At 40.1% G+C, this 60,277-nt stretch overlaps 4 protein-coding genes across 4 annotated transcripts; 2 read left to right on the top strand and 2 right to left on the bottom strand.

The window, feature by feature from the left end:
- The first annotated feature begins 8,789 nt into the window (after positions 1-8,789).
- On the top strand, positions 8,790-14,488 carry kpna7 (karyopherin alpha 7 (importin alpha 8)). Its single transcript, XM_008291823.1, has 12 exons — positions 8,790-8,855; positions 8,929-9,072; positions 9,145-9,230; positions 10,020-10,188; positions 10,658-10,757; positions 10,990-11,072; positions 12,548-12,634; positions 12,754-12,930; positions 13,198-13,431; positions 13,871-14,053; positions 14,177-14,323; positions 14,402-14,488. The coding sequence occupies exons 1-12, from the start codon at positions 8,790-8,792 to the stop codon at positions 14,486-14,488; spliced, it is 1,563 nt and encodes a 520-aa protein (XP_008290045.1).
- Positions 14,489-17,335: 2,847 nt separating this feature from the next.
- LOC103364651 (ecto-ADP-ribosyltransferase 4-like) lies at positions 17,336-19,521 on the top strand. The gene is made up of 3 exons (XM_008291822.1): positions 17,336-17,396; positions 17,626-17,709; positions 18,521-19,521. Exons 2-3 carry the CDS (start codon positions 17,635-17,637, stop codon positions 19,406-19,408), a joined length of 963 nt encoding a protein of 320 aa, XP_008290044.1. The 5' UTR covers positions 17,336-17,396; positions 17,626-17,634; the 3' UTR covers positions 19,409-19,521.
- Positions 19,522-20,437: 916 nt separating this feature from the next.
- On the bottom strand, positions 20,438-25,163 carry xpa (xeroderma pigmentosum, complementation group A). The gene is made up of 5 exons (XM_008291821.1): positions 24,757-25,163; positions 24,572-24,677; positions 23,624-23,789; positions 21,791-21,908; positions 20,438-21,707 (listed from the first exon to the last, which is right to left on the bottom strand). The coding sequence occupies exons 1-5, from the start codon at positions 25,037-25,039 to the stop codon at positions 21,553-21,555; spliced, it is 828 nt and encodes a 275-aa protein (XP_008290043.1). The 5' UTR covers positions 25,040-25,163; the 3' UTR covers positions 20,438-21,552.
- Positions 25,164-29,934: 4,771 nt separating this feature from the next.
- Positions 29,935-50,758, bottom strand: LOC103364656 (sodium/potassium/calcium exchanger 2-like). The gene is made up of 17 exons (XM_008291830.1): positions 49,773-50,758; positions 42,214-42,223; positions 41,305-41,416; positions 40,777-40,860; positions 40,045-40,130; positions 39,757-39,894; positions 39,355-39,444; positions 38,056-38,222; positions 37,725-37,968; positions 33,946-34,035; positions 33,487-33,632; positions 32,993-33,078; positions 32,261-32,346; positions 31,973-32,110; positions 31,571-31,660; positions 30,272-30,438; positions 29,935-30,184 (listed from the first exon to the last, which is right to left on the bottom strand). The coding sequence occupies exons 1-17, from the start codon at positions 50,756-50,758 to the stop codon at positions 29,935-29,937; spliced, it is 2,970 nt and encodes a 989-aa protein (XP_008290052.1).
- Positions 50,759-60,277: the final 9,519 nt, after the last annotated feature.

Raw genomic sequence — 60,277 nt, 5'->3', positions numbered from 1 at the left:
CCCCCCTCCACTGCATGCATGATGCTGGATGTATGGTCTCGCTTCTGCCCCCTTACTCTTTTTTTTGTTGTTGTAAAGTCTATGTTGGCTGAGCCTCATATCTGTGTGAACTCTGTGTTCACCTTTGAAGTTCTCCACCATGCATCTCTGCAGCCCCTCTGCCCCTCCCCGTCTCTCCCACCGCTTTGATTCCCTTTCTTGTTACAGGGAGTTGGCTGATCCACAGATAATGCCACTCAGTCTCTTTTTCGAGGCTACATGTTACTTGAAAACACAACCAACATGACTCAGGTGCAGCGCAAACAGAGAAATACTTAATCTTGCTTGATCTGCTGCGCGTTTCATTTGATGATTTGCACACTCAGACGCAAGAGGCTGTGGAATAATATCAAACAGCGGGGGAGAAACGCACACTGGGTACAGAAAATGACTCCCATAATTGTCCCAGTTACTTTGTTTGCTCTGGATTATTGGTGTGCTTTAGCCAGTCTATTGCTTTCACTTTTTACTGCATGTCACCAATGTGCTGAAATAGCACAGTCGCTTTGAAGGAGCACAGGTGGATTAAAACAAGCCTCACGTTTGCACGCCGGTGACAGTTTGACTGGTTGAAGGACAATACAGCCAGAGCTCTTCACTGCCTTTTACTGCATTCACAAACAGTAGCAGCCGCCACAGACGTTACCGTCTACACATCTGGGTCATGTTAGTACAACAGCATCTTTCTTTTCAGGCTTCAACTTTGTATTTATATACTTTTCAGGGACATTACTCATTCGGGTTTGATCTCCTTTGTGGTTTGAAAGATGCATTTTATCCACTGATGCTACAAATTAAAAACAACTGCAACTGGATTTGTGAAGTTAACAATCAAGTCTCACTAGACTTAAGAATATCTTTGTAAAAGGACAATGAAGTCTCACGTATAGTAACTATTGTGTAACTGTAACTCGTGTCCATGTTGGCTTAAAAGTTGAAACTGGAACTTTATCCTTGCCTTTGGAACATATTGTGCGACATAATCTGACTATTACAAGCAATAAGCAAGTAAATAATAAAATGAAACAAAATGTCAATATAAATTCACTGTGTTTTTAATTTACACTAAACCAAGGTGCAAAAAGGCCCCAAAAACACACTTCAGCAATGTGAATATTTAATAAGAAAGAAACATTTTTGGTCACAAACTAGGACAAAAAATGGATTTCCAATCTTGCAAAGATATCCAGTAGAGCACACTTGTACTTTTTTGTGCAAGTACACCAAGAAAATGTAGAACTGTTCCTACTGCACCTAGTATCCATGAACCAGCAACAACAACAATAATTAGTTGTGTAAATTCCTCAAAATACATCCAGAAAAGAATCTACACATGCTATCCATCCATCCATTATCTATACATCGCTTAATCCTCACTAGGGTCGTGGGGGGCTGGAGTCTATCGCAGCTGACTCAGGGTGAAGGCAGGGGACACCCTGGACAGGTCACCAGTCTATCACAGGGCTACACTGAGAGACAGACAACCAAGCACACTCACATTCACACCTACTTAGAAAAACCAATTAACCTCAACATGTTTTTACCTTGTGGGAGGAAGCCGGAGAACCCGGAGAGAACCCACGCTGCACGGGGAGAACATGCAAACTCCACGCAGAAAGATCCTGGGTGTTCTCAACAGGACTTGAACTGGCGACCTTCTTGCTGCGAGGCAACAATGCTAACCACTGCGCCATACACATGCTAGCGAAAGACAGTTTGTTTTGTTTTCAGCAAGCAAGTCACATAAACTTGGCATTAATATGATAAACTGAGGTAGAAACTGACACAAGATGGTGCCCTACAGATCCTGAATTAAAAAATGTGGTGTGTTTGGCGCCACTAGAGGCACGTTTAGCTCAACGCATCAACACTCGAGGTTCAAACCAAGAAAAGAAGCTCTAAGTCGTTACAACCCAGCATACTTAGGTCCGATTCATTCCGATGCTTTGTCATGTAATTATATTGCATTGTGGTTGTAAAAATATAATTTCATTAACCATCATCAGAGAAAATTTAAATAGTTTCTTCAACTTGTGTGTCCGTCCACATGTGTGTGTGTTTGTGTAAATGTTGCGTGTGCACATCTGACAGTGTGAACGAGTGATTCTACGGGAAATGATAAATGGCTTATTTCGACCTCCCAGCTGTTTGGCCCGTTCGTATAAGCCAACGACTATGGCTTTGTCAGCAGAAACAAATGATCTATCAACACACACACACACACACACACACACATACATTTGTGCAGCCTGGTCAGTGGTGAGTATGATGGATTGGACCTGAGGTGTGTCTTGTCTCGGTTATTGATAGGCAGGTATTGGAGTGGCAGCATGAAATATTAATAGACTGGAGCTAAACGCTGATCAGACGAGGACTGAGAAGGAGAAAGAGAAGGGCAACAGGGCAAGCAGAGGCTCAGCAGCATCTAGAAAACGATGAGCACTATTAGAAAAGCAAGCATTCGCATTTGTGCGTCTGAGAATTTAAAATATGCACAATATCGGTATCAAATTTATTCTTTTCTCAATGGAAATTCCCTCCATCTTTCATACATTTCACACACACACACACACACACACATATATCTTTTTTTTTTTTTCTGTCTTTCTGTCACTCTAACCCACATCCTGTTGTGGTTCTTGTTCTCCCCTCTGCTTTGATATCTGAGAACCGCTGACTTTTGTGGACGGACAAGGCGCACCTTTGTCTCTGCCACACTGCACGAGTGTTTGTCATCATTTTTCTTTTTTCTGAGGAAATCAGTGCGTGTTTGACTGCGTGAGGGTTCTTAGTGCGGCACCGATAGCAACTCTCACGCTCAGTAATCCCCTGCCAAGAATTTGTCCTCAGTGATGCACTTTAAACAGCAAAGAGGGTTGAAACATCCCACCGCTATTAGATGCAGTGTGTGTGTGTGTGTGTGTGTGTGTGTGTGTGTGTGTGTGTGTGTATTGACGCAGCACTGCAGAACAATCTATACTAATGATTTCCCATAGACACCTCAAGTTGATCTGAGAACCAGGGAGGATGGGAGGGAGAGAAGTCAAAAGAGACGAATGACGAGGTGGAAGGAGAGCAGGAAGGACGAGGCAGAACAGAGGAGGAGCAGCGGGACGTTATAGAAGGATTATTACCGACATTACAGTATTGAATCCACGAGTCACACTTGAAACATTACCTAATATTTCTTATGGTGCAGTTTAGAGCAGCCCTCTTGGGGTTTAAAGGTTATTAACGATGTTATTAATGTTTAAAAAAAAAAAAATCACTAAATACTTTGGTGATGAATTATTAACCAGCAATACTTGCTCTTTTCCTCGTGAGTCATTAGTAGTCAAGCCAATAACAAAATGCTAATGAGGTTCTCACTGAGCCTGCAGGTATAAATATAAGCCATAATAAAATGTTTCTCACTTTCTTAAAAGTTAAAAAAGTCATTTTTAGATTTAAATGTCAGCTGTCATTTTGGTAAATATTAGGCCTCCAGACTTTGAAACTCGCTCCAGTGGTTTGTTTAAGAATTTGCCAAAGATGCACCAGTCACCAGAGGCAGAAACTGGAAAAGCAGACAGGCTTACATATGCGGTGTACGTGAGTTTAAAACTGTGCTCGACGTGTCATGTTTAAAAGTTTACCAAAAATAAACTAAAAAAGGAAAACTGCTGAGCTCTGCAGCACAACTGAGCAGTGACAGCTCTAATCAACAGTCACATGACTGAAATTCAGACATTTTTCAGTTTAACTGCAGGCTGTGTTTTAACATCCATCCATTATCTATACCTCACTAATCTCACGAGGGTCGTGGGGGGCTGGAGTCCATCCCAGCTGACTCAGGGTGAAGACAGGGGACACCCTGGACAGGTAACCAGTCTACACTTAGAGACAGACAACCAAGCACACTCACATTCACACCTACGGACAATTTAGAATCACCAATTAACCTCAACATGTTTTTGGACTGTGTGGGAGGAAGCCAGAGAACCCGGAGAGAACCCACGCTGCACGGGTAGAACATGCAAACTCCACGCAGGAAGATCCCGGGTGTCCTCACCGGGACGCGAACTGGCGACCTTCTTACTGCGAGGCAACGGTGCTTGCAGCCCAAGATACATACAGCATGGTGAAATATTTAAATGTAAAACATAGAGTTTAGAGAGGTTGTAAAAGTCTGAAAAGGCCCAGTCAAATAGCCTGTACAGCATGTGGAGCCACCATTTTCCCCTAAGTGTTGGTAACACTACTACTACACTACTCCATTGTTAAGAGATTCATGAACCTATAACTAACTCTCCAGTGTCACCTTCAAGACTTGCATACAATGTTAAGATAAGCTTAAAAAACTTGTGATTGACATTTTTTACACAAGAAAAGAAACATCTTATTCACATTTGTTTATACTTAGTAAGAATTTCATTGCACAGTGCAACTGTCTGTGCATATGACAGTAAACCTCTTGAATCTTGACTCTAACAGTGAGTGTTTCTGTTGCATGTATGCACGAGTGTGTGTGTGTTTGAGAAGCCTTGAACCTACACAGTGGAATTTCCTCCAATCACTTCACATTGTTCACACGAACAACGAGTCAAAGACGACAGGGCGGCGCAGAAACCCTCCACACCCTTCAGGGTGTCTCGGAGGAACCATAAGCACTTCCAGGTCAAAAGGCCAGCACACACACACACACACACACACACACACACACAGCAGAAAACTCAACAGGTCACCATGCACTAAACACATCTAAAAATTGCATATGTCAAGAGGCAAGTGAATCTTTTGGGGAATGAAGACTGGAGTCTATTTGGTCTCTCACTAATAAAGCAGCATTCATTAAACTGGTAAAAGCTCACCGTTGCTCAGTCGTCCTCTCAAGGACAGTCTGACCTCAGTGACAATGATAATAAAAGATGAGGCCAAAGAGCCTGAGAACCATCCATCTCTATTAATCCTGCCAGGTTTCCTGGGCCTGACAGAGGGAAATCACTAATAGAGGAGCAGTGATAAGCACACAGCAGGGGCACAGAGGGATGGGACCAGTGAAAATATGCTTTCCTTTTTATATTGGAGGGATTTATTTTAACCCAGTGAGCTGAGTGAATCTGTCCACCGTGAGTTCAGCTTAACAAATATTCGTATTCATTAGCCGCTTGGTAACTCTCTCTGTGTGGATACGTGCAGGGCAGGTAATGTAGGGTGAATCTATTTAGAGGTTTTGCTTGCAACTGCCTGATTTAGAAGACGAGACCAACAAGAAATGCACAGTCATTATACTAAAACAATGAACTGCAAAAAGCCTAAAGAGATGAACCAAAAATTGTTTGACGGTTCAATATAAGAGTCAATTTTTCTCAATTTGCAAAACCAAAACAATTATAAGCTCTAATCTTATCATTTAATGATCTAATAATCTTTTATTCATGAATGATTGCTTACATGTTTATTCAGTGTGTTTTCAGACAAAGACAATGCCGATGTTTTCAGGCTGAACTCTGGTTTCAGTGATGGGACTTTAGTGCAACATGACTGAAGTGAAAAATACATACTTGAGGTTCTTATTAAGAAACGAGTGACAGTCTGAGAAGAAGCTCATTTCTCTGCAAGGATTTGAGGACTTCTGTAGATTCTGTAGGGGTTTTGTGTTCACTGTCAGGTCATAAATAATCAGTCATTCTTGTTCTTCTCTGGGAGAGAAAGAGATCTGAGCCAACAATGCAACAAAGTATTTGGTTTATTTTCTGAGGTGAGAAGAGTCACGGCAATATCGAATGGTTTTGAACGGCTTTTACCAGGTTTTTTTTTTTTTTTTTTTTTACAATTTACTGTGATTTTTACATTTTTGCCTGGTTTGTTAAACTACAAATAATAATGATTAAAGTCACAGAAAAAAAATAAAATAACATTTAAAAATAAATAAATACGTTATATATATGAAAAAGACAAGAAAAAATATGTAAATTAAAGACTGTAAAGTGGTTAAAAAATATAACTGTTATTTTGCATTTTTCCTGTTTTCCTAAATTACAGATAATAGTTAATAAAATCTAGAGAAAAAAGTAATAATTTACACATTAACTATGAAAAAACAAAAAGCGGCCAACTGCTGTAAATGATGTCTACATCAAAAATCTGTACTTTTACAAAAAAATTACTTCATTGCTGTATAATGTGTGACCTCAAATGACTGTATTTAAATCCACTAAAATGTCATTTATTTAAAAAACAGACATCTGCCATTATTTTTTTTTAAAAATTCATTTAAAATACATGTTGTTTATACATTTTAGAAAAAGATGCATATTGAAGATAGAAAAATGGTAAATACTTTTAGAGTATTATATTGTTATTTTATGTATTTGTCCTGTTTGATAAATTACAGATAATAATTGCAAAAATCATGGAGAAAAAAAATGTTAATTTATACGGTAACCAATAAAATAAAAACAAAACAGGCCAAGACTGTAAATGATGTCCACGTCGAAAATCTGTCTCTACAAATAATAAAGTAAAAATAAGTAATTTGTTCTTTTACAATATGTGTCTGTAAAATTACAGTTTAACTCCATTGAAAATATGATTTTCCTTTTATTTTTACATTTGTTTAAAATTACAATAGTTCATCATTTTTTAATGCTTTTTTTTTCTGACAACCTCACTGACAAATTTGAACAATGTTCTTTTACATATTTTTACATTTTGTACAGTGCAATATGGGTCTATCCTGTAACTGAATGGAAACTTAAAATAAAAGGACAAAACCAGATATGTTTTCATATGTAGTCACAGTTACGTAGTTATGTTAAATGTGAGAGAGAGAATCAGACTTGTAGGTGTGAGAAAGAGGCCTTCAGGTGCTGCATTAGAGGAAACAGCCATGATGAGGGTTGTGAACTACATTCAGGCTGCTGGCTGTGCAGAAACAACCAGCGTGTTTACACAGTTCAGTAGGGTACATGAAGCTGAGACTCACGGTCACATGACCCTGTGTTTGGTGTGTGTGTGTGTGTGTGTGTTGGTGTGTGTGCGTCCATATGTTATCAAAAGGAAGCGATTATAACTTGGTCGGGGTGAAACCTACTTCAGACTTCAGCTGCTATTGTTCAGCCCTTCCTGGTTGTTCCAGAGGAAGACGAGGCTCCATCACTGTCACAGCTTTTGTCAACCTCGCCTGCTCTCTCTTTCTTCTCTTTCACTTGTTTGATCCATTTATTTACGTCGTTTTTTTTTCTCTCTTTTTAGTCCCAGCGACGCAGCTAAAATCAAAACCTACTCTGAGAAAAGTTGTTTGGCAGACATAAAGGTCTAAATTAAATTCACTTTAAACTTCCTGTGATTTACCACTGATTTACATTTCATCACCATTTGGCAGCTTCAACAGACACAAATGCAGACAGTTGTGTTGTGCTGCCATCTACTGTCAAAGACGCAGCATGGTTGCATGAAGTCCACTAAGCTGCCCACTGTGGTCTTTAAGCTGGTTCTTTTTTATGATTTTCACATTATCCATCCATTATCTATGCACCGCCTAATCCTCACTGGGGTCCCAGCTGACAGGGGACACCCTGGACAGGTCGCCAGTCTATCACAGGGCTACACTTAGAGACAGACAACCAAGCACACTCACATTCACACCTACGGACAATTTAGAATCACCAATTAACCTCAACATGTTTTTGGACTGTGTGGAAGGAAGAACCCGGAGAGAACCCACGCTGCACGGGGAGAACATGCAAACTCCACGCAGGAAGATCTCGGGTGTCCTCATCAGGACACGAACCGGCGACCTTCTTGCTGTGAGACCACGATGCTAACCACCGAGCCACCTTGTAGCCCATTTTCACATCAGAACGATTTCTGTTCAACCATCTCTGCTTTGCTCCAGATTTTTTTAAAGCATAAAATTTGGATATTTGTAAAAGTTGAAAATTATTTTTAAAAGATTTGCTTAATTATGATGAAAGAACCATTCTGAAACTTCAGAAGTATTTTCTACTTGGATAAGGGCATCAAGAAATGTTATTGTTTTTGTGGTACAATTTTTCACACCTGGTGCAACCCAGTATTTCAAATTTAAAAAGTATTTAATATATTTTGATTTTTGACAAAATTTTTGACCCGACTCCGGATAAGCGGGAGAAGATGGATGGATGGATGGATATTTTAAAATGCAGCTACACGTGATTTAGTAGAATAGTTGACTTCTTTATTTTTCTGTTAACAAGTGCTCAAACATAGGACTTTATCTGATCTACTTGTACAATATTGCAGATTTAAAATTAAAGGCGAGATGAGAAATAAGAGTGAAAATTTCAGGCTTTTGTTTTTAATAGTTCCTGAGATGTTGTCATTCAAGCATCACTTTAAATTTAAATGAGGGAATTAAACTGCTCAAAGTGGGTTAATTTTTATTTCAAATATCAAGCTAAAAATTCACAGACACCATTTTAAATAACAATAGTTTATCGTTAAAAAAAAGAGCAAATCAGAGATGGTCGAGCAGAAGGCCCCTGATGATTTGAGATGGAATGACTTTGTCTTTTTAAACAGCAAATAAATTAAATGTTACTGAAACACTCAGGAGCTTAAAGGTTTGGCTGAAATGCACACAGGTGCTGGAGAATGACTCAATTACACCTGATCTGATTCACCTGAGGCGGCCCTGCCAGTTATAACCTCCCCTCAGTGGGTTTCATTCAGTTTTCATCAGTGTGATCCAGCAGCTCAGACGTGTCCACCGTGCATCAAAGTCCAACATGCCCACCAAGAATGTCACCGACGAGCGCCTCTCCAAGTTTAAGAACAAGGGGAAGGATCCGGCAGTAAGTTGACAGTTCTTCTACAAAATCACACACACAAGTGTTTTAAACTAAACTGCGTCGTCACGTTTTGCAGAAACTCCGAGAGAAAAGGATCACGGAGTGCGTGGAGCTGCGCAAAGCTCACAAGAATGAAAGTTTCCTGAAGAGGAGGAATTTAACTCTGTCGTCTCTCCCGGACGAAGAGGGTCTTTCTCCAGACCACTTGTCTGCAGAGACGGTCGGTTCACAGAAACATTTGATTACGTTCATATAAACTCGTGCAGTACTGAACAGCATGTCTGTCATCCAGGTGACTCCTGCGTCCATGGAGGAGATCATTCGAGACGTGAACAGCGAGAGCAGAGAGGCCCAGACCAGAGGCTGTCAGGCAGCCAGGTGAGGAGTCGGGGGTGTTCCTCACATGTGAGGCCTGGACTTTATTCTGTCAAGTCATAAACAAGGAGCTTCTTAGTTTTTAATCTGGTGGTTGGGGGGAAAAAAAACATTATTTCAAGCTTGTTGCATGCAAACAATGCAAAATAATGTTCCATTACTTGAAATTGCACTCTTAAAAGTAATCCAAAGGACCTCCACCACTTACTAAAAGCATGACTGCAAGATTTTATTTATTTTTTATTTAAATCTACTACTACTTTATGAATTTAGATAGACCTTTTAAGTTGAAAACATGATTTTAATTGGGTTGTGTTGTCATGATATTGGTAACTGTGTCAACTTATTAGTATGTAAGACTTAAACTCCAATTTCCACACTGAATAAAACTACAGTATTTTTTTTTTCTTCACCCTGATATCAGAATTTCAAGTCTCCTACCTACTTGACACTGGAGCAACTTTTATTTATTTATTTATTTATTTGCATTTGCCAACCTGAAAACTTAATGAAGTACGAACACGGAATTTCATTTAAAATGTGGAAATACAACATTCGTAAGCTTAATTTTTGCAAACCAACTTAAAAACCTGTTTACACTATCAATACAAGTGGCCATTCCTCTGACTCGGTTTAGTTTGTAAACATAATTTCATTAGAAGCAGTCGTAACTCAAAGGCGGATGTAGATCAATGCAATACATTTTTAGTAGTTGTACCTAAACATTAATTTTTTAGAGTGTAATGAAGGTAGGAAAATACTTGAAGGTATAATTTGTCCACCTTCCCTCAGAAAACTGCTTTCTCAAGAGTGTAACCCTCCGCTGAAGGAAATCATAGACGCCGGCCTTCTCTCCCGCTTCGTGTCCTTCCTGTCGATGGACGATGAGCCGGCGCTGCAGTTTGAAGCAGCCTGGGCTCTGACCAACATCGCCTCTGGGACGTCCTGGCACACGCAACAGGTGTCTGTATCTGAACTTTTGTTTTGGAAAAGCATGACTCGCTCAGGGTTTAACGTGACAAACTGTGTTTTACAGTGACTTGGATTTTCATGGTGCATGATGGCCTGCAGAAATCTTCTCTCCCTATTCTGAAATCATCCATCATCTATACACTGTTTAATCCTCACTAGGGTCACGGGGTTGGCTGGAGTCTATCCCAGCTGACTCAGGGTGAAGGCAGGGGACACCCTGGACAGGTTGCCAGTCTATCACAGGGCTACACTTAGAGACAGAAAAGCACATTTACACCTACGGACAATTTACAATCACCAATTAACCTCAGCTTTGTACTGTGGGAGAGTCGGAGAACCCACGCTGCATGGGGAGAACATGCAAACTCCACACAGCTGTGAGGTGACGGTGCTAACTACCGAGCCACTGTGCAGCCTTTTATGCTGAAATCAATTTTAAACCACATTTCTGCCCTCAGGTGGTGGAACATGGGGCTGTACCAGCTTTCATCTCCTTGCTGGCCTCACCGATGCTGCACATCAGTGAACAGGCTGTCTGGGCTCTTGGAAACATTGCAGGTAAAAGTCTAAGTTAGAGAAATGTGATGTTATCCTCATGTCCAAAGTTAATTTAATGAGTATGTTCAGTAGAAATGCTTTCCAAAAGACCCCTTGATGTGGTTGTGGAACTTAGATTAAGGGATAAGACTCTGGTCAGGTTGGTATCATAAATAAAGGGGCAGTGTTAAAATCTAAATGTACACATGTCTAAGTGTCTGGCTTAATGGCACAAAATGTAACGACTGGACAGGTGACGGTTCGGCTTTTCGAGACGTCCTGATTGAGTGCAATGTCGTCCCGGCCTTGCTGGCTCGCATCTCCCCCGACACGCCAGTAAGTCAAAGCTTCACCAGCTCAGAATGATACAAGTGCATGATTGTTTTTCTCTTTCAAACATATGATTAGGGGAACATTTCCTTAAATTCAACTTCTTTACTGAACCCTAAAGCTTAGCATCAGCAGGTAGCTCAACCAGACAACCAGCAGGCACTTTTTACAACTTTATGCTTCAGTTTGACAAGACTGCCACAGTTAATAGCTAGACAGCAGGGAGGTGTTTGTCTTGAGACCCTTACAGATGTTCAGCAAACACATCTGTAATACCATCTCATTAAACTGGAACCAACCAGGCACTACAGCAGGGAGGTGTTTTGTCTTGAGACCCTTACAGATGTTCAGCAAACACACCTGTAACACCATCTCATTAAACTGGAACCAACCAGGCACTACAGCAAATCCACAACACATTTTCAGACATGCATGGTCCTTGATTAACAGATTAACTTAAACCAAGCATAGGCCTGTTTCTAATGAGATGTTACTTGTTGGGCACATCAGCTTAGCATTGCACTCCTGTAAACTATCTGCATCATGGATAGTTTTAAGAAGTGTAAACTGATGTATGAAGACATGTTTTATTCAACACTTCCCTGAAAAGCTTGGGTGCATTTTCTACATACTTAGAAAGTAGCTCAACCATCCTTAGTTTGGCAATTTGAGTGTAATGCTAGTAGTGGGAGAGTGTCAATATGGACCTGAAATCAAGTTCTTCAGTGTTGTTAAAAGGTGTATTGGGTACTGTCAGTCAACTGTAAAGATGATCTCCACACTTGATGTCTGTTTTTAACAAGTTGTTTACTCTTCTGTGGAAGCTGACATTACTTGAACATTTATCAGCAGCTCCAGGCTATTTCACTGGTAGCACGAGTGGTCGTACCTCTGACCTCGCCACAGGCAAAACATATGATTTTCTGAACATTTTCTTATTGAAAGATTCTACAGTTTACCAATGTTCCCTAAACCCCTCACATTGCAGGCTGTGGTAGCTGCTGCTTGTTTGCTGCAATGTGGTCAGACAGGTGTCCAAAAATGACCCTGAAAAGACTAAACTAGGGTGTTCTAATGTCAGATTTGTCCCAGATAAAATGGGGATTTTTTTTTTCTGAATGTGTTTTTCTTTAAATGGAAAAATGATGAATACACATGGGCTCAGTTTTCATGAAAAGACTACATTTTTAAGCATAAATACCACAGTACACCAAAGTTATAGAAGTTTCCACCCCTGTGGTTAACACAGTAGCTGCCTTTGCCAGTTAAAGCGATTCTAATACAGCTTAATGATCACCACGCACTCTCACCAATGCAACCACTTGAAATCAGTCTGGAGCCCTGATCAGTATTTCTGCATATGCAAGAGGCCTTCACAAAATCTAACAAATGCCTATAATCAGAGTTTGATGTATAAAGTTGCTGTGGCATAAGCCCAAACATCACTGCTCTCCATTACTCATGACTGTCCATAACTGCAGGTTGGCTACCTGCGTAACCTAACATGGACATTGTCCAACTTGTGCCGAAACAAGAACCCATTTCCACCCTTGTCTGCAGTCCTGCAGGTAAGTGAAACCACATCTTCATAACAGTTGCAGCAAAGCTTGCCATTCGATTTCACAGAAGAAACTTTTAGTCCAGAAAGGCGCCATACTACCAGATCAATGTGCTGTCATTCCTTCAGGTGCTTCCTTCTCTGATCCAGTTGCTCCATCACAGTGATAAGGACATCTTGTCTGACGCATGCTGGGCCATCTCCTACCTCTCAGATGGCGACAATGACCGCATCGATGTTGTCGTGAAAACTGGCATTGTTCCTCGACTGGTGCAGCTCATGAACCACGAGGATCTCAGCGTCATGGTAGTCCTCTTGGATCATTAACCCACACACATGCTCTTACACTTGAACCAAACCTTAAACACCATGGACTTGAAGGTTTATGCTACACAGATGAGACATTCAAGATCTGTAATTTCTCTGTGAGAAACTATGATTAGATTGTTGCTTCCTTAATGACAGTAGTAGTTTGTGGTGTTGCTGAATAAAGGACATGTTTAGTTTTCTCAAGTTAGTCTTCAAAAGTTTGACACAGCTAAGTGATCCTTATTCTATCTTCCTGACCTCCAGACGCCATCTCTCCGCTCCATCGGGAACATCGTGAGCGGCTCCGATGTGCAAACCCAGATGGCGATTGATGCCGGCGTTCTGAACATCCTGCCCCAGTTAATGAGGCACAAAAAGGCCAGTGTGCAGAAGGAGGCAGCGTGGGCTTTGTCCAACATTGCTGCAGGACCTTGTAATCAAATTCAGCAACTGATCACCTGTGGTCTGCTTCCTCCTCTGGTAGAACAGCTTAAAAATGTGAGTAGCCTTCGAATTTGTTGAATGTCATGCTCGAATAGCCATCAAGACTTTTATTACACAACCTAACTGACAAAACGGATTAGTCACTAATTCCGCCAGTGCTTTCCCTAAGAGTCAAAATGTCCCAAATAGGTAAATGTCTATCAACAACTTGTCAGGTCATTTTTGGAATTAAACCAGAAGCTGTTTGAAAGGCTTGTATTTAATCCACCAGCATTGTTTGTAGTCAATTTGGTGCTTAAGGGATAAAACTTGTGCTGATTTTCTTTCAGCTTCATTCTGAGTCAGCCTGTCTTCAGTAATCCCTCTCCTGTGAAAATGTATTTCAAATATGACCTTTTCTTTATCACAAAAAATGTGTTTCAGATTCTTCAAATGTACAAAACCTTAAATTGTGTGGGAATTCTAAATCACAGTATTTGCCATCTTCTGTCAGGGTGACTTCAAGACTCAAAGGGAAGCAGTGTGGGCAGTGACAAACCTGACCAGCGGGGGCACTGTGGAGCAGGTGGTCCACCTGGTGCAGATAGGAGCACTGGAAGCAATTATCAACCTGCTGCAGGTCAAGGATGCAAAAGTCATTCTGGTCATACTGGATGCCATCAACAACATCTTCATGGTGAGGGCAGGCAACTTGGGAGATTAGGAAACTTGAACTCGTGCAACAAATTTGGTAAAAGCTCGACTACATGTAGAGAAAACCAAAAACGAAATGGGTTTAATCAACAACGTGACTTTTCAGGCAGCAGAAAAGCTTGGTGAGACAGAGAAGCTGACCCTGTTGGTGGAAGAGCTAGGAGGACTGGACCGCATCGAGATGCTGCAGAACCATGACAATGAGCTGGTGTACCAGTCTGCACATAACCTCATCGAGAAGTACTTTGGTGATGTAAGCTGACTTTCTTTGTCACGTATTCATGTCATGTCTGAAGTTGAGGTTGCACAATTTGACTGTTTTTCCTTCTAGGGTGATATCGAAGGAGTCAAGGTTGACACGACACAGGATGCCTTTGCATTTCAGAGCCCTGATGTTAAGAGAACCTTTGAATTTTAAACTCAAACTTGGCTATTGTATGTGTGTTTAATGTTCATGTTAAAACAAATAAATTTACTTGTGTATTAAAGTCTCAAACTGATGGCATAAATGATATAAACTGAAAGGGACACTAGGTATGCAGCTATAGGCAGGTCCAAAGCTGCATATTTTTCAAACCATCCATCCAAGATCTATGCACCGCTTAATCCTCACTAGGGTCGCGGGGGGGCTGGAGCCTATCCCAGCCGACTTAGGGCGAAGGCAGGGGACACCCTGGACAGGTCACCAGTCTATCACAGGGCCACAGACAACCAAGCACACCTACGGACAATTTAGAATCACCAATTAACCTCAACATGTTTTTGGACTGTGTGGGAAGAAGCCGGAGAACCCGGAGAGAACCCACGCTGCACGGGGAGAACATGCAAACTCCACACAGAAAGATTCCGGTGCCCCCACCGGGACACAAACCGGCAACCTTCTTGCTGCGAGGCAACAGTGCTACCAACTGCGCCACCCTGCAGCCCATAACCCTAAACCAATGTAACAAATTTAAAGCAGGCAAACAACTGCTGCTGCTGCCAAAGCAGGAAAAGGAGTGATGCCAGAGTAATGAGTTTATTATCGCCAGCCAATCATTAAGACACGAGTACATCTGAGTAACTGGGCTTCAGTTGTGTACTCCATTGAATGAGTTTCTTAGATGTAGATGGCATTTTAAACAACTTCAGCTGAAGTGTTGAACTTGCTTGGGAGTGGAAGGAAAAAAAGAGCAAATGCAAACCAGTAAGTAGGCCTAAATCTCAGTCATTAAGCACAAAACTTTTGTGCTTAATTGGTCAATTTAAGGATTTTATTGCTATATAAAGGCCTAAAAAAAAGTTGAAATTTCTTTGTCAACAAGGAAAAAGAATACTGCCACTGTATTGTCACTGACATCATTTATGCTTGTCAGGTGAAGACAGTTTCGCTCAATCTTAATCTGAAATGTTGCTGAAAGTGGGCATTTCTGAAATGGCATTAGTTTCACTACAACACTGTATTGTCCATGTAAAATCCCAGATGGTGTAGAGCCACTTCCTCCACTATCAGCTGGCTTTTTTTTTTTTTTTTGCAACTCACTCAGTTGCCTGTTTATTTGGCACATTTTTCTTAACCTAATGTATTCTAAAACAAACCCTTCATGAAGGTTATCGGTATTTCGTTAGTACTTCTCATAGTTTAATCATAGCAACTGGACTTGCTTGAGTTCCTTGAAGATGTTTCATCCAAGAGGCTTCATCAGTTCTGACTGACCAGTTGGGAGATGCATATACTTATATCCTAAAGGAGCCATTAACACCTGAGTTTCAGTTTCAATTGGGGGATTTGTTGCTTCTCGCCCTCGTTATGAGTCGTTAGTGCTCCCCCTGCTACACAGGGGTTCGTTAAGGTCTTTTGTGGCTATGTGTGAATAAACTTCATTGACATCCAGTAGGCTGTAGTTTGTGCAGCTGTTACACAAGAGCTTTATTTAGCTTACCCTCTGATATAAATGGGGTAGAAAAAAAACACAGAAACCTCTTTTAGCATCCATCCTAATGACCGTATAGTTGACGCGTCACTTAAAAAGGTATGAAACACTACACTCAGATCAACTGACTTCAGTGAACATGACTGATTTTTGACTTAATTGTGGTGTTAATGCATAACTGAGTGACATTACTGCATGATCATGATCCTGAATCACTTTTTTTTTGGTTCATAAACCATTTCTGACTTTCTAAGATTTAACGATGAAATGAGAGTTTAATGACTGCTGTTAAAGGGACTTACCAAAGGAAGGAAGAACTCTTAACTGGTTAAACATGTATTTCATCAGACTGGTGATTCTGTGAAATCTTCGTTTCAGTTTCTCTGGAACTAAAAGGAAATCTTCAGCTTACAAGCAAAAAATGGGAGCGGTCATCCTAATACATGCTGACTGATCACTCGTGACAAACTTTTTTGTTTAAGGCAGATAAATGAGAACTTCTGATTTTGATTTTGTTATTTTTAAAACTGCAGACAAGTCATTCTGAAGAACCTTCCAAGTTACAATGACACGTTTTTTCCCACAACCCTCTCCTTTATCTAGAATCCATGAAGATAATTCTGATTTAATCTGTCCAGGTTTTGAAATGTTTGAGTTTTGCTGTCACTTTTACTACACAAGGAATGAACATGCAATGGTGACAACGTTTTATTATTTTTTTCCCTCAGTGATTTCAAAACGTCCATCCATTATTTATACACCGCTTAATCCTCACTAGGGTCATGGGGGGCTGGAGTCTATCCCAGCTGACTCAGGGTGAAGGCAGGGGACACCCTGGACAGGTCACCAGTCTATCACAGGGCTACACTTAGAGACAGACAACCAAGCACACTCACATTCACACCTACGGACAATTTAGAATCACCAATTAACCTCAACGTGTTTTTGGGCCTTGTGGGAGAACCCGGAGAGAACATGCAAACTCCAGGCAGAAAGATCCCGGGTGTCCTCACTGGGACGTGAACCGGCGGCCTTCTTACTGCGAGGCAATGGTGCTAACCACCATATACCTTGCAGCCCATATTTCAAAAGGTGGGAAAATGAAACCAAAACCACCAGCGGGCAGATACATATGAACTCTTTATAACCTAAAAAGGAAAATCCAGTTTTTAAAGTTGATGAAACAAACAAAAAAAATCTTGTCTTACTGGCTACTTTATATAAAATCTGGGGATTCCCTTAGTGATTACATGAGCAGATTTTTGAACGGATGAGATGACTTTTGTGCCGCACCCCTCCCTCAAACACACCCACAGCAGCTCTGATATAAGAAAAGACGACTGGCATCATCTGTACAGAAGACTTCACGCTAACTGGCTCTGACGGCTTCACCACCTGCAGCACTTCTATCAGGTAAAACCAAACACATTTAATCATGTTTGGATTTGTCATTTTGAGTGCTTTGATAATATTCCTATCCTGTAATAAAGTTAGGGATATTAAGTTGTTTTTTGTTTTTTTTAAATGCTTCTCGACTTAAGATCTGACTCTCATCATTACAGATGATTGAGGAAGTGATTTGTAAATCATAAATGAGCAAAATTGCACTAACTGGTTCTATATGTTTTTCCTTTTCTTACAGTTGAGCATCATGTCGAAGAATAACATGTTATTTGTTCTCATCTGCTGCCTCTGTGTAAAGACAAAACCTCTAAATGCAAAGACGGTAAGATGACAGATACTCTCACTCAGCACTTAGTGGCTATATATTAAAAAAAAACTACAAATGTTCTATTTTTTAATGGTTTATTGACAGTAGAAATTACACTTTAAATAAATAAATGCAGTTGAGAATGTCTCAACAGTAAAAAAACAACAACATTTATCTGCCATTTGATGGTTAATATATCTTTTTTTGGGGGTAAATTGACATTTGCTTTTATCTTTTTGTGTATTTACAGTAAAACAAAGCACAATTTCTGCTAATTGATGGTAAATATACAGTATAAAGACTGCAAATGTAAAATGAATCCATAAACTAACTGAAAATGTGCTGCTAGCTGATGACCGAGGTTTTGTCCTGTAATAAATGACATATGTTAATTTATTGTTTAATATGTGGTCATACAACTCTCAATTTCTCAGAGTGCATGTCAGCAATTCGGTTTTAAATCTCTGTATATTGTTTTAGGGCTTGAAGCACACTAGGAACAAAAAGTCAGGCTCCATCTTGGCCTTCCCTACTTATTCTTCTAGTCTGTCTGTGCAACACTACATTGGTGGAGGATCACTTAATGCTTTCTGTATTCTGCAAAGGAGAAATTCCTGGTGGCAAATGTTGAATCCTTTTGTTAATTTTTCAGCCTAGAAATCAACTTCACTGATGTTGCTGAAAACACTTTAAATTTCCAGGAAAAAACAGAAGTTCATGACCTGACCTCAGCAGATTTATGAGATGACTCCTCTTTTCATTGACACCAGTCTATTCAATGCCCTTTTCGTTTACTACAAACTGCGCTTTCTAATTGCTCTTGCAGTTGCCTGAACAGGAAACCGTCCCTCCGAAAGCTTCAGATGTGGATTCTGGGAGGCCTTCTCAGCAGGAAGCTACTACGGCTCCCTATCTTGCCCTTGAAGATGCCATGAAGTCTCAGAATATCTCCAGCCAGGCTGTCGAGGAGAAAACCACAAACATCTCACTGAAGTCCTCCAGTTCCTCTGCTCTGTCCGTTCTCTTCAGAATCCCCCTGAGCTCGTCTCCAGACTCTGTTGACGACATGTACTACGGCTGCTCCGAGAAGATGCTCATCAAGGTGAAACGTCAGTTCCTCCCCAGAAGCACCAGGGAAGGTCTACGCAGCACATACACAACACTTTGTGCAGTTAAAGCCATGAAGAATAAGGACGCCTATGATCTGCTGTCCTGGGATCACTTCAGGGCTCTGTGTGCCTACACAGCGGGGGCCTACGACGACCTAAACCGAGCCGTCCGCAAGGGCAAGACCTCCTACAAAACCTCGTTTGAATTTCACGCCCTGCACTTCCTGCTGTCTGACGCCATCAGGCTCCTGAAGCTCAACCAAAGGAGCTGCTACACCACGTACCGCAGAAGCAAACTGGTCTTCAGCGGGGAACCTGGGCAAATCATCCGCTTCGGCTCCTTCGCTTCCAGCTCCCTCAACGAGGACTTGCACCAGTTTGGACGGAGGACCTGCTTTGAGATTCGCACATGTTACGGCGCCTACCTCAAGTCCTACTCAGAGTTCGACTCGGACGAGGATGAAGTTCTGATTCCTCCGTATGAGATGTTCAATATCGTCTCGGTTGACAATTCAGGAGAGAATCATTTGAACTGTGATAATTACTACCAGCTGGAGACTGCTGGGGTTTACAGCAGTCTCAACTGCCAGGCTGTGGACCTTTAAAAGATAACGCCTGTAACACTATAACTTAAAGTCATTTTTGTAACTACTGTCATTATAATCTGCAGTCCACATGTCAACACATTTACTATGTTTCACTGTAAATTCATTAAAGCATTGTTTTTACTGAAACTAAATGTTCATTCTTGACTTGGAAACAGAAGCTGACTGAATAATCTCCCCACCAAATCCTTTCAGCAGCTGATTCTTTGCCTGTAGATGATATCACATGATGCTCCCCTGCAGATAAAGTCCACTGCATGTTCATGAAATTGTAGCGGATTACTTTTTACCCACAATGCCGTATAAGCTGAAGTACAAAGTTTATGATCCTACAGAATAAAAGATGCTAAATATTGCAAAGTGTTGAAGAATTTAGGCACAATATTAATCTGGTTTAAACACTTCTTTGACTCACTTGCTTTTTGCTCGTGTAGCTAAATTTACTCATAAGCACACTTTTGTTGGGTTCTCACATTCAACAACACTTTCTCAGCTTTCAAGAGAAAAGAACGAAATATATGGAACAGCATGTCATTAAAAAAATAGGCGTGTTTTATGGTTTGTGCTACTTTTCTGCAAAAAAGCTCAGAAACCCGTTTAATATGCAACAGCTTTACAAACAAGGCAGAAAAATAGCTTCAAAAGCTCAAGTGTTTTACTTAGAAATGTGCACCTTGTACAAAAAAAATTGCAAAAGCTAGCTGAGTTGATTTTAAGAATACATCTCTACACTACATTTGTGATGAATGGCGTGAGAAGAAGCAGCACATCTGGCTGAAAACAGGCTCACAACTGCCAATTTCCCCTACGCTTCCTTGGAGAAAGAACCGTGCGAAACAAAATTAGGCATAAAAAGAGAAGTAAAGCGAGGCTGACTGACAACATCATGAGTATCGATTCACTTACCACAACTCTACGCTCCTCTGTTCCTCTGCAGATCTATCAACTTATACCTCTCAGTATTTGGAGCTGATTAAAATCAATCTCACTCTCTGCTTATTTCACTTCAATCAGTCTCTTCGATTTCAACATTTACTCAATAATTCATTTATTATTTGAACTTCAATGTGACAAAACATTTCATCAACACAGAAAAAAAATGTACAAACATGTAAACATGTTGATTTGAAATCTCATTATTGTCTTTCCAAAACAACTGCACCACTTCTTCAACATCACCACGGGAAATTTCTGGATTATAACGGCCGACTTCCTAACAGCTGATGGTATCAAATGTCATCCACAAGAAAATCAGTCTGGTGTCACATATTTGAGCCATTTCACAGCAACAAGAGGCCGAGCTGAGGTCTGTGCACTAGAATATATTCGTCTAATGATATTTGATGATAAATAGTTTTGGACTGTACTTTGGAAGACAAGATAGAAATCCATTAATCCACTAAAGTCACTACTTTTGCAGCAGACATAGTTGGCAACTCGCCTGAGATCACGGTGCACAAGTTTATGTGTTGATCCAGCACAGACAGAAATGTAACATGACCTGGACGGGTTAGTGATGTTTGTGGATCTGCAGTTTTTATTCAGTTAAAACGGCAGAAGTTGTGTCTTGTTTTGCGCCACAGTCACAAGACTTGTAACCCAAAACAGTAAAAATGTATAAGGCCACTACAGGTGATGTGAGCTGTAAGATTTCGGCATGGAATATGATGGCAAACACATCTGTAAGAAACAACATGAAATACTATAAAGGAATCCCCTTTTTCTAAATTTACATTTTTCTTCTTTTTCTCCTAATTGCTAGTATCTACTTCAGTCATTTCATTCCCACAATTCACTGTTTTACGCAAGACAGTATTTTCAAGTTTCACTACCGTGCCTTCCTCTATTTGCCGAATTCTGAGAGGAAGAAATGTTGCAAGCAATCTGCAAAAAGTTAGAGCTAAAAATATCTACAGCAATTTTGAGATGAGTTGATGTGAGTAACAGCATTTCAAAATAGAACTGATTACTGAACCTTCACATGATTTTGGCCCCTTGGATGTGATCAGGAAGGAGTGTTTTCATTAATTAACAAGAGGAAAAAAAAGAAACACTACTTGGTTTGGGAGAAGTGTGGTTACCTGAAGAAGCACCAAACATCTTGTCCGAGTCGACTGAGTCTGTAACAGTCAGTGTGTGAGAGTCTACATCTTCTCGTAGGTGAGTTCATGACCGCAGGTGGTGCAGGTTTTCTTGTAGAGGTCCTCCTCTGGATCCACCATCTCCTCTGGTCCGTACTGATGCTGGTGAGCGCTGGTGTTTTTGGTCCACATGCTGCTCCTCACTGCCCTGCGCAGCTCTGACACACACACTTGATGTTAATCACTGCACAGTGTCGGCGGTTTTTGCGAATGAGGATTTTGGCCCAACAGGAAAACCAACCTTTGACCTTCTTGTTGAAGCGTTTTTGTTTCTGCACCTCTCTGTTCTCCTCCCTCGTCTCTTTGGCTTCCTCTAGAGCCTCCTCTGAACCCCAAACCTCCAGACATCTCTTCTCCACCTGAAGAACACACACAAAGACATGTCAGATAGACTTAGTTATGCATTTATTAATCATTTCATCACTAATCAGAAGTGTTCATGAATCAATCATCATGCTTTTTAAATGTTTTTTTTGTATCTTCACACATTTATTGATCTTACAGAATTTTATTTAAACAATTAATAAACTTAACTGCAAAGTGAGGCTTGTTTTTGATCACTAATTGACATGATTACTGCTAGATAGGTTATATGTTGTTTTTTCTAATACATTCTGATGTAGAGGGTCACAATAGTCGTGAAAATAGTGACCGAGTATTAATTAAATGAAATCATAACGTATCATGCAACAAGGGAAATCAGAGAGATTATTACATTCCACATTTAATTTTTGCTTTTTTATCTCGTTTTAGAAACAAAGGACCCCAAGTGTCACAGAAAACACGAATGATAAAGCTAAAAGGAGAAGCTAAATGACTAAAAAACTACAAATAACATTTTTGAATTCAATTATTTATTTCTCATTATAAAATGCATATTTATTTTAAATTCCATTACGTATTTATGCATGAATTTACTAAAAAAAACAAACAAAAAAGAGTAAACTTAACAATAAATGTATGTATATATTTATGTATGCTGTATGTGGTGTAAAGTGATATTAACTCATCTGCACCTTTTTTTACTGAATTGTAATATTTAGCCGGTATTGCATAGTTTAGTGTTTACAGGAGCTACATGTTATTTAAAGTAAAAATAGTACATTTTGGATCACAATGAGTGGTCTGGATTCTTTGACCTTCAGTCAAAGGAGCCTTTTAGAATATAAAAAAAAACATAAGCATATTGCTACATGTAGAGTGGAAGGTTTGTGTGTGTGTGTGTGTGTGTGTGTGTGTGTGTGTGTGTCTCCCTCCACCTCTCTCTTGCAGGTGGTATTTGGAAGACTGGCTACACCTGTGAGTTCCTGCTTCTGCCACTTGTGAGCCCCTTGAAGAACAGATGATTGACTTGTGGTGGGAAGGTGAACAACTGAGGTAAGATTGGGCACCCTGTACACTTGCACACGTAGTTGACTTTTGTTACTGCACTAGGTTATGGGTCGGTGCCACTATTTGTTTTTCCATCATTAGTAGATAAGATAGCCACGCCTTTTGTTTTCCTTTTCTTTCTTTCCAGAAAGATCTGAGTCAGGCCCTGTTTTGTTAGATTTTATTTCTCTTATTTGGCACGACCCCACAGTTGACCATTCCCCCACATTTTTGAATCCTTGGTTTTGTTCGTTCATTAATTCAAAAACTTGTAAATAAAAGCTTTTTTCTTCGCTGCCATCCATTCCGCCTGTGAGTTCTTCCTTAATTGATGGTTAGTGTTATGTTACTGTTTGCGTCTTGAAAGCAGGAACGTAACAATGTCATAATCTCTGCTAAATGTTGATATTAGTCAATACAGGGACATTTATGTGAACCCCACTATCCACACACACACACACACACATATAATTAAAAGATGGATGTTTGGGTGTGTGTTTGCGTATCTGTAATTACTTTTTTATTAGATATATATTTCTTTTTAATTACTCTTTTACAGTTCTTACAGTCTTTGTTTTATTTTGACATGAATGTTGCACTGTTGGTTTGGCACTTTTTAATTTCGTTGTACTTGTTACAATGACAATAAAGATTCTGTTCTATCCACACACACACACACACACACACACACACACACACACACCTGTAGCTGGAGGTAGAGTTTCATGTCTCCCCATCGCGGGTTATGAGGGTTCTTCTTCAGTATGAACCTGAGAGGAGGCTCTCTCTTGTCCAGATCGCAGTCTTTCAGCAGGTAGCGCTGCTTGGCCTCCGTTCTGGAGATCAGCTTGTGTTTCTCGTCGTTATTTCTGAAAAGAAAAAAAAATCGTCTTCATCCGTCTGAGTAATTTTAAATCATAGAATTATTAAAACAAAAACAAAAAAAACTGTGAAGGTTACATGAGAAAGGATTTGAGGCTAAAAAATGGCCAGAAAATTACATGTTGAAGTCGAATAGTTAGAGGCGTTATATTGGACTTATCTTGTACTAATCGAAAAGTTTATTTTTTAATTCAATGAAGCACTTATTAATCTTCTAAAATGCATGTACATGCATATAAACGTTTATGCATACAAAACCAAAAAATGCTGAATACTGGCCCAGAAGTTTAAATAAAGGGATCGTGCAACAATTTCCCTGAGGTACCCTACCAAAGGGATCAATAAAGTTCTATCTAATCTAATCTATCTAATGCATAGGAGCTGTGGGTGCACTGCCACATAATAATGAGGACATGGTGCAACTTAAAGTTCCATATTGTGCTGCTTTTCAGCAATTTAATGTAAGTCTCACAGGTCCCTACAGTGTGTTTTTCAGTGTTACAGCTCAAAACACTGCACAGATGGTTCATTTTACCACAAACTCAGCTTGAGGAAAGGCAGAAGTCAACATCTTCACATCTTTAAAGCTTTTACTTTACAACTTCAAATTAATAACAACCACAAAAAAAACAATAAATATAGATTTTCCACATGTGGGAGCTTTAAGAGATGCCCTGATCCACTGACAGATGAATAACAAAGATGGTGCTGGTGAGTTTCTGTGACTGTAAAGGTATTCATTTGACCTATAACCTGCAGCTGTGTTTACCTGCACTTGTCACACACTGACAGGTCAAAGCTGTTGCTGAGGTAGGAGTCCATGAAGGGTTTCTGACAGTCATCACACAGCAGGTAATCTGGTTCAATCACTGGAGCTGGAACCACAACACACATAGTACTGAAAACCCAGCATGGATGCAGACAAACACAAACACTGTGGTCGGGGACACACACCTGGCTGGTGCACCACCTTCCTGGCCTGCTGCTCCGCCTCTCCGTCCTCCTCCTCCTCGATGAAGAAGCCGGCACCGGAGTCAATGGTTTTGGAAACTTTGGCCGAAGTAGCGCCGTCCACTGCGGACAAAGGGCGACTCGCGAGTCGGGCTTGTCGGAGCATCAACGCCCGCTGCCGGTTCCTCTCGATCTTAGCCCGCATCGCCGCAGAAAGCTCCGGCTTGGGGCTCTGCTCTGGGCCGGGGGCAGCAGCGTCCACTCCGACTGACTCTGGAGGCTCCATGCTGCTGCTTAAACAGAGCGACGAGTAAAATTACAACTCCGTGTTTAGCTCGGTTTGGTTCCATACAAACAGCGGCGTTGGACTGTTACAAAAGTGACAGCTCCGTGCTTCCGGTGTCGTCTTCTTCGTCTCCTTTAATTAAACTGAAGTGTCGCAGAAGCTTTGCTGCCACCTGTCGGTCCACAGCGTGAATTACCAGCTAATGATGTGCCACTTGACAAGAAGTAGTCTTTTTTTTTTTAAATAATAATAAATTTCTGCACCTATATGGAAACAGAGCAACCATGGCTGGAAATAGAGTAAACTGTTCTCTAAAAAAAAGTAGAAGAAGAAGTTATAATTCCATAATTCTTCTTCTTCTTTCTTTCTTTTTTTTTTTTTTTTTAAACTGACAATCAAAAGCTGAATTTCTTAGATTTTTTTTTATTTGACAAAAATTGAAAAAAAAAAAGAAAGAAGGAGTTTCCATTAAAAAATAATTATACAAATGTCCGAAGATCTTTGCTATTAACTCTGAAGTTAAAAGAGAATCATTAAGTTGCACTGATTACATAAGATCTAGTTTAGCTTCCCTGTTTTTTTTACACTGAGAATGCTCTTAAGATGTTAAGAAATTAGGGGGTTCTACATACTGTAGACATTTTACTTCTTGCATTTTTCATTGGCCTTACCTGACTCCTCCCTGCTCCTGGGGTCAGGACACGGCCTGCAGTTCAACCCAGGTTACCTGAAAACTCTCTGAATTTTTGTCACATCACTGTTAGTCACAGCTGAGTTAGTCATAGCTTCACAGTTGCACAGATTAGTGCAGAATTTTTTGTTTATTCAGAATCTGATGAAAGCAAACTGTTTATTTTTGGCATTTAAAAAAAGAGAGATGTTTAGGATAACAATGAAATATCACAGTTTTCAGCTTAGATCAACACAACAAATCATATGACCACGCTCTGACAGAATGCAAAAAATCTAACAGTTCATTTTTTAGCCTTTAGAGCATTAACCTGACAGAAGTCGCATAAAGTCGTTGGATGATTAGTTTCCTGTTATTTGTTGTTGTTGTTGTTTTCTCTGTAATCCAGAAGGAGCTTGAAGCAGAGCTTATGGTTGTTTTGAAGGAGATAGTTAAAGTGTACACAGGGTCGCTTCTCTCTGCTCAAGCAGATGGATGCCTTCCATTGGAGGTGTCTTTGTGTATGTTCTCATGTCAAACTTGGCAACCCTGGGGCAGATCCAGCATATGCTATTGGGTGATATTTCATCTGAAACCTTGAAACACATCAGGACCCTCGAGGAGGAGCTACAAAATGTAGATAAGGCAAAGAACATCTGGACTACCTAGTTTATCTTCCTTGGTTAGAAGTAGTTAGCTATACAGTGCCATTCTGTGTTGGTCTTACTTAGAGAAAAGAGTCTAAAGCTATTTATGCAAAGTGTAAAGTTAGTATGACTCATCATCAGAACATCCACTGTTAATAAGCATTTTTTAAAAATACCATAACCGTCCATAAAAGGCTTTATCTTTACTTGTAGCTGCATGTGTCCAGCTAAAACATTCAAAACTCGCAGTGGGGGGAGGGTTTTACTTCACTTCCACATTTTTTCCTTTTCATTCATGTAATATTAAGAGTTCAGAGGACTCATTGTGACATTTTCACAGGAGAAAATGACTGACACAGGCGCTTGCTAAAGACATGTGAACTCATCTGAGACCGCTGCTTGCTTGCTTGTTTGGTTGGCAGACAGGTACAGTGTAGTCAGCAAATGTCCTCAGAGGTCACGGATGCAGATATAAAGTAGACAGGTGATTACGTCCTTTATTTGCTGTCCTCACGTATCAAGTTAATCCCTGTTGCGTCCCGCTGATCGTGGCAGCCGGCCACACATGCTTCTGTAAGAGGCTTGTATCAAAGTAAAGCAGATGCCAGCCGGATAGATGACACTGCAAATCTGATCGGTGTTATGAGGAGGCTTGAGAGGTAAAGTGAGCTGACTTTTTAAAGCGCTCCCTAAGATTTAAAGCATCTATACCGCAGTCTGGATCCAAAGCAGCAGATGTACTGTGGTTGAGTTTAATCGGTCAGTCGGGGGAACTCTGTCTGTTTCTGAACTCTCAAAAAAAAAAAAAAAAGAAAATGTCAATGTTGAAAATTTGAGTTTTCATTTATTTGAACATATAACACTTTATACAGAGTTGAAAGATATATGTTTTTACAGTATAATACATGATTCAAGTAGTACGTGAATATGATTCCATACTTGCATAATATATACGGGAAATATAAAACCACTTTACCATTTGTCATGGTGTTGGAACTGGTGGAGGGGGGGATTCTTGTGAATGTTCCTAAATTCACTCACTCATACGCACATTCCTCACATTCAGATGATCCATCACAGCAAGAAAAAAAGTTTACAAGTGATACTGCATAGAGGCTAAATCCAAACAGGAGTCTGGGGAAGTAAATTGTGCTGGATTTTATAAACTACTGTATGTATTGACTAAAGCCACATACAGGAGCTTATATTCACACAATTTATAAATTTCTTTATACATAGCAACACACGATAAAACACACATTTTAACAGTGGGAATTAGCTGGAGTCTGTTTTATGGAAATTTTTATATTCATATGGAAAACAAATATGAAAACATAAAAAAGTGGTTGGGTTAAATATGATTTTTAACCCGTTGTGAGTGTATAACTGATATTCTCGTGGCTATCTAGACAGGAAACTTAGATCCAGGTAGCTAAAAAAAAAAAAGTTATATAAGCCTATATTTAAAATGAAAAAGAAACACAAATGCAGATTTATACCTGAGTAAAACTGAATGTTTCCATGACCAAGTTTTCCTTCCATTGTTAGCAAACTGATTGTAAAAAAAAAAAAATCATCTAAAAGTGTTTTAAACAGGACACCGTCTTTTGCATACTTTCCGTGTTGTTTTTAGGTTTGCACTGGAACATTTTGACTGAAATTCCTACAACTTCTGCACTTGTAGAGATAAAAAGCAAAAGAAGGTGTACCTTTCTCCATTTATTTCTCCAAAACTGATCAAAACTTTTGCCCACATTTCGTTCTACTTCATAGATTTGACAGAGAAAGCAGGAAACATGAATGATCAACTTGCACCACTGCATTAAAAAAAAAAAAACATGAACTGATCATTACTGGGTCATATTTGATGTCTTTTTCTGCCTAGAGACCAACGTTTCTAAAATAAGATGCTGTTTTTCTGAACATTTGGAGCACTAAAAGCTATCAGACTGTTTGATTCTCTGTGTATATGAGGGCAGTCTGGCAGTTCAGCAGCAACAACTGATGAGCACGAGATGGACAACGTGGACACTGACTGCAGCAAGGCCTTAAGTGGGTCCCTAAATCTGCTTCACCTGTTTTTATTTGCAGTTTGGGAACAACACCAAATGAAACCCCCCCTCCCAAAAAAAACAAACAAGAAACATACACATTTCTCGAAATCAGAGAGAAGATGCAATTATAGCAAAGGGTGTTTCTGAATTACGGATACATCTTTATTGTATTATTGTGGCAACCTCTTTAGAATATTTGCATTACTTTTAATTAAACATCTTTATTTCCCTTTTTGATAAATTTACATAATATTTGAATGGAAACACGACCACAGAAGGATGCTAGTGATGTAAAATCGCATGTTTTTCCTGCTCAGCATTGTTTTGCTAGCTGATAAAAAATGGAAATAACACAATAACGTGTCATTTCTTACAGTACGTCAGTTGTTTTACACCAAAACATTACAGGAGAAACTCAGTGATACCTGTCGATACCAAACTGTCCTTTTTAGAAACACATAATTTGAAAAAAAAAACAAAAAACCTTTAAGTTTTAGCAAGTAAAATACAACAGAGAACACTAATCTTTAGTCCACCGCTTGTTGTCCAAGCTGCATCATCAGGAGACTGAAGTAACCCGCTCTAAAGTGGTGCATGTAAAGGCAGCCAGAACAGAAAAAGTCATGTTCTCAAGCTTATTGTGTGAAAAACCCCCAAATGAGCATTATATAAAGATATAAGCGAACCTGTTTAACCAGCTTAATACTACATATTTAGCATTAAATGCATCCTATTACAGATATTTATGAATGGGAGTTACAGCATCATTACAATTTGTGCCAAATATGACCTCAGATGTTAAACTGTATTTGAAAACACACTCAGATTATTAACACTGAATATTTCTCTTTTCATGCCTGTGGTGGAATGGACACGGTTTAAAATCTAAACACCTACAAAGCAGCTATCACACTTATGTGTCGTCTCAGCCCTTTCTTTTTTTTTTTCCTGTGACATGATTTCTTTGATCTCTCCAGAGCTCCGCTGGCGTTCGAAACAAAAAAAAATAAAATAAAATTAGTCTCTTTGAGCCCGTTATATTCAGTTTATCTGCTTGTCTTGGCTGCTTCCATGAGTGGTGGAGGGTCTTCTTAAACGACCGCACGGTCCCTCAGTTGAAAAAGCCCCAAAGCAAACAAAGAAATAATATCTTTTGATTGATATTTCCATCCCGGATTTCCATTCACTGTCCATCAGCAGGTTTCAACCAATAGTGGCAAATGAATGTAGTCACATGGTACAACGAGAGTCTTTCTCATGAGGTGGCATAAAGTCTGTGAAATAGGCTCGAATCTGCAAGGCTGATTTACTTCATGGCCTCTGTCTAACTGACATCAACAACTTGTGTGTGTGTGTGTGTGTGTGTGTGTGTGGTGTGTATTTGTACGTCTGTGTGCGCAGTCCTCTATGGTGTGTATGTGAGACAGATATGAGAAAGTTTGTGCCACGTTTTGCACTCCTATAAGAAATCATGGTTGACACGAGCACAGTTGTGTTTCGCTTCCGTCTGTCAGCGAGGATTCATCAGACGGTGACGGGACAGACGATGATTTTGTCCTCCAGCATGACGCTGACGATGAGGAAGACGAAGTAGAGCAGGAACATGAGGAAGCCCAAGAACTTGCTCATTCTCCACTTGCAAGCCGCGATGGAGATGATGACGAAGAGGAGCATGAGGAAGAGCAGGACGATGGCGCAGAACAGGCCGTTGCTGCTCACCTCCACCGGCTTGAAGTCGTTGATGATGTTGTAGATGAGCCAGGGGAACGGCAGACTGGAGGGTAGAGGAGGGGAATGTTATTGTCATTTTAAAAAAAAAACAGATGGATATGACAGTGTGTGTGTTTGTTAGTGGACTCACCCCACGGTGATGTCAAAGATGTTGGAGCCCACCGAGCTGGACACGGCCATGTCACCGAGGCCTTTTCGTGCTACGATCACACTGGTGATGAGGTCAGGGATTGAAGTTCCAGCTGCTAATATGGTCAAACCCATGATCTCCTCTGTGATCCAGAAAGTCTCTCCAACCTGGGATGATGAAAAGGCAAAATTCAGAAAGTTAGAAAAGCAGGAAACAAAACATCATCATCTCGCTGTCTAGTTGCCCGTTTTGCTTGCACAGTTTTTTTTTTGTCTTAGACTTTTTCCAGCATCAAAGGTGTGATTCATTCATCTACTGTTACTTTACAGTAAATGGAGTTCAGTGAGGTGGTGGAGCCTCACAGAAAGAGGATGCAGATCATTTATGTGGCAAGTTATCGCCAATATTCGTCTTGTTTTATAAATAATATTTCCTTGTTTGGAGGGTATTTTTGTACTTATGGCAGCCCAAATAGCACAAGCGGCATTGAAGGAAAGATGAAAGGATGAAACTCCTACAAGTTTTTTGTCTAAATTTGTCATGCTGTCATTGTGTCATGTCTTTACTTTAAATGCTACTATTTGTGCTTTAGCCTACAAAGGAGCAAACAACAATTATTATGCAGATTGTTGTTTTAAAAATATGTTTTATTATATTTATGAGATAGTTTGGTGCTGCTACTGCATGAATACTAAAATTTCTTTTTCTCTCTTTTTCTTTTAAAGTTCTCAATGTGAAAAAAAAATCTGTAATTTTATGTAATCTTTCCTTTTTATTTTAATTGGTTTTCTTATTTTAAATAAAATGTTTGATTACTATACATTCAGAAATGTTCCAAAATTTGTCATAATTTCACAAATATTGCCTTTTTATTTAACAGACAAAGCTGTTCATTTCAATAAGATTTTTGTTTTTTAATGACATTATCAGACTTTCAATATATCCAGCATTTCATTCCAACAAGATTGATTGCATGCCTTGAATGCTCTCTAAATCTTGAGGAGTTGAGCAGCCAGCTTCATCAGAGCTCTCCACAAACTAAAAACACATGTGCATTTTCTCCGTGACCTTGTGCTTCAGTCCTGTCTTCGCATTTGCGTTGTTAAGATAGAGCATTACAGGTTGATCTGGCAGCAGATCAAGGCAGATTAGTTGGGATTAGCTGCCATGGTCACACATTCAACACCCTGACGGCTGCTCTCCGATGACAGAGGCCACACAAAGAGCAGCGAGCGCACAACAGAACTTGGTGTAAGTGACAAACAATCAGATTTTGAGGTAGGAGCGTGGGCTGGTTACCTGGTGAGCCCACCACACCATCAGGTAGGAGAAGAAAGCAATCCAACAGATGGAGCCGAGGAAAGTGATGGGGAAGAACCTTTCTGAGGTCTGAAAAAATTAAAAAAAATTGTTTCAGCTCAGCCAAGAACCTTCAAATTGTACATAGAGTATATTGTTCAATGCAGTGTTTTGTGTTTAGAAAGACATAAATCACAATGTTAAGCTTCCATCATGGACAATAACACATGTATGAGTAACTGAATGTACAGAAAAAGCACACTAACAGGGCATATAAGCACAAGAATCAATGCATTTCATAGACAGCGCTGTAATATATTATGAAGCATTATGTTTTTCAGTGCACACGAACATGCTTGAGGATCCTGTACATGCAAATGTGTTTTAATTGTGTGTGCTCACCTCTCTCCTGACGTCAGGCAGCGTGAGCCAAAGAGGAAAGACTATGGGCAAGATAAAGAGGTATGTGAGCCGTTTCCTGGTGGTGTCGGGCCAGGCCAGGCTCAGAGGCTGGTCTTCATCTTCCTCTTCGTCGCCATCCTGAGAAGGAGTTCGTTACTTTGCATTGTGTAGTGCACACACATATAATATGTGGACTTTATGTTCCGAGGTGGAGTTTTCACTATATTTGTGCATCTCTAAAGTGCTGGATTAAGATTTGGAAAGTATATTTTGTGCGCAAGGTCGTACCTCGTCTCCTCCTGCAACACCGTTCATGGGCGGCGTGACTTCTACGGCCACATTCGAACTGTTGGGGATGTTTTTATCAGCTGGGGCTGAAAGGACGCAACAGAGACAGAAGAGTTTGAATGAGTCTTTCACATGAAGAGTGTTAATTTAAAATAGAAATGGTGATCTAATGGCATCTAGAAATAAGGTGAAACTTCCCTACATTTTGAATTTCCCATAGGATGTGTCTAGGGAAGAGCTTTCCTGATATTGTTAAATTTCTGAGCTCATCTTTGCAGGAGCAGCTTCAGCCCTTACAGACAACTCAAACACTGATAAACTATAGATAGATTAACCTACAACTTGCTAAAAATGATTTTATGTAAATTACCAATGTGTCTTGTACTTTTACTACAATCATAACATATAAAAAAGTGCATTTTAGGGAATTAAGTGATTACTTCAGTCTGTTTCTGGAAGATAAGTGTCAGCAGGGCATACGATAAAACTAAAGAAAGCAAATAAAACACACACATATATATATTTATAGTCTTCTCATAATATTAGAAGGATAATTTCAGTTTTACTGCTTTTATGATCTTGATTCTTTTATTTTATAACCTGCCCGTTGTCCATTATTTTTTCTTATCTTATTCTCATCTATTTTTTTTTAACTGATTGCTGACTTGATCATTGATCCATCACTTGATTTATCAGCTGATCATCATAGTTTCACACATCGCTGTTACTCACCTACACCGTTGGCACTGGCACCTTCTTCTTTACACTTCTTCTTGGCCATTTTGTGGAGGATAGACGCCTTCTCTTTGAAACGCCCTAAAAACAAAGGAGACAGACATTTCAAAAAGTCCAACATGTGGCAGGACAACATGTAAAGAACACAAATGTAGTTGGGTGATTATGAAATACTCAGACGTGTGTGTGGAAGGGGGGTTGCATTAGAGGGTGTGCTCACCTTCACCTGAAAGAACCCAGATTGACAAAAATCAGTTTGATAGCCGATAAAAGAACATTGCACATCCCAAACCCTAATCACAACATTCACCAAAACTGATACATTTTATGAAACCAATAACTGCTAATTAATATTTACACAAGTAGATATTAGCTGTGGTGTCACATAGTCTACAAGTGAAGGAATATAATGATGACATCGTCTGTGAGTTACGTGTTGTGTATTATTGTTGTGTAATATTTAAAAATGATTCAGACTTCTTTACTGCATGTGTGCGTTCAGTCGATGTTGTTGCTCACTCGTACCTTCATCACTGAGGGGGTCCAGAGTGTGAATCATGAGCTGGAAGATGCTGTTTCTCATCAGCGAGTTGTGCAGAGAAGCACAGCTGCCTTCCCTCTGCAGTCTGGGTTTAGCCTGAACAAAGTCAGACATGAATCCCAAAATGTTAGTCATGGATGCAGATGCTATGAATATGTACATCTGTATGTTGCTCATCATTTTTATTTATTCATTTATCACCTTATGCTACTTTACTAACTTCCAAGCTGTTGTCAAGTTATGAGAATGTGTTTAAAAATCCTGATAATCAATTCGATTCAAACCATTTGTTGTCAAAGCCTCCTTTTCGGTGCAGCTCAAACCTTTTGAATCTCATTTGGGAAACAGATAGCGCATTGTGCTTGCAGTATACCTTCAGCAACACAAAAACAAGACAAAACACACTCACCGTCAGCTTGTTCTCATCATCTCCAGGTTCATTCACCTTCAGGAAAAAACAGAGAAAGAAATCATAATATACACTGTGTAACTGTGTACTCTATGAATTCTAATACAGATATTATTACATTAGCTTTTACATTTTATTTAATTATTTTCCAGGTTGCCTTTTTCGACATTTACCTTCAAGCTGCATTGCTCACATTATGGGGTGGGGAGGGAATAAGAAAAAGTCATATAATGCAGGTAAGATCCATAACAATGGGCTCCATGGAGGCAGAGCTGTGATGCTTTTGCACTGAGGATGCTTCGAATTCAAGCTAAGAAGTCTGTGTTCAACTGTTTACATTCTGTCAACTTAACGTAACCGCAGTTAAACATTAAAAACGAGCCGCTTGAATTTATAATACAGACTTGTTCTCGGCTATTTTGGCAAGTAAGAGAAATACGATGAATGTGGAAGCAATGAAGGAGCAGGCAGGGAGTGGAGTTACTGGCATGGTTCTGTGCAACGATGACTTTTTTGTTTTAAAAAAAAAAAAATCCAAGTTTTGAATTCTTTTCTGGATCAAGTATACGTTTAAATTCTCCCTGACAGAAAAGAGCGATTAGGAAAGCAATGATCAAGTCATGATACAAACAGGGGAAAAGTGATAAATATTGACCTGTGGTGAGTGGACTTTTTAATGATCCAAAATTATTCTTGTTTTTCTATTTTAGCAAGACCAGCCGGCCAGTTCACTTTAGTTATATAGTAAACCTTCATTTGTTCATGTCCAGTGTGTGTGTGTGTTACATCATCGCCTCCTCCTTCTTTACTCCTCCTCACAGTGGGAAGGAACCAGTGCCAGAAGTTTCAGGCTCTGTTCCAACATGAACACACACACAGACACNAAGATTTAAAGCATCTATACCGCAGTCTGGATCCAAAGCAGCAGATGTACTGTGGTTGAGTTTAATCGGTCAGTCGGGGGAACTCTGTCTGTTTCTGAACTCTCAAAAAAAAAAAAAAAAGAAAATGTCAATGTTGAAAATTTGAGTTTTCATTTATTTGAACATATAACACTTTATACAGAGTTGAAAGATATATGTTTTTACAGTATAATACATGATTCAAGTAGTACGTGAATATGATTCCATACTTGCATAATATATACGGGAAATATAAAACCACTTTACCATTTGTCATGGTGTTGGAACTGGTGGAGGGGGGGATTCTTGTGAATGTTCCTAAATTCACTCACTCATACGCACATTCCTCACATTCAGATGATCCATCACAGCAAGAAAAAAAGTTTACAAGTGATACTGCATAGAGGCTAAATCCAAACAGGAGTCTGGGGAAGTAAATTGTGCTGGATTTTATAAACTACTGTATGTATTGACTAAAGCCACATACAGGAGCTTATATTCACACAATTTATAAATTTCTTTATACATAGCAACACACGATAAAACACACATTTTAACAGTGGGAATTAGCTGGAGTCTGTTTTATGGAAATTTTTATATTCATATGGAAAACAAATATGAAAACATAAAAAAGTGGTTGGGTTAAATATGATTTTTAACCCGTTGTGAGTGTATAACTTGATATTCTCGTGGCTATCTAGACAGGAAACTTAGATCCAGGTAGCTAAAAAAAAAAAAGTTATATAAGCCTATATTTAAAATGAAAAAGAAACACAAATGCAGATTTATACCTGAGTAAAAGTGAATGTTTCCATGACCAAGTTTTCCTTCCATTGTTAGCAAACTGATTGTAAAAAAAAAAAAATCATCTAAAAGTGTTTTAAACAGGACACCGTCTTTTGCATACTTTCCGTGTTGTTTTTAGGTTTGCACTGGAACATTTTGACTGAAATTCCTACAACTTCTGCACTTGTAGAGATAAAAAGCAAAAGAAGGTGTACCTTTCTCCATTTATTTCTCCAAAACTGATCAAAACTTTTGCCCACATTTCGTTCTACTTCATAGATTTGACAGAGAAAGCAGGAAACATGAATGATCAACTTGCACCACTGCATTAAAAAAAAAAAAACATGAACTGATCATTACTGGGTCATATTTGATGTCTTTTTCTGCCTAGAGACCAACGTTTCTAAAATAAGATGCTGTTTTTTCTGAACATTTGGAGCACTAAAAGCTATCAGACTGTTTGATTCTCTGTGTATATGAGGGCAGTCTGGCAGTTCAGCAGCAACAACTGATGAGCACGAGATGGACAACGTGGACACTGACTGCAGCAAGGCCTTAAGTGGGTCCCTAAATCTGCTTCACCTGTTTTTATTTGCAGTTTGGGAACAACACCAAATGAAACCCCCCCTCCCAAAAAAAACAAACAAGAAACATACACATTTCTCGAAATCAGAGAGAAGATGCAATTATAGCAAAGGGTGTTTCTGAATTACGGATACATCTTTATTGTATTATTGCTGCAACCTCTTTAGAATATTTGCATTACTTTTAATTAAACATCTTTATTTCCCTTTTTGATAAATTTACATAATATTTGAATGGAAACACGACCACAGAAGGATGCTAGTGATGTAAAATCGCATGTTTTTCCTGCTCAGCATTGTTTTGCTAGCTGATAAAAAATGGAAATAACACAATAACGTGTCATTTCTTACAGTACGTCAGTTGTTTTACACCAAAACATTACAGGAGAAACTCAGTGATACCTGTCGATACCAAACTGTCCTTTTTAGAAACACATAATTTGAAAAAAAAAACAAAAAACCTTTAAGTTTTAGCAAGTAAAATACAACAGAGAACACTAATCTTTAGTCCACCGCTTGTTGTCCAAGCTGCATCATCAGGAGACTGAAGTAACCCGCTCTAAAGTGGTGCATGTAAAGGCAGCCAGAACAGAAAAAGTCATGTTCTCAAGCTTATTGTGTGAAAAACCCCCAAATGAGCATTATATAAAGATATAAGCGAACCTGTTTAACCAGCTTAATACTACATATTTAGCATTAAATGCATCCTATTACAGATATTTATGAATGGGAGTTACAGCATCATTACAATTTGTGCCAAATATGACCTCAGATGTTAAACTGTATTTGAAAACACACTCAGATTATTAACACTGAATATTTCTCTTTTCATGCCTGTGGTGGAATGGACACGGTTTAAAATCTAAACACCTACAAAGCAGCTATCACACTTATGTGTCGTCTCAGCCCTTTCTTTTTTTTTTTCCTGTGACATGATTTCTTTGATCTCTCCAGAGCTCCGCTGGCGTTCGAAACAAAAAAAAATAAAATAAAATTAGTCTCTTTGAGCCCGTTATATTCAGTTTATCTGCTTGTCTTGGCTGCTTCCATGAGTGGTGGAGGGTCTTCTTAAACGACCGCACGGTCCCTCAGTTGAAAAAGCCCCAAAGCAAACAAAGAAATAATATCTTTTGATTGATATTTCCATCCCGGATTTCCATTCACTGTCCATCAGCAGGTTTCAACCAATAGTGGCAAATGAATGTAGTCACATGGTACAACGAGAGTCTTTCTCATGAGGTGGCATAAAGTCTGTGAAATAGGCTCGAATCTGCAAGGCTGATTTACTTCATGGCCTCTGTCTAACTGACATCAACAACTTGTGTGTGTGTGTGTGTGTGTGTGTGTGTGGTGTGTATTTGTACGTCTGTGTGCGCAGTCCTCTATGGTGTGTATGTGAGACAGATATGAGAAAGTTTGTGCCACGTTTTGCACTCCTATAAGAAATCATGGTTGACACGAGCACAGTTGTGTTTCGCTTCCGTCTGTCAGCGAGGATTCATCAGACGGTGACGGGACAGACGATGATTTTGTCCTCCAGCATGACGCTGACGATGAGGAAGACGAAGTAGAGCAGGAACATGAGGAAGCCCAAGAACTTGCTCATTCTCCACTTGCAAGCCGCGATGGAGATGATGACGAAGAGGAGCATGAGGAAGAGCAGGACGATGGCGCAGAACAGGCCGTTGCTGCTCACCTCCACCGGCTTGAAGTCGTTGATGATGTTGTAGATGAGCCAGGGGAACGGCAGACTGGAGGGTAGAGGAGGGGAATGTTATTGTCATTTTAAAAAAAAAACAGATGGATATGACAGTGTGTGTGTTTGTTAGTGGACTCACCCCACGGTGATGTCAAAGATGTTGGAGCCCACCGAGCTGGACACGGCCATGTCACCGAGGCCTTTTCGTGCTACGATCACACTGGTGATGAGGTCAGGGATTGAAGTTCCAGCTGCTAATATGGTCAAACCCATGATCTCCTCTGTGATCCAGAAAGTCTCTCCAACCTGGGATGATGAAAAGGCAAAATTCAGAAAGTTAGAAAAGCAGGAAACAAAACATCATCATCTCGCTGTCTAGTTGCCCGTTTTGCTTGCACAGTTTTTTTTTTGTCTTAGACTTTTTCCAGCATCAAAGGTGTGATTCATTCATCTACTGTTACTTTACAGTAAATGGAGTTCAGTGAGGTGGTGGAGCCTCACAGAAAGAGGATGCAGATCATTTATGTGGCAAGTTATCGCCAATATTCGTCTTGTTTTATAAATAATATTTCCTTGTTTGGAGGGTATTTTTGTACTTATGGCAGCCCAAATAGCACACGCTGCATTGAAGGAAAGATGAAAGGATGAAACTCCTACAAGTTTTTTGTCTAAATTTGTCATGCTGTCATTGTGTCATGTCTTTACTTTAAATGCTACTATTTGTGCTTTAGCCTACAAAGGAGCAAACAACAATTATTATGCAGATTGTTGTTTTAAAAATATGTTTTATTATATTTATGAGATAGTTTGGTGCTGCTACTGCATGAATACTAAAATTTCTTTTTCTCTCTTTTTCTTTTAAAGTTCTCAATGTGAAAAAAAAATCTGTAATTTTATGTAATCTTTCCTTTTTATTTTAATTGGTTTTCTTATTTTAAATAAAATGTTTGATTACTATACATTCAGAAATGTTCCAAAATTTGTCATAATTTCACAAATATTGCCTTTTTATTTAACAGACAAAGCTGTTCATTTCAATAAGATTTTTGTTTTTTAATGACATTATCAGACTTTCAATATATCCAGCATTTCATTCCAACAAGATTGATTGCATGCCTTGAATGCTCTCTAAATCTTGAGGAGTTGAGCAGCCAGCTTCATCAGAGCTCTCCACAAACTAAAAACACATGTGCATTTTCTCCGTGACCTTGTGCTTCAGTCCTGTCTTCGCATTTGCGTTGTTAAGATAGAGCATTACAGGTTGATCTGGCAGCAGATCAAGGCAGATTAGTTGGGATTAGCTGCCATGGTCACACATTCAACACCCTGACGGCTGCTCTCCGATGACAGAGGCCACACAAAGAGCAGCGAGCGCACAACAGAACTTGGTGTAAGTGACAAACAATCAGATTTTGAGGTAGGAGCGTGGGCTGGTTACCTGGTGAGCCCACCACACCATCAGGTAGGAGAAGAAAGCAATCCAACAGATGGAGCCGAGGAAAGTGATGGGGAAGAACCTTTCTGAGGTCTGAAAAAATTAAAAAAAATTGTTTCAGCTCAGCCAAGAACCTTCAAATTGTACATAGAGTATATTGTTCAATGCAGTGTTTTGTGTTTAGAAAGACATAAATCACAATGTTAAGCTTCCATCATGGACAATAACACATGTATGAGTAACTGAATGTACAGAAAAAGCACACTAACAGGGCATATAAGCACAAGAATCAATGCATTTCATAGACAGCGCTGTAATATATTATGAAGCATTATGTTTTTCAGTGCACACGAACATGCTTGAGGATCCTGTACATGCAAATGTGTTTTAATTGTGTGTGCTCACCTCTCTCCTGACGTCAGGCAGCGTGAGCCAAAGAGGAAAGACTATGGGCAAGATAAAGAGGTATGTGAGCCGTTTCCTGGTGGTGTCGGGCCAGGCCAGGCTCAGAGGCTGGTCTTCATCTTCCTCTTCGTCGCCATCCTGAGAAGGAGTTCGTTACTTTGCATTGTGTAGTGCACACACATATAATATGTGGACTTTATGTTCCGAGGTGGAGTTTTCACTATATTTGTGCATCTCTAAAGTGCTGGATTAAGATTTGGAAAGTATATTTTGTGCGCAAGGTCGTACCTCGTCTCCTCCTGCAACACCGTTCATGGGCGGCGTGACTTCTACGGCCACATTCGAACTGTTGGGGATGTTTTTATCAGCTGGGGCTGAAAGGACGCAACAGAGACAGAAGAGTTTGAATGAGTCTTTCACATGAAGAGTGTTAATTTAAAATAGAAATGGTGATCTAATGGCATCTAGAAATAAGGTGAAACTTCCCTACATTTTGAATTTCCCATAGGATGTGTCTAGGGAAGAGCTTTCCTGATATTGTTAAATTTCTGAGCTCATCTTTGCAGGAGCAGCTTCAGCCCTTACAGACAACTCAAACACTGATAAACTATAGATAGATTAACCTACAACTTGCTAAAAATGATTTTATGTAAATTACCAATGTGTCTTGTACTTTTACTACAATCATAACATATAAAAAAGTGCATTTTAGGGAATTAAGTGATTACTTCAGTCTGTTTCTGGAAGATAAGTGTCAGCAGGGCATACGATAAAACTAAAGAAAGCAAATAAAACACACACATATATATATTTATAGTCTTCTCATAATATTAGAAGGATAATTTCAGTTTTACTGCTTTTATGATCTTGATTCTTTTATTTTATAACCTGCCCGTTGTCCATTATTTTTTCTTATCTTATTCTCATCTATTTTTTTTTAACTGATTGCTGACTTGATCATTGATCCATCACTTGATTTATCAGCTGATCATCATAGTTTCACACATCGCTGTTACTCACCTACACCGTTGGCACTGGCACCTTCTTCTTTACACTTCTTCTTGGCCATTTTGTGGAGGATAGACGCCTTCTCTTTGAAACGCCCTAAAAACAAAGGAGACAGACATTTCAAAAAGTCCAACATGTGGCAGGACAACATGTAAAGAACACAAATGTAGTTAGGTGATTATGAAATACTCAGACGTGTGTGTGGAAGGGGGGTTGCATTAGAGGGTGTGCTCACCTTCACCTGAAAGAACCCAGATTGACAAAAATCAGTTTGATAGCCGATAAAAGAACATTGCACATCCCAAACCCTAATCACAACATTCACCAAAACTGATACATTTTATGAAACCAATAACTGCTAATTAATATTTACACAAGTAGATATTAGCTGTGGTGTCACATAGTCTACAAGTGAAGGAATATAATGATGACATCGTCTGTGAGTTACGTGTTGTGTATTATTGTTGTGTAATATTTAAAAATGATTCAGACTTCTTTACTGCATGTGTGCGTTCAGTCGATGTTGTTGCTCACTCGTACCTTCGTCACTGAGGGGGTCCAGAGTGTGAATCATGAGCTGGAAGATGCTGTTTCTCATCAGCGAGTTGTGCAGAGAAGCACAGCTGCCTTCCCTCTGCAGTCTGGGTTTAGCCTGAACAAAGTCAGACATGAATCCCAAAATGTTAGACATGGATGCAGATGCTATGAATATGTACATCTGTATGTTGCTCATCATTTTTATTTATTCATTTATCACCTTATGCTACTTTACTAACTTCCAAGCTGTTGTCAAGTTATGAGAATGTGTTTAAAAATCCTGATAATCAATTCGATTCAAACCATTTGTTGTCAAAACCTCCTTTTCGGTGCAGCTCAAACCTTTTGAATCTCATTTGGGAAACAGATAGCGCATTGTGCTTGCAGTATACCTTCAGCAACACAAAAACAAGACAAAACACACTCACTGTCAGCTTGTTCTCATCATCTCCAGGTTCATTCACCTTCAGGAAAAAACAGAGAAAGAAATCATAATATACACTGTGTAACTGTGTACTCTATGAATTCTAATACAGATATTATTACATTAGCTTTTACATTTTATTTAATTATTTTCCAGGTTGCCTTTTTCGACATTTACCTTCAAGCTGCATTGCTCACATTATGGGGTGGGGAGGGAATAAGAAAAAGTCATATAATGCAGGTAAGATCCATAACAATGGGCTCCATGGAGGCAGAGCTGTGATGCTTTTGCACTGAGGATGCTTCGAATTCAAGCTAAGAAGTCTGTGTTCAACTGTTTACATTCTGTCAACTTAACGTAACCGCAGTTAAACATTAAAAACGAGCCGCTTGAATTTATAATACAGACTTGTTCTCGGCTATTTTGGCAAGTAAGAGAAATACGATGAATGTGGAAGCAATGAAGGAGCAGGCAGGGAGTGGAGTTACTGGCATGGTTCTGTGCAACGATGACTTTTTTGTTTTAAAAAAAAAAAAATCCAAGTTTTGAATTCTTTTCTGGATCAAGTATACGTATAAATTCTCCCTGACAGAAAAGAGCGATTAGGAAAGCAATGATCAAGTCATGATACAAACAGGGGAAAAGTGATAAATATTGACCTGTGGTGAGTGGACTTTTTAATGATCCAAAATTATTCTTGTTTTTCTATTTTAGCAAGACCAGCCGGCCAGTTCACTTTAGTTATATAGTAAACCTTCATTTGTTCATGTCCAGTGTGTGTGTGTGTTACATCATCGCCTCCTCCTTCTTTACTCCTCCTCACAGTGGGAAGGAACCAGTGCCAGAAGTTTCAGGCTCTGTTCCAACATGAACACACACACAGACACGCTACAACTCACGCTAATCTGCACCATTTCTGCGAAGGATATTTACAACACAACAGTGTCGCCAGAAACCACACATGTTCAGACGGACAGAGACCGTGGTGGTGTTTTGTGAACATTCACAAGCTGGTGTCGTGGATCTGGAGATCATGGGACATTTTGTGGGGTAGATGCTGATGTATTCTTCCCAGTATAGACCACAAGATTAGAAATATTTTGCAAATTGGATTGAAGCAATTTTCACAAATAGGCACAATTTTATATAATGAAATCTGATGGGTCATTTTATTTAGGTATTATTATTTTTTCATCAAAACACGATTTACTCAGCTCTGATACGCCACATGTCATGCCATTAATCGAGCTACTAAGTTTTGCTTTCCACCACACCGGGAGCAAACATACTATGATGTTTTGGGCAGATTAGGTCTTAAAAAAGAAACTGCAACAGGAGGCCTGAGTTTACACCAGGAAGTCTGGCAAGAAAAGAGCAAAAACCTACAACACAGGCACAACACATGACAGGGCAGGACTGAAACTTTTTGTTTCTCAGTAAACACAGTTTTTGCATTTGATAATGTTGCAGTAATTAACTGCTTGAATTCACATTTCAAACCTAGTCCACTAGACAGCCACTTTTGATTCATTGTGACTAATATTTGCAGGTTGCAAATGTTTAAGGAAGATGTTTTTCAAAAGTGTAAAATTAAATTCCCAACTCATGACATCAATAGAAGGTAATTTTAACCACTTAATACAAAACAGCTGTCCATGCTCTCCTGGTGTATAGGTTTGTATTAATATCGACAACCCTGGTTTCTCAAAATAAACTGACTTAGAGAGACAGAGAGCAAGTTCCTATTTAGAGAATGACAGACCTCCTTAGAGCTAAAATGGCCTCTAGGAATAAAGATGATCACACAGTAGCTGTTTGTGTACAGTTAATTAAATGATGAATGTGGAGGAATATTGTACATTTTCTCTAATATATAATTGAAATTGAAGCTTTTATCATGAAATCTCAAACTGTATTTAACCTCAGTAAGTAGCTGCACCTACACTATTGTGTCTGAGGTATATTTTTTGTTTGTGTGCCTCATTTTTTCCCCTAAGTAGTGCCAAACTTAGAGAGCTGCCTCACACTGATAACTATGACACTATGAGGTAACTATTCCTGTTCTTTTTTAACACTTCCTTATATCATAAAGCATCCTATAAACACAGTCACGAGAACACAGCAGCATCTGAGTGCACAAACAACTGCGAGCAGAGACGGTTTTGTTGTTGACACGTTTTCATGATGGAAGCCTCAGAGTTTGAGCAGATAATCCCTTTAGCTTGCATCTGACAAGACACCTGCTGCTGTTATGGCAGAGAAACCGAGGGAGGGGGTTTGTCTTTTTTGCTTTTTAAGGACACAGCTCCTACTGACTTGTAACATTTGCGTCCAAAGCAGATATTAAACTATAGTGGTCTCAGTCACTGCTTTCATCAAGCTGTAAGTCACAGTGAGATTCATCTGCTTCTGCATCAACCTGAAACAAATGACAACATTTCAGAAATATATGACCAATACTGAAATATTTACTCTGAGATGGAAATATTTCATGTACCACAGGGACACCTCTTTGCATTGTCCCTGTGGTTACATTTTTGACTTATAATTAGTTCCCACAATTCATCAGAGCTGCTTGAGGTCTAAAGACATTTAACCTGCTACAGAATCTGCTGAAGCTAAAACTGGTATTTAATAGCGGTTCTCTGAGAGAAATAAAAGGTTCTGTTTATTTTTTCCTTCTTTTAATAAATGTATGATTTGAGACACTTCTTTGACTTATGAAGGCTTTTGACAGTTTAAACCAAACAGTCCTGTCATCAAGCCACAACGCTGCCTGTTTATATTTGCATTTTGCATGACATACGGTAAAATTCTTAGAAATGCACCTATGTTGTTTCTTTTCCTTTTATTTCCAACTATCCTGATCTACAGGTTGAAGTATCTGTCGGTCCTCTGATGGACCTTTCAGTGGGTTACATTCATAGCGAAACCTTTCAAAACCTAATCCAACCTTTTCTCTGTACTGTCTGCAAGCTGGAAGAACTGATTCAAAAACCTGTTATAAAACGATGACATTAAGGATTCTTATCTCCCCTCTTTGTGTAGAATCAATGTGGCCTTTGTCTATTATGACATTATTATTATTCTTTGATTTACTCTGTCATGTTCTGTTTGGGCATGTGAATTGTGTCTGATTAGCATTTCTGTATTGTAAAAAAAAAAAATACAAGGAAAACAAAAGATGGGTACATTTGAGATCAACAGGAGGATAATTTTGCTTGTACTGCACCAACTATTTAGTTTAATGTTTAGGACAACAGCAGCGTGTTTGCAGGACCCCTACAGTTAAAAAATAATCAGGATATCAGTCGGTCATATGGGAGAGATTCACTGAGATGTTAGGTAGGTTTAAAAAAAAAACCTGATATTATCTGAGGTTAAATAATGTAACACACAAATAAATAAATACATTGGTTATACATTTATTTTTCGTTTTTCTCTCTCTCTCTCTCTCATTATATGTTCTACTGCTTTATTGCCGTGAGATGAAATGATATGAGTAAAGTGTCGAATGTTATGCCTAATTATGATTTGGCAATTCCATTTTGCCATTTAAAAAGACATATAACTAATCTACTATTACTGGATTAGCCACACTTTAAGAGAACTGTTAATTGTGTTGTAAGAATTAGGAATTGTATGTAATTTGTTACTATATCTAATTTGCTAGTTATAAATACAATATTTGCATGCATACAAAGGTTTTTGCACTGTTCACATACATCACGGTTTATGTGTTGTTACTCTTAGATATCCACATTTTATGTATTTTTATTGTTTTGTAGCGAATTAATACGTTCAGCTCGTTTTGCATCTCTTTTCACTGATTGTAAAAATACGACAATCAGAGTTGTGCAAAGCATTTTTAACAGTAATGAACATTGTGATACTCCTTTGAGATAGAGTTTCTCCATGTCACTGGGCCACTTCCTGGCCTTAACAGCTGCAAAATGTGAAGCAAAAGTTTTAACAGATTATAAACTGAAACTTTCGGACCTTCTCGAATGACATTTATGCAAACTGTAGCAAACAGTTGTACAAGCAGCTCATGAGCTGTTGTTTGTATGACATAAAGCTGTTTAGATGTGCTTAGATGAAGACAGAAGCTTTGCTAAACTATTTGTTCACGTTGTCCTGAGCTGCTGTTCCAGTCCAGTGGTCTCATCCCCTCCAGACGGCAAGATATAGACGCTTGGAGGAGTGCCAAGATGCAGAATGTTGACTCGCAGCCAGCAGCTTTACACCAGACTTCTTCTTCATCCTAATTATTATCATGTCACCGAGACACAAAAACATGAACGCATCCTTGTTTCCTCCCTCTCTTCCTCTCTCTCTCTCTCTCTCTCTCTCTCTCTCTCTCTCTCTGTGTCTCTGCTGTCCACCTGACTGTCCTGGCTGTGGGACTTAGCCAGAATTAATCAGCAGAGATCGTCGCTTTTAGAATTTTCAAGCCTGCGTGTGAAGTCAAACAGCAAACCTCACAGGTCACAGTGGTGTCAAGGAACTCTCATTCACTTTTATCTGTCAGCATATACACATTACCGTTTTTGTTGTTGTCAAATTTAAAACTGTAATCGTGCACAGCTACACTGCTGCTCATTTCAGCTACACTTTCCTAAAGGGCCGCATTGTCACTGGTAAAGTGGCTGGCTCAAAACTTCAGTTGCAGAAATGCATAAAATGAAATGTATCTGCACTCTTGGTCATTCATTTAAAAAAAAAAAACACTTGCTTGTAGATTTACTAATAGCATGATAAGACTTCTAAATGAAACCTACTTTTCTGTTCAGGCACTGATGCCAAGACATCTTCTGTTCAACACTGCTGCATTGTGATTGAGCACAGAAATGGATGCTTGCATGAAGAGTTTGAATATTTCTGAAACTGAGTGACAGTGAGGTCGGCTGTGTGTTTGCTGTCGTCACTGCAGGTAAGCAGTTGATAAGGGGATCAGAGAGGATTGGCGTCTTTTGGTGCCATCATCGAGCAAACTTGCAGATATTCTAGTTGTCTTCCTGCTTTGAAACAGTAGGCGACGTATGTGCCGTGCAAACCTGCCTGCAGCATCCGAAATAATGCACAAAACTGAAAACGCACCGTGTTATGAGCGTGACTGCGGGCTGAGAAAGGAGCATGCAGCTTTTCTTTCTTTCTCTCTCAGTGACCTGCTGATTCCTGCTCCCCCAGAGAGCATCCGACTATTATTAGCGGCTCTAATGGGATTGGAGGGCATTAACCCGGGGGATTATTTAGCAGCTACCGACACATGAGGGCAAGGCAGCTGGACATCAAGTGCCGGGTACGACAGAAAGAGAAAAGCTGTTCTTGGGCTGAAGCGAGGCAGCCTGAAGAACAGCTGATTCCCAGAAGGACACAAATGTCAAGCAGACAGAGCTTCTGTAACAACACCGACACCAACAAAGGTGGACAAGCACAAAAATAGAGACGCACAGGAAATAACACATTTGAGATGAAACTGTGTGTTGAAAAAAGTGAAATAAAATTGATTTGAAATTCTTTATCTCATGACTGCCAACATCCCTAAATAAAATAAAGTAAGGAATAAAGAGCGACTTTTTTGGTGATAATGAGCTCATCTGTTGCCTGAAACGTGAGACCTGTTAAAAAATAGAAAGCTCTTTTTGAGTGTTTTCTACAGCTGGTAACTATTGCATCCTAACAGTTTTTATATATTTTTTTAAAGAGCACAATTTGACTTTGTTGGTCTGCTCATGTGCAACTCTATATTTACATTGTACAGGTCCCTAAAAATGGATGACAGGTGATTGTAGAGAGCAACAGACTAGACTCAAAGTGCACACAAAAACACTATATGCAAACAGTGGAGACAAATTTAAAAAATAAAACTGTTTCCTTGTATGTCGGTGCATGTGTTGAAGTCTGGTAGATGTCTTCTTAGATTTCACTGTATTTGTATAAAAACAGCACCAGTCATCATAACGAACACTTCAAGCTGACCTCAGAATTAAACTTCACCGTCGTCTCGTCCCGCCTGGCATGAAGTGATTGGTTAAGTGATTGTAAAGTGACTGGTAAGTGTCTTGTGATTAAGCGAGCATCCTGTCAGCATGACTCACAGAGAGAAAAAAAACATTCATCTCTCTGCTGGTTGGACTTTTATTTAGTGACCAGATGCAGACAGGTTTTATGAGACCTGTGCATGTTGGGAGGAATAATAACAGATGTTCTGAAATGACGCTTTTTAAGAAACTGAGGAAACGACACTCAGAGCTTCCCTCAGCTGCTGCACATTTGGTGCAAAGTTGCTGAAGACTACAGAAATTCATGGACTATTTGTACTGTTCCTTCTCTCATCCTTACTTCAGTTTGATTTCTATCCCACAATATCCTCTAATAAATTAGCAATGTTGGGAAAATTGTTTTCAAGAGCATCATAACATCAGAGTTCACCGTAGATAATTAATAATTTAAAGGTTAACTAATCATTAAATAAATATCTTAGCATAGCAACCATCGTGGAACTACCCACAAACCACTTTGAAAGGACTTTGAGGAATAGAATTTAAAACAAAAAAGTAAAACTAAATGCAGCATCGTATTCTGCATCCTTGGGGAGCTCAGAATAAATGCAGAACATTTAAAATGTGCAAATTTGCATTGTCCTGTTCTATGGTAGTCTGGCTAAAGTGCAGTTTCTATGAGACATGTGCTACAGTGCGTTGCTAATATGTAGTAAATTTTTACAGCCATGTGTCCCTGTTATAGGTTTGGACCACACATTGGGCCGACGTGACTCTCTGACAAATGTTCAGTAGTTTCAAACAGCTATCTGTGATGAATGTGATCACAAACAAATGCATAACATTCATTTATGCTGTACCTTATCACTGAACACCATATGGGAAAAATTCATCAATATCCTGTTATGAAAATCCTAATTTGTGTATTTAAATGCATTGGGAAAGAGTCCTTACTGCAACTTTCCTCAGTATAGTAACATTAAATATCTTCAGAGTTTTCATCCAATTGAAGTTGGGACATTGGTCAACTCTCTTACATCATTCCTATTCTGGACTTCTTGCTGGACGCTGGTCCGAACTCGGTTGCTATAAGTAGCGACTGAAGACAAGGCCTGTTCATAGACTTAGTCAGCATGAAGAGATGCAGTCTGGCTCAGTGTCTGGTGCTGTCCGAGCTGCACAGATGGCAGGTTAAGGTAAATCTTTTATATCCTTGGAAAGTGAAATTCAGGACCGCTAGGCTGCCTGACGGAATACAGTCTGCTCAGCACTTAGGTGTGCTTTAAACTGTCTCTGCTTCTCGTGAAACACCTGCTCAGATTCCCAGAACAGGAGCGTTGCTATTCTGGGAAAGCGTAGCTGTTGTTGGCTATCATTGTGATCTCATTCAATGTGAAAAACAAACGGTTTATCTCACATCAGCCAAGAGACACTGACAAAACAGTCACGTTTTCTTCTGAGAAATGCTATGAACTCACTTCAGAAACTGCTCTGCTGAAACAACCAATCACACGTCTAATTGAGTTTGTCATCAGGGATGCATTGAGGAAAACCTGAGAAAATGTATCTTCACACTGTGTACTTTTTTAAATCTAATACAGTGACTGTCCTTGCTCTCTATTCCTTTAGATGGAGATGGACTGAAGGGTGGATCTAAGAATGAAGATGGTAAGGTAAATGTAAGAGTGAATGGATGAATGTCAGGATTTATCCGCACACAACAATGGTCTATGCCAGCTGCAGCTGTTGGCACCGAACTTGCCCTAAAACAAGAGTGGTGTTAAGCAGAAAATGGCTAACTGGAAAGTTGGGGGGATACATCAAAGGATGGATGGATGGGGGCTGTTTGGGTTAGTGGATGAGCTGTGGTTGAATCGATGTGCTATGGATGGATGGATGGATGGATGGATGGATGGATGGATGGATGGATGGATGGATGGACGGATGGATGGATGGATGGGCGGATGGATGGATGGACGGATGGATGGATGGATGGATGGATGGAAGGATGGATGGATGGACGGATGGATGGACGGATGGACGGATGGACGGATGGATGGATGGATGGATGGATGGATGGGTGGGTGGATGGGTTCAGGCTCACCTTTGGTGCATTTTCAAGCCCATCCACCTGGTTGCCGCCCAGCGTGCTCTTGATGACATATTCAACTTTGGCATTGAACTTCATGAATGTCACATAGCAGGTGTAGCACATAAGCAGACTGATACTTTCTCCCAACGTGATTTGATTATCCAGAAAGAAATAGATGAGCATGAGCAAGCCGATGATATAGAATGAGACGTCTCTGAACAGAGGCCACCAGGTGAGGTTCAGCACCTCTTTGGAGAACAGGGCGCACATCCCGATCACAAACAGGATGTTGAAGACAGCCGATCCCACGATGGTACCAATACCCACGTTGCTGTGGGAGACAAAGACTCCTATGACAGAGGTAAAGAGCTCTGGGGCCGAGCCTCCTGCTGCCATGAAGGTGGCTCCTGCTACATCATCAGAGATCTCCAGCTTCTCTGTGATGACAGTGAGCGCAGGGACAAAGAACTCATCACACACGATGGCTAAGGCTATGAACATGTACAACATGCCAAACATATGAAACGACACAAAGCCCTGGCGTCTCTCATCCACGCTGAAGTAGTCCGTTGGATAGTCCCCATGATTCATCTCTAGCACAGAAGTTGATTCCATGGACTGTGGTGTGTCCTGATGTGCGGCTGAGAGGTTGCGGTGCTGCAGGAGAGTTCTTTGGGGCAACGCCGCCCCTGCTGAGCCCTCGTCGGCCGATTCCCGCTCGGTGTCCACTGTTGTGACCAGTGAAAAGGCACTCCATGAACAGACTGTGCAGACAGCTACCAGGCTGATGACGAAGCCCAGAATCCTACCGGGCCGCAGCTTTCTCTTGACGCACTGGTAGTGGTGTCTGGTGCTGCTGCTGTGAGGGCCCAGAAGAGGAGCAGAGCTGGAGTATGCTAACATGTCTTGACTTCTTATGGGTAGCAGGAAATCCATGGTGTTTGGCGCAGAGTGGAAGTGTCTGGAATCCCCCCCAAAGTTGGGTTGGTGGTGCTGGTGGCTACGAGGGTGGGGGTTTGACAGGCCGCGGTGGTTCACCGATTTGTTTGTTGCATGCTGCTCCCAGGTTTAAGCACAATGGAAGCCCTGCAGTCTAATTCCAGGATCCAGCCCATTCAAAGGCTTCCTCATATTACTCACTACAAGACAGACAGAGAGAACAGTGATATGAGTTAGAATGCAAGAGTGTAGATTAACAGTAAAAACGTATTATGCAGAAAATGTTCAGTGTATAATTTTTTCAGATATATTCCAGCACCTTACAGCCTTGCCTTGTTTGTAGTGATGTAAAGCAACTAAACACCTTTAATCGAGTACTTTAATCCAGTGCAATCTTGAGAAACTTGCACTTCACTTTTCCACTTTCAGCTACTTTCTAACTTTTCCTATCATGTCATAAAATAAAAACCCTCATTCAGTTCAGCTTCAGAAACAAAAACAAAATTAACATAGGCAAAGACATAGACGTTACTAAGCTAAAGGCCTGCAGGTGCACTGTAAATTCTTACTAATGGCTTATGATGGGGCAGCATGATAAGAGGTCGGGATCACGTGGGGTCAAATGTCCTGAGCAGTGAGTTCCGGGTTTGATTCCCATCCAGCTGAACCCTCCTGCTCACCTTCCGCACATTTACTGTCTATCTAATACAGGCAGAAATGACTTTGCTCACATAAAAATCTTCTCTTTTTTTTTTTTTTAAAGTAATGGCTCCTTATTAAAATTCTGTGTTTTCAGAATTTTACTTTGAATCTAGGTATGTTATTTTTGCAAGCGAAAAGAATTTGTTAGTTTGTCGTGGATGATTTTAGAAATCCTGTTTGCAGCCATGCACAATAATTTGTGTTTTAATGTAAAACTGCAAATTACAGATTATATAAAAACGTAAAATATTTAAAAGTAAGAATTTTGGAGGAACTGAGATTATTTCATTATTGTTTATTTGGAATTACAGTGTGTATTTGGGTGAATAATAAAAGTCTAAATAACAATTCCAGCTCTCTTGACATTGTGCTGAGAAGCAGCAGGGAACAGTCTCCTTTAACTGAAGCCTGGACATTAGCAAAAGCTCATTAGGAAGCTATTTAATCCCTGAGAAGATATACTTACTCTCACTGGCTACTTCATTAGGTACACCTGTTCAACTGCTTGTTAAAGCAAATATCTAATCAGCCAATCACGTGGCAGAAACTCACTGCAGGCCTGCTGAAGTTCACCAAGCATCTGAAAGGAGAAGAAAGGTGACTTGAATAATTTCGACTATGACCTGGTTGTTGATGCCAGGTCAGGTCATGGTTTGTCTATTTCAGAAACTGTTAATTCTGAGATTTTCATGCACAGTCATCTGCAGAGTTTAGAGAGAACGGTCTCAGAAAGAGAAGCCTCCACTGAGGGTTAGTTTTCTGGGCAAAAACTGGTTCGGCTCGACTGGTTTGGGTAACGGTAAAGTAACAGTTACTCAAGTACTCAATCACTCTCATCAATCAAGAGAGGCAGAGGAGAATCTGAATGCACAGAATGTTGGGTAAAACTCCTGTCAACTAAAAGCAGGAAGCTAAGCTTGTTTGGACAATAAAAATTTATCAGAATATAACCTTAGGTGCCTCATTATCAAGTAAGCATCATTTTAATGCTGCAGCCTCCCTGAGTATTGCCATGTCCATCCCTTTATGACCCCACTGTCTTGTAACAACTAGTTTTAGCAGGATAACAGGCTTTATTATAAAGGTCTTTTAATCTCTGACTGGTTACTTGACCGTGACAAAGAGTTCACTTCTCAAATCGCCTCCACAGTCAGATCTCAATCCAATAGAGCACCTTTGGGATATAGAGCAACAAGAGATCTTCATAATGAAGGTGCTGCCAACAAATCTGCAGCAACTCATGTGGATGAAACTTTCTGAGAGCTGTTTCCAGCATTTGGTTGAATTGAGGTAATTCTGGGGTAGAAGAAGGTTCAACTCGGTATGAGCAAGGTGTACCTAATCAAGTGGCCTGTCAGTGGAGATTAGACGTGGGCCCTGCACACTGGACAAAGTCAAAAAGGAGACACCAATAAAATGAACTGATAAGAGCTAATTTGCACATCAGAGATATTCAACATTAAAGCAACTGCATTTGGACAAACTGCACTGAAGACTGTTAATTTGTGCAAAGTCTTAATCTGATCTGAAACCGAAATGCCAGTGATTAAAAGTACAATATTAAAGGTTTACAAATTTCAATCTTCTGCTATGAAAGCAGCTCTTGAAGAGTAAATCTGAGCTCATTTAGGAAATTATAGAGCGACAGTGGCCTATAGTTGCAAGCAAAAACCACACAAGTAATATCTTTGGTTCTCATACCACTCTTGGTTATCTCCCATTCGGCAAAAAAGGACTCCAGCACGTAGCAGCTAGTCAGGTCCTGGATCTCCGAGGGAATATTCCAATAAATTGACTCCCAAAGGCCAGAACGATCCCGGGCGCTCAGCGTTCAGTCTGAAGGTCCCAACGGTAAATCCTTAGTGAGATTTTCCTTTCTGAGCAGAGGTGGAGCTCCGAGGCACCGGGTTCAGGGGGGTGGTCTCCTCCCTCCCTTTGACACTGCCTCCCTGCCTTTACCTTTCCTCCTCCCTCCTTGTCCTCTCCCTCCCTCTATGTCCCCGTCCAAGAACAAGGATCACTGTCCATCTTCCTTACTGCCTCCTTCTACCAACCCTCCCCCTGCTGGCTCCCACCTCCCCCAGTGTCCTGCATAAATTCTTCCCATCTCCACACCCAACGGATGGTCTTACACAACAAGCTTATAGCTCGGTGGGGCTGAAGCCTGTTGTGCTATCAGATCATAGTCCTCTGCTCAAAGCCCTTGAAAACTACCTTAATTGGTGTCTGCACAAACCCACTGCAGCAAGAGGAGACGCTGCATGAAATCTATATGCGCTTCATAACTTTAAAAGTAGGCTTAAAATGAAAGAGTCATTCTGGCAACTTAAGTTTAGATTCATTCATACTGTTGGACACTTATTCATACTTTTGCACAGCTTTTCTCTCATCATTTCCATTTTCTTTAGGAATAGTTTGCCACATTTTAAGAGTTCTTGTTCACACTGCATGTTATAAATACCAGCTTGTTGGAGGTGATGTCAGCGTGCCCTCTGTCTTTCATTTCCCACATGTCTGTAATTGGCTCTGGTTGCAACACCTGCTCTTAGGACACAATCCTGAAGCCAGGAATTGTTGTCCAACAATACCTGAACATGCTAATCTGGACCCACTTAGACCCTTTAACTGCTAACTGCTGAACTACAGCACAAGTTGAATTTACAAACCCCCCCCCCCCTCCTCAAATTCCAACATTTATTGCACATAATTATATGAAAATGATTTCTAATATGGGAAATGAATATCACATTTTGCATTGCTAAGTTCTGTGGTGATTTATTGTAGCGTGAGTATGTGTTTGCGCATGAGAGCACTTAAAGTCAGGTCATGGATTTACACGTGAGAACTGCATAAGCTTCAGCAGCAGGTACCTGAGGCTGACTTCAGATGATGCGTCCTATTCTGTTACATAGCATGTCCTTAACATAGTGCAGTTTGTGTGTGGAGGGAGAAGGAGAGTGAAAAGAAGTGGCAGGAGTAGTGTTGTAGAAGTAAAAAAAATGAGAAATTAAAAAGCTAAAAAGGTTTTAATGCTGAAAAAAACTATCACTCAATGGGAGAAATGCACCAACAGGAGAAGAACAAGGAGAATTTCTGTGAAGAGAATGTTGTTAGTATTTTATTTCAGTTCCTTCAAAAACCACATAACCCTGCTGGGATTAAATCCAACTAGACCTGTTGATAGTTTCTCACCTCCTGCTGCTCTCATCCAATTAAACAGGTGCATACTTCATGGAGCGCGGTGCTAATTTTCCCTTGTTAAGCAAGTTGTTGCTCTTGCTGACTGACACCTGGCTTGATTCCTCACTGCTTAAAAGCTCTATTACATTCTAGGAGCCTGAGCTGGCTTTCAATAAAATTCTGCTTAAAGGATCATTGCTCTTTGAAATTTCCTTTAGCGGTTATAAGTTTGTCTGAGTCTAATTTACATGAACCCAGTCCCATTGGACCTCAAGAAAGAATATCTGCAAAATATTTGTTGGTATTCATTATAGACTTTTATACTATGTTAAATAAATTTTCTGATAAGTTGACGTATTTATGGTTCCAAATGCATGACAAATGTCCCTCTTTTTATATTAAAAATTAAAACAAAATCTTCAAAAGTAAAAAATCTGTCACCCAAACCAAATGGCCTGGGGTCCAAAAGGCCCCAAAAGTCCTGAATAGGGTAAAAGAAACAAGAAAAAAAGCACAACCTGAGCTGCTTTCATACAAAGTTTTGTGCTCTCTCTGCGTATAGTAAAGTCGATGTCTATTTCCGCACTATAAAACAATGAGGCAATGCGATGACCTGAGGAGACGCCTGGTTTGGCACATGGGAGTTTGACCTTAGCAATGATTGTGTATTTGGGCTGTAGCTGCTATATTAAGGGTTATGTAAAGTCCTGAAAAGGCTAAAGTGGTTGTGTAACCAGCCAGCTAACCTAACCCTCTTTCTAGGTAGGTTGCGGTACATCGCATGCAGAACTTGAAATACAAATAAGTCTCTTGGCGTGCAAAGCAACCCTCACAAGACCTTCTGTGGCTCTTGCAGGTTACCTCTCTGACAATAACAAGTAATATCTGTTAGGGGCTGACCCTGAAATAGCTACAATGACTGTGCAGACTGTGTGCTTTACATTATGTGGCTGAATATTATCCAAACTTTGGCAGAGAATTAGACCTGCAGATCTTGATTTTGCTTCAGATGGTTGCAATCCACTGACTAGAATGTTTCTTAGATTATGTTACGACTAGAGGTCTCTCACTTGTGAAGTTGGTGCCTTCAGGCAGCGAAAAGCAAGAGACAAAGATGTCACCCTGTGAAGCTGGGATCAGCAGCAGCTTACTGGCTAAAGCTCCTGCCTGAAATAGCCGCTAAGTTACATATGAGATGGGGAGGGACTTTTTTGCAGGGACAGCGCAGGTAATCGGCCAGATCTATTTAATGAGACTATGAATAGAACAGCATAGAAGACTTCACTGTTCCTGTAGCTTTGTCTGTCAAACACAAATGCAGCTTTTTCTGTAATAACACTTGCCAGATTTACCGCTCAACATTTTCTGGTGTGGAACACTGATTTCATGCTTCTCATTTCTAGTTCTTTTTTTTTTTAGCTGTAACAACAACAACCAACCGTCATTGGTTGATTTGTCAGCTGCTGCTTTATGCTATTGTTGGCTAAATATCTGAAACTGAGTGTAAGAAAATATAACGTTTCTCAAATCAGTGGGTGAAAAAAATAAAAATTGGACATGTGTTGTGGACAAGACAATGTTGGAAGAATAGATGAATACTTCAGTATTGGCAACCAAACAAATAGAATAATTTGGGAATTTAAAAACAAAATGAGCTGGTAAGAGACAGGAGTAAATGAGGATTTAATCAACTAATTAATTGTAATGGGTGGGAAAATAAATCAGCTCATTGGCCATTATAGGAAAAACATAAAGCTGTGCATTTAGTTATTGGTGTTGACGGAAGCCGATGCATTTTGCAAACATGCTGTAGGTGATTTCAGAGTTAAAGTTTGCAGGAGTCTAAACTTTCCCAACAGACGTGGATGACACACTCAGTAATGTTTCTGTAAATGCGGTAACAAGTCCAATGCAGCGAGAAAAGGGCTTTTTATCGAACCTGTGACTCTATAAACTAATGTATGTAGGTGATGATATGCACCAAGTCTTGGCCTTCACTAACACTGGATGACTATTAGAAGCTGGCTAACCAGGTATTCTTATACACGCAGCTATTGCTCACATAATTTAAACAATGTGACAAATTCAAATCAATGCAACGTTTCACAAAATCTTAAAATACTGTTGAGATAACAGAGAAAGCACAAGAATATTTTTAAAATATTATTTTAAGCCCACTGGAAAAATCATTACAACTGAAAAGTGCTTGATTATGTTGATTTTTATGTTTCAGTACTGCTTTAATTTTCTGATTGCATTGTAATGAGGAAAATATAGATATTTGGCATAAAAAACAACTAATTTCACGTCAGAGTGGTGTCTCTCAGTATAAAAGAACGGGTGAATGAGTCCCATTGCAGATGCAGACGTTGCTATTTTTTGAGGTCTAGCAGCCAACTGACTTTGCACCTGTTTCCTCTTATACACCGCAGCTGACACATTTTTTATTTTAAGACTTTGGAACAAGTGTTTCTCCTCAGATTTCTGTCTGCAGCAGCTGGAGGTAAAACTTCAAACTGAAATTTTATAGAAAAAGCTGTCGGGGCTGCAATGAGGATCATCAGCAGCTGCGATGGGTGATAGAAGGACAGTCCAGACAGCTAATGAATGTTAATTAGCTCTACCACGAAGACAGAGGCCTTCGAAAGAACCTTCAGGATCTTTAACAGGGAAATTCTCCGATTCAGAGATTTGGATTGCACTAAGCCCCAGGGTCCATGTAACAGACAAGAGGACAAAAGGTTCTATGTCGATTTGAAGTTCTTCCTGTCACTGACACAGTCCCTTACACTGTGCTTGGGTAGATCCAGCTTGTGACAGGTTGAAGGATTAAAGAAAATAGGAAAACAGCTCCCCCTAGTGTTCAGGTGTAATATTACTGCTTCAGGAGAAAAAAAAACAAAACAACTACCAGATCTGTGCAGTTCTGAGAAGTACCAATTCATAAATATCACCTCAATCTTTTACCAAGTTTGAACTGAGCAGCAGTAATGACCCTCCTCCACAAATCCAAGTCTTTTAGTCCTGGAGCAAAATATGGGTAAAACAATTAAAAAATGCTTTCCCACTTTAATATGTTTTAATGCTGAGCAAGAAATGACTCACATTTACTGTAGATACTAGCATCAAATACAGTCTTGAAAAAGGAATGGTGTGCCAGGCTCTCACATCATTTGTTATTAATAATTGCTGTGTAATAGTTCAATTACCAGCATCTTCTTCTTTTTTATGTAAATACCGCTTTCACACACACCATAAACATCCTCTCTAAAGTTTGCTAGTTTGATTGTAATATAGGCCGTTCTTATTCTTTCTCTGTCCAGGAAGTGCAATGCATCCCTGAGCCCATACTTTACATCCAGTCCTGCCACATGGCTCCTGGACGTGTTGCGCTCCAATAATGGCCGCAGCTCAGTTCTCAGCGAATTGCCGTCGGGAACATAAAGTGGCTGATGATCCAGTCGTCGTCCTGAGGTCTCTGGAAACCCGTTCTCTTGGCGCTGCTCCATTGGCAATATCCTCCAACAGGTCCAAAGCTGCCGTTGTTGTTAACAGTGTCTTCTGCACCATTGTACGTAAACTTGTATATCCGCTCATCTGGTTGCAAACACCTGGGTGTGTTAAGTGTTCATCTAAGTGTCTCTGATGTGCACATCACTTTGAGGAATTACCTTTTTTTTTTTTTTTTACATTGTTTTGTACATGTTTATATTCCCAGCATCACCTCTAAGTGTCGCCAACGGCTCAAAAGCAATAGAAACGTGCGTACGCCAGTCAAGAAGTTGGCGTGGAGGACCGCACATTTCCACGTTCATTTCACTCTTGATACATCTGAACGTGAGCGTGGATAAGTGCGTACGCCAAGTTTTTGTGCGTACGCAGTTTTCAGGATTGAAGCGTACGCCAGGTTTCAGTATGAAATCCACGCAAGTCTTTGTACATGAGGCCCCAGCTTGCTACGACGATGGGAAAACCTGCACACTGATCGTTCCCCTCAACAGTTCCTGTCCAAATGAGTTTGTCCCTGCCGTGGTTGGAGGAACCACAGACGCTTGTGTCAACTGGAACGCGTACTGCAGCGTGTGCCGGGCAGGAGACCACAACACACATATGGGCGCAATCAACTTGGACAACATCGGCTATGCCTGGATCACCGTTTTTCAGGTCAGGAAGAATTTGATACAAAGGAATTCATTAGGACTGTGGAACAGATTTTACTTTAAGAGTGAAGACATGAGTCTGGTTTTCCTCTGTCATCATACCCAGCATTACTCTTTCGGAGATAGTGGGCTGAGCACACGGGATCTTTCTGCGTGGAGTCTCCATGTTCTCCCCGTGCAGCGTGGGTTCTCTCCGGGTTCTCCGGCTTCCTACCACAGTCCAAAAACATGTTGAGNGGTAAAACAATTAAAAAATGCTTTCCCACTTTAATATGTTTTAATGCTGAGCAAGAAATGACTCACATTTACTGTAGATACTAGCATCAAATACAGTCTTGAAAAAGGAAATGTGTGCCAGGCTCTCACATCATTTGTTATTAATAATTGCTGTGTAATAGTTCAATTACCAGCATCTTCTTCTTTTTTATGTAAATACCGCTTTCACACACACCATAAACATCCTCTGTAAAGTTTGCTAGTTTGATTGTTTATAGGCCGTTCTTATTCTTTCTCTGTCCAGGAAGTGCAATGCATCCCTGAGCCCATACTATACATCCAGTCCTGCCACATGGCTCCTGGACGTGTTGCGCTCCAATAACGGCCGCAGCTCCGCGCACAGTTCTCAGCGAACTGCCCTCAGGAACGTAAAGCGGCTGACGATCCAGTCGTCGTCCTGAGGTCTCTGGAAACCCGTTCTCTTGGCACTGCTCCATTGGCAATATCCTCCAACAGGTCCAAAGCTGCCATTGTTGTTAACGATGTCTTCTGCACCATTTTACGTAAACTTGTATATCCGCTCATCTGATTGCAAACACCTGAGTGTGTTAAGTGTTCATCTAAGTGTCTCTGATGTGCACATCACTTTGAGGAATTACCTTTTTTTACATTGTTTTTTACACTCCCAGCATCACCTCTAAGTGTCGCCAACGACTCAAAAGCAACAGAAACGTGCGTACGCCAGTCAAGAAGTTGGCGTGGAGGACCGCACATTTCCACGTTCATTTCGCTCTTGATAGATCTGAACGTGAGCGTGGATAAGTGCGTACGCCAAGTTTTTGCGCGTACATGAGGCCCCTGGTGAGCAAAACCCATTTATCTGTTCGCCTGACCAAGGCTATGGGACGAAGCGCTGCAAAGACGTACCAGCTTACTACGACGATGGAAAAACCTGCACACTGATCGTTCCCCTCAACAGTTCCTGTCCAAATGAGTTTGTCCCTGCCGTACTACAGCGTGTGCCGGGCAGGGGACCACAAGCCACATATGGGCGCAATCAACTTCGACAACATCGGCTATGCCTGGATCACCGTTTTTCAGTTCAGGAAGAATTTGATACAGAGGAATTCATTAGGACTGTGGAACAGATTTTACTTTAAGAGTGAAGACATGAGTCTGGTTTTCCTCTGCCATCATACCCAGCATTACTCTTTCGGAGATAGTTAGTAGCACGGGCTGAGCACACGGGATCTTTCTG

This window comes from Stegastes partitus, unplaced genomic scaffold (assembly GCF_000690725.1).
Source record: "Stegastes partitus isolate 25-593 unplaced genomic scaffold, Stegastes_partitus-1.0.2 Scaffold764, whole genome shotgun sequence".
NCBI classification, from domain to species: Eukaryota; Metazoa; Chordata; class Actinopteri; family Pomacentridae; genus Stegastes; species Stegastes partitus.
The sequence above is the reverse complement of the archived record's forward strand: the minus strand, read 5'-3'. Positions and strand labels throughout refer to the sequence as shown.

Excerpts from the sequence above, each read along its gene's own strand:
- kpna7 (XM_008291823.1), top strand. The coding sequence starts at position 8,790 with ATGCCCACCAAGAATGTCACCGACGAGCGCCTCTCCAAGTTTAAGAAC. Across the intron at positions 10,189-10,657 it reads CGTCCTGGCACACGCAACAG|GTGGTGGAACATGGGGCTGT; the intron begins GTGTCTGTATCT and ends TTCTGCCCTCAG. Across the intron at positions 10,758-10,989 it reads GGCTCTTGGAAACATTGCAG|GTGACGGTTCGGCTTTTCGA; the intron begins GTAAAAGTCTAA and ends ACGACTGGACAG.
- LOC103364651 (XM_008291822.1), top strand. The coding sequence starts at position 17,635 with ATGTCGAAGAATAACATGTTATTTGTTCTCATCTGCTGCCTCTGTGTA. Across the intron at positions 17,710-18,520 it reads AACCTCTAAATGCAAAGACG|TTGCCTGAACAGGAAACCGT; the intron begins GTAAGATGACAG and ends TTGCTCTTGCAG.
- xpa (XM_008291821.1), bottom strand. The coding sequence starts at position 25,039 with ATGGAGCCTCCAGAGTCAGTCGGAGTGGACGCTGCTGCCCCCGGCCCA. Across the intron at positions 24,678-24,756 it reads GAAGGTGGTGCACCAGCCAG|CTCCAGTGATTGAACCAGAT; the intron begins GTGTGTGTCCCC and ends TTGTGGTTCCAG. Across the intron at positions 21,708-21,790 it reads CTTCAACAAGAAGGTCAAAG|AGCTGCGCAGGGCAGTGAGG; the intron begins GTTGGTTTTCCT and ends TGTGTGTGTCAG.
- LOC103364656 (XM_008291830.1), bottom strand. The coding sequence starts at position 50,758 with ATGGATTTCCTGCTACCCATAAGAAGTCAAGACATGTTAGCATACTCC. Across the intron at positions 40,131-40,776 it reads TGCCAGTGCCAACGGTGTAG|CCCCAGCTGATAAAAACATC; the intron begins GTGAGTAACAGC and ends GCGTCCTTTCAG. Across the intron at positions 34,036-37,724 it reads TCATCGTCTGTCCCGTCACC|AGTACACAGTTACACAGTGT; the intron begins GTCTGATGAATC and ends TAGAATTCATAG.